This window comes from Glycine max, chromosome 8, assembly GCF_000004515.6.
Source record: "Glycine max cultivar Williams 82 chromosome 8, Glycine_max_v4.0, whole genome shotgun sequence".
NCBI lineage: Eukaryota > Viridiplantae > Streptophyta > Magnoliopsida > Fabales > Fabaceae > Glycine > Glycine max.
Genome location: NC_038244.2, coordinates 21,767,649 through 21,839,737, shown reverse-complemented (window position 1 = coordinate 21,839,737; position 72,089 = coordinate 21,767,649). Strand labels below are relative to the sequence as shown.

At 35.0% G+C, this 72,089-nt stretch overlaps 6 protein-coding genes, 1 long non-coding RNA gene and 2 pseudogenes across 10 annotated transcripts in view; 3 read left to right on the top strand and 6 right to left on the bottom strand.

Annotated features, from left to right (window-relative positions):
- LOC100781796 (solute carrier family 25 member 44) overlaps positions 1 to 2,321 on the top strand; it is a 4,833-nt gene extending 2,512 nt beyond the window's left edge. The window contains exons 4-6 of one of the 2 annotated variants that reach the window (XM_003531821.5): positions 590 to 734; positions 1,168 to 1,321; positions 1,898 to 2,321. In XM_003531821.5, the coding sequence (XP_003531869.1) occupies positions 590 to 734; positions 1,168 to 1,321; positions 1,898 to 1,923 (325 nt within the window). In that variant the 3' untranslated portion in view covers positions 1,924 to 2,321. The remainder of the gene's footprint in view (positions 1 to 589; positions 735 to 1,167; positions 1,322 to 1,897) is intronic. The other variant, XM_006585741.2, reaches the window with a different exon arrangement.
- A 122-nt stretch (positions 2,322 to 2,443) lies between these two features.
- On the bottom strand, positions 2,444 to 3,488 carry LOC100817757 (coumaroyl-CoA:anthocyanidin 3-O-glucoside-6''-O-coumaroyltransferase 1-like). The gene is made up of 2 exons (XM_006586391.1): positions 2,633 to 3,488; positions 2,444 to 2,469 (listed from the first exon to the last, which is right to left on the bottom strand). Exons 1-2 carry the CDS (start codon positions 3,486 to 3,488, stop codon positions 2,444 to 2,446), a joined length of 882 nt encoding a protein of 293 aa, XP_006586454.1.
- An 869-nt stretch (positions 3,489 to 4,357) lies between these two features.
- On the top strand, positions 4,358 to 6,083 carry LOC100782335 (coumaroyl-CoA:anthocyanidin 3-O-glucoside-6''-O-coumaroyltransferase 1). Its single transcript, XM_003531822.5, has one exon. It carries the CDS (start codon positions 4,448 to 4,450, stop codon positions 5,855 to 5,857), a length of 1,410 nt encoding a protein of 469 aa, XP_003531870.1. The 5' UTR covers positions 4,358 to 4,447; the 3' UTR covers positions 5,858 to 6,083.
- A 13,315-nt stretch (positions 6,084 to 19,398) lies between these two features.
- On the bottom strand, positions 19,399 to 23,262 carry LOC102665716 (receptor-like protein kinase FERONIA; annotated as a pseudogene).
- A 2,960-nt stretch (positions 23,263 to 26,222) lies between these two features.
- LOC102665644 (uncharacterized) lies at positions 26,223 to 36,871 on the bottom strand. 3 transcript variants are annotated; one of them, XR_005892649.1, is made up of 9 exons: positions 36,772 to 36,871; positions 35,369 to 35,637; positions 35,246 to 35,283; positions 30,114 to 30,166; positions 28,745 to 29,913; positions 27,804 to 27,990; positions 27,549 to 27,682; positions 26,500 to 26,608; positions 26,223 to 26,390 (listed from the first exon to the last, which is right to left on the bottom strand). It is a non-coding gene; the product is annotated as an uncharacterized lncRNA (long non-coding RNA). The 3 variants fall into 3 exon arrangements; XR_005892648.1 differs by having other exon boundaries at positions 27,549 to 27,990; XR_001389536.3 differs by lacking the exon at positions 35,246 to 35,283 and having other exon boundaries at positions 27,549 to 27,990.
- A 493-nt stretch (positions 36,872 to 37,364) lies between these two features.
- LOC100816166 (U-box domain-containing protein 14-like) lies at positions 37,365 to 37,733 on the bottom strand. Its single transcript, XM_006586390.1, has one exon. It carries the CDS (start codon positions 37,731 to 37,733, stop codon positions 37,365 to 37,367), a length of 369 nt encoding a protein of 122 aa, XP_006586453.1.
- A 2,480-nt stretch (positions 37,734 to 40,213) lies between these two features.
- LOC100781248 (receptor-like protein kinase FERONIA) lies at positions 40,214 to 43,358 on the bottom strand. Its single transcript, XM_003531820.5, has one exon. The coding sequence runs from the start codon at positions 43,029 to 43,031 to the stop codon at positions 40,416 to 40,418; it is 2,616 nt and encodes an 871-aa protein (XP_003531868.1). The 5' UTR covers positions 43,032 to 43,358; the 3' UTR covers positions 40,214 to 40,415.
- An 836-nt stretch (positions 43,359 to 44,194) lies between these two features.
- LOC100780709 (uncharacterized) lies at positions 44,195 to 45,098 on the top strand. Its single transcript, XM_003531819.5, has one exon. The coding sequence runs from the start codon at positions 44,482 to 44,484 to the stop codon at positions 44,875 to 44,877; it is 396 nt and encodes a 131-aa protein (XP_003531867.1). The 5' UTR covers positions 44,195 to 44,481; the 3' UTR covers positions 44,878 to 45,098.
- A 21,345-nt stretch (positions 45,099 to 66,443) lies between these two features.
- LOC100814570 (putative receptor-like protein kinase At5g39000) lies at positions 66,444 to 67,117 on the bottom strand (annotated as a pseudogene).
- Between the last annotated feature and the right edge of the window lie 4,972 nt (positions 67,118 to 72,089).

Here is a 72,089-nt window from a genome sequence, read left to right as displayed (position 1 = left end):
ATATTATATCAATTGTCTCTGATTAGTATGAGTGTGTTGATAGTGTTCATAAATCTTCTTAATCATTAATCAGGTTAGTCTTTATTAGAATGCATGGTATCTTCTATACAATTGTTAATTTTTATGATGTATACATGAGTTTCAAACATAGATTATGGGTATGTGTTCCATCTAAGTTAGAGATTATGGATGCCTGTTGTGTTCCAAGGACATGGAAAAACTGCAAAAAAGCATTCACAGTGCATTGCTTAAATCTGATTTTTTTTTAAAGTTTAATGTTTTCTTGGACAGATTAATATAACAGATTGATCTCTAAGCATGGAATTATGTATGATGCTGTAACTGCATCTGCATGCTGGCAGTGGATTATATTAAGTTGGGAGAGCTATAATTTCTTCTTGACTGAGAAACCATGCTGAAAGAATAAACTGAATTTGCAGTAAACTAGTGATTTCAATTTTTTTATGGTGGTGAATTTTGTAATAATAGGATAATTCACTTTTAGTACATGTGCTTGCTGTTATTTTTATTTCTATGTTATCATGCAAACCCAATATTAAAAACAATTAGCACATGGTTGCATGAACAGATTCCTGGATCATGGTGCCAAATATGATGAAGTCGCACCTAGTATGCAGAAAATTATGTTAGTTCAGGCTACTGGAGGGATTATTGCTGGTGCAACTTCATCCTGCATTACAACCCCATTGGATACCATCAAGACACGATTACAGGTTTGCATAATCTCATTGATCAGGTTTATTTCTTTTGTTTAGTTTATTGTTCTGTGATCACTACAACTGCAGAGTGAGGTTTTTTCTCCTTCTTGTATAGTTCTGTTCATGAATCTTGTCTCAACTCTTATCATCTTCTTCTCTTTCTGTGCATTTTCTTGCTATAATATAAACCGATGATCTTAGAATGTAAAGATGAAGAGATAAAATAATGCATACTTGTTGCTTGAGTAATATACAAAATTAGTTCAATGAACTGTTGTGGTGATGGTGGATTGCACCCTCATTCTCCAAAAGAAGACTAAAAGGAGAAAAGAATAAAAATAACATATTTAGCATAGCACATTTTCATTTTACCTGCTTAATTTTTAATATTTATTATTCTGATTACTACCTATTGAAGTTTTTCTGACTGGGTAGTTCTACACTCCAGGTAATGGGACATGAAAATAGAAGTTCTATAAAACAAGTTGCCAAAGATTTAATCAATGAAGATGGTTGGAGAGGCTTTTATAGAGGGTTTGGTCCAAGATTTTTTAGCATGTCAGCATGGGGCACTTCAATGATATTGACTTATGAGTATCTGAGTGAGAACTCTTCCTCTCTAATTACATTTTCTTTATGTGTATGTGCACTTGTTTTTATATTCCTTATGATCTACATTTTCCAGTAGAGCCTTTCTTGGTCTTCCTTTTATGTGGCCAAAGGTTTGGTCATCACATTTCTTACTATATATGCAAATTAATAACAACTTTGGCTTTTATTAGTTATCTCGTGTATGTGTTCTTGACAAGAAGCTATCTGTAATAAATTTCTCTAACAAAGGGGAATGATACTTTACATAGTTCTATTTGTTGGAATATTCTTTTAAGTTCATTGTGCAAGCTCATTGCCATGTCATCCCTGTTGATCTTGTACAAAATAGTCCACAAATTATTTTGGGCATCTGATTGCATGCATTTTTTTTCTTTTGATTTCCTTTTTCAAGTTTATTTTATTTGCATATTTGTTTAATAACATTTATGCTGGTGCTTCTATTCTTATGTTATTGGTTATTGAGTTTGGAATAAATATGCTAAACTATGAATCCTCATTTATCATTGCACTTGCTTTCTGTGTACATATAGCTAACCTAAAAGCATTTCAACTTTTTCTTTGTGTAGAACGTGTATGCTCAAAAGATGAATAGATGCAATTAGTCTGAAAGCTTGTATTTAACTGATCGATTTACCACGATTAGGATGATGATGTTGGGTTTGCACCTTTAGCATTGGAGTTGCTGTTCAACATTTATCACTCTGACTCAAGGGTTAAACTTTTAGCAGTACAGCTATGCTGACAGATTATATGAAAACACTCGGCTGGATATGAATATGGCAGACTTCCTTCTAGAAAATAAATTGCATCATTATTTTTTTATAATTCTATTGGATTTGGCGCATTCTTTTGTAGCATTGCTATGGATACTGTATTATCATGTAAGGGAAGGGAATAGATTGCTATTAAATGCATTGTAAAGAGATGTGAAGAATAAATTTGAAATTCTAAATCTTATCTCTTTTGTTCCAAAAAGGGAAAGTTATTGCAGATATTTTTGTTTACATATTGTTAAATTTTACATTTCTCAAATGATAATAATTTTATTATATTATTAGCATGCAATGAGGATAGCTCTACAATAGCTGAGATACTATTTGTGGACTTATTTTTCATGAGAATATAACTAAGAAACAAGCTATCAATGCAATGGTATATTACTATAACACAGGAATTTTCCAACAAGACAAAAAAGCAATAGAGGAACAAATGATGAGCACATTGATAGAAAAACGAAGGTAAACAAGATCCGTGGTAGGTTAACCAACAAGTGGTCGATGATGTAAGGAAGAAAATAATACCAATACCAATATGACATGCATCTATCAAATTAATAGGCTTATCTAGTTGAGATTGAACAACGTTACTAGATAATCGGATATAACGACCTCTAGTGTTCCTGTCATTTAGTATTGAGAGTTCATGAGGAGCAACAACGTCCATATCTATAAGTTGCTCTTCCAATATAGCATTGAATTTCTTCATTTGAAAGGCACTTAATGCTAGCCCAACTTCAATGCCACCACGTTCTTGTTCCCTAGAATCAGAAAGCCACATAGCTCCTGCATCATCAGCATGAAGTATTTCACTCATGTTGGGCCTTCCCCACCCAAAGTCAGTCTCATACGCATTCAGCTTTGGTGACCCTGCAATTATCATCACATTTTGCGACCTTCTCCCCAGCTCCCTCCTACGATGACCCGAAACTATCCATTCAAAACCTTTCAAAGGATCACCCCAGACCTCTAACTTCCCCTCCAATAGCACTCTGCCTCCAAAATACCATTTTTCTCCCACCAACTTTTCCCTCTGAAGTTCCACGTGGCAAATAGTTAAGCAATTTCCAAAGTACGTGGATGGAACTGAAAGCTCGGAACGGTTTCGACAATCAGCTAGGAAATTCAAGCAGTAACAGTCATCATCCTTGGGATCAGTTACATCAGTACTATCAAGGTCTTTTGATTTTACCTTACATACCCAAATCAAAGAACATGTCACCACAAAGGTTGACAAGTGTAATGCCTCGAGACCAATGCTTTCACATTTAATACCAACCCATTTCTTTAGCTGTTCAACTTGGTCACAACTTAGAATAATTCTGTGACGCACCATGTCGCTGTCGCAAGGAGCGTCATAAATGGGGCACGAGGGTTCCATTGTTCTTGGTGGTGAATTCCATAGTTCCTCCAAGAAAATGGACCTAAGCCCATTTGAGTCTTCAACCGTGTCTCTGTCAGACGGGTGTTGAAAAGAACTGAATTGAATCAATAGAATCAAACTACTATAAAAGGAACCTTTTTTTTTTCATATAAAATTGAACCAAACTGTTTTTATACTAAATGTAAACTGTTTGAACTTTGAATAGCTCAATCAGTTAAGCCGTATACAGATTATGTTTTCGATTCTTACTAATAAAAAAAATATTTTTTTTGTGTATCAATCCATAGAAATAGTTCAATTCAATTTGAACATAGTCCGGTTCAATTTAAAGTACCGTTCAGTTTGAATTTGAGAAAATTGTTTCTGAACCAAAAAAGCAATTAAGTTCAGCTTGAGTAAACTGTTTCTAGTTCAGTAATTAGGATAAACTGTTTTCCAGTTCAGTTGTTTTTTTTTTTGTTTTTTTTGCTGAACTGATCAATGAACCCTTGCCTATTAAGCATTTAAGGATGCTATTCACGTATTAATTATATTCTTAGTTAATTACCTTTTATGATATTTTTTTAAAAATAAATCTAATTTATTAATATCATTAAAGTGTTTATTTAAAATTGAGGAATAGGGGAATAAATAAGAGACCTTGTTAAAATTGAATTTATCTGTTCTTTAACTAAAAAAAAATTATTGGCAACTTAGCTGTTAAAACTATAGCTAAAAAGGAGGCAAGTCATAAGGTAAAACAAAAAATAAACATTAAAAATATAATGAAGTTCAAGTGCAAATTGAATTACTCAACTGCATCGTTGAAGTTTATGCATATGTATATTTTTTTAATAGACGCTGCCTCTTATTTATTCCCCTATTTGTTTCTTATATCAATATACAATAATTGCCGTGTGGTGTTTGTTCTTGTCTAGCTCTGGAATCATACCCAAGTTGAACTCCATACATAATCCATGGCTGACACAGTGACAGTGAAGGTGATAGAACAGTGTGAAGTGGGTCCTCCACCAGGTACGGTTCCTTCAACCTCCATCCCTCTCACTTTCTACGACCTTCCATGGTTATGTTGCCCTCCACTCAAACGTATTTTCTTCTTCAACTTCCCTTATTCTTCTCAACACTTCCTCCAAACTCTCCTTCCATCTCTCAAGCACTCTCTCTCCCTCACTCTCCAACACTTCTTCCCTTTCTCTTCCAACCTCGTCTTCCCTCCAAAGCCAAACCCCCCTCACATCCTCCACACACAAGCAGATTCCATCTCCTTCACCGTAGCAGAGTCCTCAGCAGATTTCACCACCCTTGTCTCTGATTCCCCGAAACATGTCACACTTTTGCACCCTTTTGTTCCCGTGTTGCCTCCTCCTCGTACCTTGCATGATGGAACTTTTCTTATCCCTCTCATGGCCATTCAGGTCACTGTTATATCCCATTTTGGCTTCACCATATGTATCACTTTCAGACATGTGGCTGCGGATGGGAGAGCTTTTCATCACTTCATGAAATTCTGGGCCTCTGTTTGTAAGTCCAAAGGAGACTTAGGTTTGGCTTCCCTTGCTCTGCCCTTGCACAATAGGGACATCATTCAAGACCCAAAAGGCCTTAAGCTCGTTTTCTTAGAAGAATTGTGGAATTTGTTACCGGAAAATGTAGAGTCCAAGGGTGAAATACGTGATGTTCCTAGTGACATCGTGCGTCATACGTTTGTCTTGAGCCATGACCATGTTGAGAAACTCAAGAAATGGGTTACTATTAAATGCAAAAGCCATGGTCTAGAAATACCACACTTAACAACATTTGTGGTAACATGTTCTTTGATTTGGGTTTGTAAGGTGAAATCTGAAGAGGCTGAAGTTGGTACAATACTTCCCAATAATGATGAGTCCTACATCTTGGCCTTTATGGCAGATTGTCGTAATCGTCCCGAATGTTCAATTCCATTGGAATATTTTGGAAATTGTTTGGTTTGTGGAAATGCTGAAGTCAAGAGGGGCAAGCTTGTTGGAGAAAATGGTGTTGTGGAGGCAGCCCTTGCTATTGGAAGTGAAGTTAGACATTTGCAACGCGAAACTTTTGAAGGGGCTCAAACATTGATGTCAAATTTTACTGAATTCGCCACGGTGGGGAAGCATATGACAATACTTGCAGGCTCACCAAAGCTTGAAGTGTATCAAACTGACTTTGGGTGGGGAAAACCCAAGAGGAGTGAAGTAGTTCATGTAGATAATTCAGGAACAATCTCCCTTTCTGACTGTAGAGACAAAGAAGGTCGAATTGAAGTTGGGTTAGCACTGCAAAAGATTCAAATGAATCAATTCAGTACCATTTTGGAAGAGCACCTCACAGAAATTGGAGTTCTTGACTGAAAATCTCCACTCACAGAAATTGGTTGCACAATGCACACTTGCACAGTTCAACTCCTACCAACCGTACGCGTAGAATGATAATGATATTAACTGTTACATATACATGGTATGTGGGTGGAAAGAAAATTTAAATTTCATCTGTGTCCTTCTTTTCAATGTTAAGAAATGTTCTTGTAATGAGAAAAAGTTTGATTGTATCTTAATTGTACTTTTAGTTTCGAGATTACTAACTATATTGATAGTGATTTATTTTCATAAATTACTGTAATAATTAGCTTTCCTAGTCACAGTAAGTAATGACCCTAAGAAAGTTTTATTCTGATAATTAACATATCATCATAATTTTCTTCATCATGTTCTCTGATTGATAGCTCGTTCAAAAGGCCCTTTGAAGTGGCGGAATCAACACCAAAAGTTTTAATTTGAAACTACGTGATCATAGCTAGATAGAGGCAAGCACTACTAGAAAATATAGATTTAATACATCGCTAGGTTAACATCGATTTTTGACAAAACCGATGTTAACATAAACACGATGGCATAATTGTAAATAATGTGTACTCATTCATATTGGTTTTCGGAAAAAACGATGTTAATGTATGATAAGTTAACATCGGTTTTTTTTCTTCCAGAAAATCAATGTTAACGTTAACATCACTTGTTTAACATCAGTTTATCATAAAAAATCGATGTTGAACTTAAATTTAAAAAATCAGAACACGAGCCCTATTTTCCTCGCGCTCTCTTCTGCTTCGACTCAACTCTGTGTTCGCGGCTCTACCTCTTCTCCGTCGTAGCTTTGTCTTCCTGGCTCTGCCTGTCTCTACAACCTTATCACCACCGTGCCCTCGCCATTGTGCCGTTGCCACTGTGAGTAGGTACTTTTCTACTTATTTTTCGCGATTCTGTCTCTTTCTGCATCTTTTTGTGTTGAATACCATGGCTGAGTTTGGCCCACCTCGCATGACTGAGTTTTTGCCAAGTGCCATGGCAAAGGGCATGGCATTGCCTTGACTATGGTGGATGCAACGTTCTTGGCTAGACCTCGCATGGCTGAGTTTTGATAATTAAATTTAGCAGGTTGTTGTAGTAGCAATGTTTGTGCAATGACATGTTTAGGCTTCTTCTATTTAGGGTTCTTTTGCTCAAAGTTTATCAAAGTTTAAATCACTGCTTTAGTTATGTGTGTTTATGTTTTTCTTCTCTCTGTTTGCATAACATTAACAACCTTTCACTCACTCTTTTTTATTTCTCAGGTTATTCCTTGCGCCATTTACATGACACCAAAGTTGATCAAAGGCTTCAATATATTGAAAATGTTGTCTATATCCATCTATCTACATCTCTTTCCTTTTGCTCTTGTTTTTCCTTTCTCTTGCTTCATCTAAATATGCATGTTGTAGATGACAAACAATTCCAATCAAAGAAATTGTCGCAGGTTCCACTTTAAGAGGTTTTAGTATCCCTGCTTGTGTCACCACTGCTAAAACCTCCTTAATCATCGAGTTTGTTCCCACACTTACTTGCAAACAACATGCTCTGCTCCTTAACTTATAGTTAGTTATATTTTAGGAGATAATAATTGAAAAATAAAGAGAGAGAGCATTCACTAATTTTGTGGAACATAAACAAAAAGTATGAATGTTGATGGTTGGAAAATTTCTATAGTGAAATGCAAAAACTTGAAAGGTTATAGTATGACATGGTTATCATGAAAGACATGTGACCAATCCTACTGAGTTGGAATAAGGCTTTGGTTTCTGTATGATTAGAATGTTTTGATGATAAACTACATAACTTAAGTTAATTATTAGTTAGAGAAGTTTAATTGTGTATAACTATAAGTTATTACAGTGGAAAGTGTTGCCCTGACTAATACATTGGCTCTAAATCTCTTGGTGGCTTCTAGCTTCACTTGGACTGTAGCGTCATTTGAATTCTTGGATTTCTGATAGAGAAGAGAAAATATTAAGGTTAGAGAGAACTCAAATCTACAAATTTAATGCATAAAAGGATTTTTTTTCTTACATCTAGCTGATTGGTTGGAGGCCTCCTTGGGATTGAATTGTTCCCCATTTTTCTTGTCAACAAACCCCACATTTAACAAATTCTTTTCCACTTTATATATATTAATAGTGTTAAAGAATGTGATGCATCATTTTTATATTTATGTTTTTTTTTTCTTCAGATAGGAGCAATTTAACTTGTGTCTTGTGAGTTGGTTGCTCCCACTCCAACCTAGGTTGACACTAGTTTGTTACTGTAATTGTTGGTAAGTTTGATTCATTAGGTATTAAATTATTGAATTTTTTCCAAAGGAGGTGACTTCGTGTTGCTTCTAATGCCCGTGTTAGTGTTCTGTACTACAAATTCTATATTATTGGTACAATCAACTTTTGTATGTCACATGTTAGCAATATGGTTGAACAAATTTGGTTGCTTTAATTCCTTGTCTCCATTTCTTGTTGTTGGAAACTTGTAATTCAATGGTAGTAAAGAACTCAATGTCTTCAACTAGAGAATTAGTTGCTCTATGCCTTTGGTATTATGTTATTTACTTATATAAAGTCAGAGATTCTGGATCATGGTGGTTTTGGACTATGTTGGTTGCGTCGGGGAAGTTTTATATCTAATGTTGATTGGGAATGATGATTGATGTTGTTGTTTGTTACCAATGTTTTTATTACTTGTTCACTGCGATTAATGAGAATTGATATATGCTATACAAGTTATGTCATCATAAGTGAACCTTAGATTTCCGTTTGAGATTGAATACAATGATTCTTGTGGGTAGTTTGCATTAATCGTTGTATTTAATCTTGAATTTTCCATTTGGGCAATTTGGGAAGAGTCATATTTTTATGGTAGATTCATGCGTTAAGGTTAAAATTATTTTGTTGAATTTGATGAAATTTTGGTACAATGCATTTTTAGTTATTCTCTGAGTGCATACTTGATTGTCGGGGAATTAATCTCACCGCTTTCATGTCGTGTACTTGGAGATCAATGTGAAATGGTGTCGAAATTTCGTCAAATTTAACAAAAGAGACTTAATCTTGACGTATGAATCTACCATAAAAAAATGTCTTCCTGAATGTGGTAGGGTCACACCTTTAATGAAAAAGTGAGATTTTCATGCATTAAATAACTTTGTGAGTATCATTGAGTTATTATTTAGATGGATCAAAGTTGGATGAACGAAAGTCGCATAAGCCCTACATTTGAGGAAGACATGGAACAGTTCTTGCAATTTGCTTCCGAAAGAAGTCGACTGGATGGGGACGAAATTTTTTTTTGTCCTTGTATAAATTGTTTAAAGGGAGACGACAAATACAACGTGAATATAGCATGGTGAATTGACAGACATGCAGAATGGATCCCAATCTAAACCATTTGATGTAGAAATGAGGGATTTCTTAGAGGATATGATTTGTGATCTTCGACAAGAGTCTTTTCAGCAAGCACATGCCCCTATGTATGGTACATTACAAACTAATTCAAAGAAGCCTTTGTATCCTGGGTGCAATAATTCCTTGAAGCTATTGTCTGCGGTGTTAAGTCTAGTTAATGTGAAGGCCAAATATAGGGGGAGTGACAAAAGCTTTAGTTCACTGCTTCAAGTAGTGCATGACATGCTTCCAGAGGAAAACACATTGCCAAAAAGTTACTATTAGACAAAGAAGATACTGTGTCCGATGGGTATGAAGTATCAGAAGATTCATGTTTGCCCTAATGATTGCATACTATACAAACATGAGTTTGAAAAAATGCACAAATGCCCTAGGTGTGGGGTATCATTGTACAAAGTGAAGGATGATGACGAGTGTAGTAGTGACAAAAACTCAAAGAAAGGCCCCCCAACGAAGGTGTTGTGGTATCTTCCGATCATTGCAAGGTTTAAGCGTCTGTTTGCTAATGGAGACGACATGAAAAACCTTACATGACATGAAAATGAAAGAAACTATGATGGAATGCTTTGTCATCTGGATGATTCCTCCCAGTGGAAGAAGATTGATCATTTGTATTCGGATTTCGGAAAAGAGGCAAGAAATCTTAGGCTTGGACTTGGCACTGATGGAATGAATCCATATGATAGTTTAAGCACTCAACATAGTTTATGGCCAGTTTTGTTAGTAATTTACAACTTGCCTCCTTGGTTGTGCACGAAGAAAAAATAGATGATGTTGTCTATGATGATATCAGACCCAAGACAACCAGGAAATGACATCGATGTTTATCTCAGTCCCTTGATTGAAGACTTGATAAAGTTGTGGGACGAGGGGGTTTTAATGTTTGATGGGTTTTGAAATGAGACTTTTGATTTGTGTGCAATGCTTTTTTGTACCATTAATGACTTTCCAGCATATGGGAATTTGAGTCGGTACAGTGTTAAGGGCCATCGTGCATGCCCCATCTGTGAAGAAGACACAAGTTACATACAACTAAAACATGGTAGAAAAATAGTATACACTAGGCATTGACGTTTTCTGAAACCATATCACCCTTTCCGGTGATTTAAAAAAGCATTTAATGGAAGTCAAGAGCATGAAAGTGCGGAAATACCGTTAACTGGTCACCAGGTCTTTCAGCGGGTTCAACACTTGAATGCTATATTTGGAAAGACCTAAAAGAAGGAAAAAAGTAAGACTTGCATATGGAAGTAAAGGTCAATTTTGTTTGATCTTCTGTATTGGTGCGATCTAGATGTTAGACATTGTATAGATGTTATGAATGTAGAGAAAAATGTTTGTCATAGTGTCATTGGGACGCTCCTTAACATTTAAGGCAAGACGAAAGATGATTTGAATACTCGTCAAGATGTAGCTGAGATGGGCATACGAACCCAGTTACATCTAAGGTTTGATGGTAAGAAAATATACTTGTTTCCAGCTTGTCATACTTGTCCAGAAAGGAGAAGATGAGTTTTTGTCAGTGTCTGCATCATGTCAAAGTTCCACAAGGATACTCTTCAAATATTAAGAGTCTTGTATAGTTGAAAGATCTAAAGTTGGTAGGCTTAAAGTCTCACGATTGCCATGTCTTGATGCAAAAATTGTTAGTCGTGGCCATACGAGACATTTTGCCTAACAAAGTCAGGCTTGCCATAACTCGACTATGCTTATTCTTTAATACTATATGTAGTAAAGTCATTGATCCTGTCAAGTTAGATGAGCTGGAAAATGAGGCTGCCATTATATTTTGTCAGTTAGAGATGTATTTTCCTCCTACTTTCTTTGATATCATGGTTCACTTAATTGTTCACCTGGTCAGAGAAATCAAATGTTGTGGACTTGTTTATTTACGGTAGATGTACCTGGTTGAGCGATACATGAAGATCTTAAAAGGGTATACAAATAATCTACATTGTTCGGAAGCATCTATTATGGAAAGGTACATTGCAGAAGAAGCTATTGAGTTTTGTTCAGAGTATATTGAAAAGGAAAAACCTGTTAGGCTTCCCGAGTCTCGGCATAATGAAAGAGTGAAAGGTAAGTGTTCAAGAGGACTACATGTTATCACTCCAAGCGTAGAAGATTTGCAACTAGCTCATTTGTATGTATTGAATAACAGTAATGAAGTTTTTTCATACATACTTTGCCATGAAGGTTTAGTGAAAGAAAGTAATCCAAAAATATTGACCAACAAGGTGTTGAAAGAGCATAACAAGACTTTCATAAATTGGTTTAAAGATACAATTTTTGGTGACGATAATACCTATGAAACATTAAGAAAGCTAGCAGATAGGCCTAAAAGAAATGTTATAACTTGGCAAGGATACGATATAAACAAGTATTTCTTCTATACAAAAGCACAAGATGAGAAAAGTACAATGCAAAATAGTGGGGTTACCCTAAGGATTGAATCTCAACACTTTGTTAGTGTACATGATGACAATCCCCATGTAGCTTGCATCCCTTACTTTGGTTTCGTTGAAGAAATCTGGGAGCTTAATTATGTCAAATTCACTGCCTGTGTTTTCAAATGTAAGTGGGTTGACAACAATATCAGTGTATGGACCAATGATGTAGGATTTACGTTGGTAGATCTTAAGAAACTCGCTTACCAAAATGACCCTTTCATCATGGCAGAACAAGCTAAACATGTATTTTATGTTCAAGACCCTTGTGATGAAAGGTGGTCAGTGGTTCTACATGGGAAGACAATTGGTGTTAATGTTGAAGATGATGATTCACTCATTGATACTTATGTTAGTCCTTTGTCTACACAAATCTCGTCTAACGCCATCAGAGAAGAAGAAGCTGACCATCTTTATGCAAATCGTAATGATCATGATAAAGGAGAATTAATTAACATCATCTAATGTAATTTTTTTTTATTATGTACTTCATTTTAGTCCATTCAATTACATAATCTATTGAGTTTTTTTATTATCTTGAAAATTAATGTTTTTTTCTTTACAGAAAAATGATTACACCACTTAGCTCTCCTCTTCCTCCTACTCCTACTGACGCAACATCACATCCCCCTTCTACCTTGAAGCGGACAAGAAAAGCTACATGCCTGAGATCATTGGCTACTAGACCAGTTGAGGCAGAGAGACCCCTAATCCATCTAACATCCCATTTTTTTCGTATATAAATTAAAATAACTTTTATTTAAAAATAAATAGAGTTTTAGAAAAATATTGGGATTTTTATAAATAAATAAATAAGGAGAAATAACTTTATTAAAATAATGATTTGAAAGAAAATAAAAATGATATTTTATTTATTCATTTGATAGGAAATAAAATAGAATATTTGTTTATAAAATAATAAACAACGAAAAATAAAGTAAATAATAGGTTGTGAGTACCCTAACTATAAATAGAGCCATCTTAGGTCAGTTTTAAGACTCACAATACTTCCTACGCCTCCTCTTACTCTCAATTTCGTTTTCCCTTCTTCTTCTCCCAAAACCCTCTCTTTTTCCTGCATATCACCAAACTTGTCTCAGAAAAACGACGATCTTGGACTTATGCACCGTTGGATCGTTGTGAAATTTGAGTACCAAGTTTGGAATTCAATTCCAAACATTCTTCTCCCAAAATGTCGGAGTTGAGAGAAATACCCTTTGCATTGTAGCTTTTTCTTTTCCCGCAAAAACCCAAAACTGTCTCGGTAAAACTACAATTATAGACTTGTTACTTGTTGGATTGTAGTGAAATTTTGATATGTCGTTTGCTGTTCTTTTCCACACATCTTCACCATTGAGATTTGCAAAATAGTGTCTATGGAGGGAGAAAGACTCATTGCATGTAGACAGTGGAATAGAGGCTTCAATCTCTTCTCTTTCTCTCTAACGTTTGGGAACCCTATTAGAGCAGTCAGAGGAAAAACTTGAGGAATCTCAGGAAACCGCTAGAGATGTCACTATTTCTTTCACAATACACACGTGAGCCCGCTTAGAGGTAAGAGATGAGTTTATTGCAATTGGGGTTAGAATGAACATGTGTTGGGGTTCTTAAAGGATCAAATTGAGATTTATTTTAGGATGTTTATTGTATTGAAATTCTTCTTGTATGATTATATGAAATTGTTTGAGGGGTTTTACTTCCCGTGGATTGAGAAATATTTTTGTATAATTTGTTTGTGTTTTGAATAAGATTAGCGTAATAAATAGTTATATTGGGATTATGAAATTATGATTGAAATTGTATATAAGTGATAAATTGAATATATGATGAATTTTAGAATAATATATTACTTTGAGATTATAATATTGTTATGGAGATTGAGTATAAGTGCAAAGTTGAGTGTGTTAAATTACGAGATACACGTAAACATAAGATGGTTGATTGTGACATAATGAGATGTGAAGTTGTGAACATGAGTTTTAGTTGTGAATAAGTGTGTGGTTAACACTTGATGTGGCATTACTTGTGTTGTGAGTTGTGAATTATACAATAACCCGAACAGTATTTATCATGAGAAAAATGTTGATGCGCAGTGTTAAAGGGAAAATGTAGGTTTCCTAGTTAAGAACTAGTGTTAAATTGTATCGCAATGTGTTAAACCTATTTGAAACACGAGTGTGAGGTCGTGAGTATTGTATTATTCATGAGCAGTGCCTACTTATAATATTATTGTTGAAATCGAGTATAAGTACAAAGTTGAACATGTGTTAACTTATGAGATACATATAAACCTGTGATGGTGGATTGTGACATGAGATGTTAAATTGTGGGCATGATATTTGGTTGTAAATAAGTGTGTGTGTTTAACACTTAGTGTGACAATAATTATGTTGTGAGTTGTGAATTATGCAATAACTCGACCAGCGTTTATATTGAGAAAAATGTTTATGCACAATGTTAAAGAGAAAGTGTAATGTGAGGTCATAGGTATTGTATAATTCATGAGCAGTGTCTGCTTGCAAAAATTGTTTTAGGGGTTGGACCTGAATCAGGAAAGTGAGGCCCTAACGGATTCTTCGGAGTCTAGGCCTTGGGGGTAAAGACACTCGGTTTGAGTGCTCCTTTAAGCCTATGATGATCTCATATGGTTGGAGCATTCTCACAAAATGGAGTGACCCTGACTGGTCACCTTATGATTTTACTTAGTGAGAGTGACTTGACATACCCATTGTGTAGTGTGTCTTGTTATGTACTCCTAAGCGCCCCAGGGTGGTTTTTCACTGACATGGTGTCACATTGCATGTAGGCTTGAGTCTTAGTATAATTGTTGCATAACGCTTGCTAATTGTTTATTATGAAATTGATGAGTGTTATTGCGGCTTGACTCGAGTGTGAGATTCATGTGTAATGTGATTGAAAAACAAATTTTAAAGATAAAGTGGTGAAGTGACGTGGGTTGTATTAAGTTGAGTTATGTTAAAAATATTTCCATAATTTATTTTGATTACATCTTGTTTATTTGTTTTGTTATTTTTTTTGTGATAACTCACTCCCTGTGTGCTATTTGTATTTGGATCCTGTGATGATCTTTAACTTTTTGTTCGTGGGAGCAGATGATTAGGTGGATGACTTTAAAAAACCTCGTGCTAGAGGACATTGGGACACAATACTCTGATAGGATGTGACATTGAGGATGAGTTTTTACTTTAATTGCATGATGTTATTTTATTTTATTTTACCTCACTGATTTAGCAAACATTTTTTGTTAATTTTGACGGCCTTGTTTTGAGCCAAATATGTTTTTAATAAGTCTTATTTGGTAATAGTGAAGTGAATGTGAACCTTTTACTTACGTGAATTTGTTGATCAATATTTTTACATGTTTTATTTTTTTATATGTATGTCAAGGTAAAGGGTGTCACAATCCATGTGGATCCTACGACTAGGAAAGCCGACAATCCCCACAAAAGAAGTTAAGAACATATTTGGGGATTGCTGCTTGTGATAAGGTGGATGTGACATACAAGAATTGGAAACAAGTTTCTTCCGCCTAGAAGGATTTGATATGGGAGGATATTTTGGTATTTTACTTAAATTTTGCATGTTGTTGATTAACAATAAAATTGTAATTTAATAACAATAAAATGTAATGTTCGTTTGTCAGACTGAATTTGATTTCCCGAAAGCATATGATTTGAGGACAAAAAAAGAAAATACTTCAGACCGTGGGAGAGCGGTGGAGACAGTTTAAGTCCGATTTGATGTCGAAAAAATGGGCACTTGTAGCCGACAAGGGTATAGTGTCGATGACACTGTATGCGAAAAGTATGACATTAGCAAGGAAAAGTGGATCCAATTTTGTCAGAGCCGCAAAGACCCTTCGTGGGAGGTAATTTTGTGATTTTCATTGTTTTAAACTTTAAATTTACTTATTATTGTCAGTAATAATAACTTTGGATAATGTTTAATTTTTAAAGGATGTGCAAAAGAAGGCACATGCCATTCAGAAACAAAACGCTTCCCCTCATGTGTTGTGTCGTGGGGGTTATGAATTTCTAGAAAACAAGTTGATGGATGAGAAGAAAAAGAAATAGTTGAAGGAAGCTGCTAAATTCGGAAGCACTGACACCGTCATTGATCCTCCATCTCCCCATCAGACGACACATGAAGTGGAAGATGACTCACCCCAAGAAAACTGGTCAAATGACGTATGAGGCAGCAAAAGAAATTGCTGACAAGATTGTAAGTCACTTTCAATTGTCAATTGTAGTTATTTATATTTATTGTTTGATTGAATAACCTGCTTCATTTTCTTCCTAGCAAGGTTTCGCTTTTTCGGTTCCCAAGATTCTCTAATCTTTGTAACAATGGTTCGCACATCCTCTTGCTGGGAGAGGAGTGAAATTGTTGTACCAATAAGTGAAAGAAAAGAGCGGACCACAACTAGATCTGAGAAAAGACTTTCAGGCATCCTCTCATTGAGGATTCTATGGTTGAGTCTCAATGTTTAACATGGATAAGATTCAATCAAAAGACAATCAGATATGATGTTCTAAATGGATTGGAAGAAGCAGTCTCAAGAGGAAAAACAAATCCTTCTTCTATTGGCAAACATGTTATCTTACCATCATCCTTTAGTGGTGGAATGAGATACATGTTTCTTAATTGTCAAGATGCAATGACAATTTGTAAGAAGTTTGGATATCCAAATTTGTTCATAACAATTACATGCAACACAAGCTGGAGTGAGATAAGCGATGTTGTGCATAAAAAAGGTCTTATGCCATCCGATAAACTTGATATTGTTTGTAGGGTGTTTAAGATGAAGCTAGATGAGTTGATGTCAGATTTTAAGAAAACAAACATATTTGGAAAAGTTAATGCAGGTAATGATTCAACAATAGTTTTGGTAATTGAATGTGTTTATAATTACAAATTTCATATTTTAACTTATTACTACTAAGAATTTAACTTCATTATATTCAAGCATGTACACTGTTGAGTTTCAAAAAATAGGAATTCCACATGCACTTATATTACTATGGCTGAATGGTGAAAATCGGCTTCATAATGAAAGTGATATTGATAAAATCATCTCAACTGAACTGCCTAATCTTGATTTATATCCCAAATTGTCCAAATCAGTTGCAACTTACATGATGCATGGGCCATGTGGATTAGTTAACTTGAAGTCTCCTTGCATGAAAGAGAGGAAATATTCTAAATACTTTCCTAAGAAATTTGAAAACTCCACTGCAATTGATGATGATGGATATCCATGCTACCAACGTCGAGACATGAGAATTTCTGTGCAAAAAAATGGTGTAACTTTGGATAATAAGAATGATGCTCCTTGTAGTCCAATGCTACTTATGAGGTATGAAGGTCATATCAATACAAAATATTGCAATAAATCAGACTCAATCAAGTACCTATCCAAATATGTTACCAAGGGACCAGATCGGGCTACAGTTGAGATAATAAATTCAAAATATAATACTGAAAACTGTACTATGGTTGATGAGATCAAGTGGTACTATGATTGCAAATATCTATCACCATATGAAGCAACTTGGAGAATTTTTGCATATGTTATTCATGAGAGGTGGCCAACAGTGCAACGATTAAATTTTCATCATCCCAATGAACAATTGGTTTTTTTAAATGATGATGACCAAATAAATAATGTTGTTGATGCTAATGCAGAAGTTAAAACCATGTTTTTTCAAAAACCTATACAAGATACATTATGTAAATAACATTTTTTATATATCAATTTTTTTAACATATTTTACTATGTCAATGAACCAGGACTTTCTCTTTGTTTGTCCTAAGTTTTGGAAAATATTTAAGAATGAAGTGTCTATAGACTGGGAGCTGATCGATAAGCAAGGGAGGGTCCTGTTTCATTGCTTGAATATGACAAAGACTGAATTCTCATCTACAAAGGCTGACCTGAATTTAGAAGGCTAAATGAAATTTATGATCAAAGGGAGATAATGTTTGCTTATTGGGTGACCGTAAATTCCATGTTAGGTTCTTCAAACAAGATCTGAAGTTTGCAAGAGTTAATCAACAATTGAATTAAAACATGCAAGAGTTGTTGACATTGATGATTCAAGATCAGTATCAACGTACCAATGGAGAAGGAGGAATTGTGAAGACATGCTCAATGTAAGCAAGGAAATGATATTTATTCCCTATCTGTAATAGAAAATAGTTTTAGTTGTGGTTATGTTTTGATGGTTTAGATGTGGATGTTTAGACAACTTCTAAGTTAGTTGTCAACTTTTGTGTTATCTATTATTAGTATCTTTTGTGAACAAATGTTGTTTTATATGTTTTATACTGATAATTATTATAAATGTTCAACTGTTTGCATTTTGTTAATCTTTTGTGAAAGACTGAATGTGATAGCAGCAGAGGGCAAATGGGTAGCATGCCCAATATGATGCAGAAAATGAAAACTTTGTCAGCAATTATACGTAATCCCAACCAAAGGGATATTCCTTGCTTTTTAGCAAACCTACAACAAACTTCAAATATTTTTATCAATCCTTTTATTGCCTTTTTGTCCTTTCTATTGTTGGCCATGACCGAAAATACCATGAAAAGGAAATAACATAGCAATACAAATTCCATTAAAAATCCTTTCAGTATGTTCTTAGCTGTAGAAATTTTCTACCTTTCTCTATCAGAATGTGTTGCTAAAATGATGGCAGTAATACATATTTTTTATTCAAAGACAAAAGAATTTGTATACATAGCCATATACATGATAGTACCTACATACATACTGAAAAAAAATACTAATTGATAGTATGAAATTTTGTACAATTTATAATACTGCACACATGCTAATGCAGGTATTATGGCACTAATTTGCAAAACTGAAAGTTCGAAGGACAACCGATATTTAGTATTTTGAACGATAAATTGCAAACATCTTGTGTTTCTAGGGAGACCTTCCGCCAGTTGACTTCACTGAGGTATGCAAACCCCACATTCTCGTTCAGCCTCCTTAACCTTCCAATTAGTTCTTCAAGGGAATTAAGGTGATCATTGGCAAACGATGTTTTTTGAAGAGCATTTTTCTTTGACTCTGACATGTACTTGCTCTCCATGGGCAATCACCTAAATAGTTTTTGATTTGATAAATATGAGAACAAATCAAATGGAAACAGTATTGTCATTCTAGTCATGATAACAATCCTCATTGTTTGGTTTGCAGAGAACGCAACTAAATAATCGAAAGCTAAATTAGTTTGTCTGTGCATTGCACGAGCTCTAATACTAGTACTATTAATACTAGTACTATTATAAATAAGGAGATACAGTCCAGGTAAAGGAATCTTCTAACTCTATTATTCACTCACTAATTCGAGCATCGTAATACCTTTAAAAGTATCACCCCACAGCCTGAAGAAGCTCAGCATACCAAGAGATCAGTCAAAAAACACTTCAAAATCTGATAAGACCAAACTCTATGCCTAATTTGTGTCCCTTCTTGGCCACCCAATATCTTCTTATCCTAAGACTAAAGGACAAAGTACCAATTTTATGGCTTAATAATTGAAATTTTGAAAAGTCATTCACGTAAAATAATGAAGTTAAAATGGGAAAGTGGGAACTTAAAAACTGTGATGCAAGCCTGTGTCAGATTCAATTAATTTTGATTGCCTCTGTAGCAGGATAAGTATATCAATTGTACAAATAAGGGATAGAAGTTTCAAAGGCACCATAAGAAAATTAACTCAATTTTTATTATTATCAGCACTGCTATTTAGTGCGAAAATGTATCCCAGGAACACTATTATTATATATACAATTCTGTCTTGATCACATTATTGAAACTCAGGCTGAACTTGAATACTGCTTCAACCTCATCGCCCCATTGGATCTTTAATCTCAGAAAACATCATCCCGGATCAACACGAAAGACTCCTTCCAGCCATAGCTACGATCTTATCACTTGTTGTGCTCAATCCAGTGTTCTCACTAATCTGAAACAGGTAGAGTACTATGGCCACTGCTATCTTCATAATTAATAGCACTATTCCGAAACTGAAGAACAAACTCCAACCCCCCAACAACGTCGTTCATGGAAGGTCGATGAGTTCCATCCTCAAGCAAACAGCTCAGTGCAACCTCACCAAATTTATCCAAACACTGAGGTGCTATCTGGCCTTTCAGTTCTGAATCCACAATCTCACTCAGAGTTCCATTCTCATAGCAATGCTTTGCCCAATTAACAAGTGACATTCGTTGCTTCTCCTCCCAACGGAGCAAAGGGTGCCTCCCAGATAATACCTCCAAAAGCATCACCCCAAAGGAGTACACGTCAGACTTCTCCGTCAAAATGTTTCGCTTGTAATACTCTGGGTCCAAATATCCAATGCTACCTTTCACCTCAGTGTTCACACTGGTCATCATCGAAATACCTGTGGGGCCCCCTATTCTGGATAACCCGAAGTCTGAAACCTCGACCTCCCATTTTTCATCCAATAAGATATTGGCACTCTTCACGTCGCGGTGAATGATCACCTGCTTTTCACCTGTATGCAGATAATGCAATCCTCGTGCAACACCTATGCATACCTGCAGCCTATGCTTCCACGATAGAGACAGGTTATCAGTGTCATAGATATGGTCATGGAGGTTTCCACGATCCATGAATTCGTAAACAACAATCATCTCATTGCTCTCATAACAGTAACCGATGAGGGAAACAACATTGGGATGACGAAGTTGAGACAGCATTTCGATCTCGTTCTTGAACTCGCGAATACCTTGCCGAGAACCTGGTTTTAGCCTTTTGATTGCAACTGTAGTTGAACAATTGTCGATGTGGCCTTTGTACACATTGCCGAAGCCTCCCATGCCAACCACAAAGACTTCATCAAAGTTGTTCATGGCGTCTCTCATTTCTGTGATTGAGAATTGGCGGTAGAGGTCCATTGGTAGCGATAATGAGCCACTTCCCCGAGAAGTTCCCTCTTTTTTATTGGAACCCTTTTCTTTATTATTGGAATCCTTGTTGACCAGAATGTTCTTCCTGCGTTTGATGAGGAAGAAAGTGATAATAAAGGAGAGCAAAACGACACTGGAAACTGCACCTGCGACAGCAGCAAGGGTTTTCATGGTACCGTTGCTTTTCTTGTTTGAGCTTTCATGGGGAACCAAGAAAGGAAGATTTGGTTTAGGTCCAGCAAGATTACCTGTTGGGTCGTGGATTTTGAAGAGTTCAATTGCGTTTAGTTGTGTGTTCTTGATCAAGCTTCTAGGGTGAGGATGCATTTTCAGTGAAAGATTTACCTTTTCCCGATTCCCCAGGATGGAAATTGCGTAGTCTCTAACCACTGGGACACCCTTCTCGTTATTGGCCCATAAGAGAACATCTGCCTTATCGGTAGCCAACTGATCCGCTATGAAGATGTAGAATTCCAGATCACCAGCCTGAAGAACATGCGGGTCAATCTGGCAAAAGGGTAACCTTAACAAGTAGGTGAAGCCAGAATCAACCGGAAGCTTCCATGTGAGGTTGAATCCCATGTTGAAAGAGCCATCAGGTCCCATATTCCTTAAGGATCGGTAAACTTGGTCTGGTGCCGTGTAGTTAGGAGTAGTCTTTGTGAATCTCAGTTTAGTGTCATGAATATATAGAGATAGTACACTTTGACTAGTTACATATTTGTGAGGCCAGGATTTCTGCCTCTCCAACTCTTAATCGGTACATTGTCTCCAGAGCTGAGTTGGTTTCAATGGGGAATGGTCTCTCAAGGCCAACGAGTTGAGGTAATCCAGCACTATCGACGTCAGGATTGGTGTAGTAGAGATAAGGAGGCATGGAAACAATCTCGATTCCATTGATGAAAGCATACGAATCTTGATGTTGGGCTGTGATGGTTGGAATGAAGGCTATGTCGAGCCTCTCATGATCTCTGATGTTGATGCAATACTCTCTGAACAAGATGTCGGGCTGGCCAGGGTCGTCATCAGCATCAGCGTTGAGGGAAGTATTGAAATCTTGAAGGAGGGTGTATATGTATGGGCCAACTTTGACAGAGAAATAGGCTTTGGAGCGATCAAAGTTTTGGTATGAAGTTGAGTAGAAGAAAAGGCGAAGGAACTTTGGGCCTGCAGTTACAGGGAATGAGTAAGAGAATTGGGAGTGAGAGAGTCGAGCTGAGGTGTAAGGACCCATTATCGTTGATGGTATATTTGGAGGAGCAGCAACCGAGTCGAGGCTTTCAGCTGTGAGGAATTTGATGCCTGCAGTCCAATTCCGACCATCGGGTGTGGACAAGTTGTTAGATGAGCCACAGTTGATGCTCAAGAGGTCATTGGGACGATAAATAGCATCTGATATGGAAAGGTAAGGAAAGCACAACAACAGGAGTAGGATGGTTCCTAAAGTAATTCGCGTGTTAGTTGTGCCCATAGATAACCCTGTATTCCAATCCATATGCAGCACACTAGAAAAATAGAGAGCTCAAAATCTATAAATCAATCTGTGAATTTATATGTATTACTTATAGATAATTCTATGGATTTGGATCCTCTTCTGCTAGTCCTCTCTCTATCTCCCTCCAATAGAAACCAAAACCACTGATCCAATAGTTCAAAGAACAGTCAAGTTAAAAAAACTAAAATAGTGATTAAAATAAGCGAGAGTCTTTAGATACATCAAACAGTGATCAAAGTACCCTTTCTTCTTCTCAGGTGTGGGTTGCAGTCAGTCTACCTTCATGCAAAGCCACCACACCGGTGTGTCATTGACCAGTTCAAGTCTGGCAGGGAATGACCGGTCTACACTTGCCTTTGATTCTTCTTTTTTTTTCCTTTCTATTTTGGACTGGCTATGACAAGTCAATGCTGTATGGTCTTCTTTCATAAACTTCTCCACAAGTATTTTAAGAAAACAATATCTAAAATACTTTAAAACTTTCTAAATTTTAAAATTGATCCATGGACTTAAATTTATAGACAAGTATTACAAACAAGTTTTTAAAAATAAGATATATCAAAAGTTATTCGCACAAGTGGTTCAATATTTAATTCCTTAACCAAGACTTGGGCTATCAAACATCGCAGAAAAAGCAACATTGGCTGGTAGTTTAGTGCACTGAGGCATGGTGTTGCTGGAAACAGCAAATTTCCTGTATCATCAGGAGAGGTGTTTTTGACAAACAGAAAGTTATGCAGGAAATTCTTTTTGCCTAATGGTCGTGGATCAAGTCAAAGGATCCTAGCTTCAGTTATACCTTTGTCCAGTGGAATCTGAATCCTGGTCTCTGCATCTGAGTGCTTTGATCCAGAGATGGTGGCAAATTATATCAGAACAGTGTTGGTAGCTCGTGTTATAATCAACAGTAAAGAAATGGATCAATATATGATTTTGATTGTCAAACAGTACTGGTAGTGAATTTTTTTTCTTTTCTTTTCTTTTCTTGGGGGAGTATCTCTGATTGTATACGTCCCTGCTAAAATTGCTTTCCTTGGGTGGGCAGATTGGTGAATTCTGTAAAGAACGTTAACAGTGGTTATTATTTATACAGTATTATGTATAAATTAAATGTGTGCGTTTGTTTAAATATAAATTTGTTAGTTTTATTAGTTTTTTTAAATATATAAAAATATAATTATTAATTTTTAAAATATTTAATAAAATTTTAAATATAATCACATTAAAATTAAGGAGGAAGAAGATTAATTATATTTTAATTAAAAAAATCTTATCTTTAAATATTAAAGTCTATTGAAACTTATTATGATTTTTTCTCACAAATAATATATAATAGCACTATAATACCTACACAAAAAATTATTAATTTTTAAAAAATATAAATATAATAATTAAGAATGTATAATATAAAATTATCTAAATCTGAATGTTAGTTTTTGCTATTGTTGATATTATGTTAACATGTAGCTGATTTTTGTATATCTATAAATAATTGTTTTAATATATTTCTTGTAAATTTTTTTTTAAATCTATTGAAATAGTTTGATTATTATTAAAAAATTTCCATCATGTTTATTACTACTAATTTCTAGCGTTTAGTTTGGTATTATTATTATTATTATTATTATTATTATTATTATTATTATTATTATTATTATTATTATTATTATTATTATTATTATTATTATTATTATTATTATTATTATTATTATTATTATTATTATTATTATTATTATTATTATTATTATTAATTATTATTATTATTATTATTATTATTATTATTATTATTATTATTATTATTATTATTATTATTATTATTATTATTATTATTGTTGTTGTTGTTGTTGTTGTTGTTGTTGTTGTTGTTGTTGTTGTTGTTGTTGTTGTTGTTGTTATTATTATTATCATTACTATTATTATTATTATTTACATATTTTATTTTAATTAGTTTTTTAAAATTATTTACTATTTTATATAATTTTCGTACAAAATACCTGTGTTACTTCACATAAATTTAATTCTCTTTTTTCAAAGTGATATATATACAGAGAAAATAGTATGAAACACACTTTTAATGAATAACCTACTACTACTCCAAATCTAAAATTATGGATTCTTTCAAATTTAACATCATATTTTTAAACGTGTTACTTTTAATTACTATGTCTTTTTTATGAAATATATTTTAAAATAAATAATTTTAAATCAAATAAAGTTTGGAATAGACTCTACTCAATAAGAATAAAAATGTAATTTGAAAAGACTATTTTAAATTCATTTATCTATAAGGATTATAATTACATTTTTAATATAAGTTGCTATGTTTATTATTATTGTTATTATTATTATTATATGAAAAAAATGTATAATGAAATGACATTTATGCAAGTAATTTAACTCTTCGTTAATGTTAAATTTAGTCAAATTTAATCAACGACTATTGTAGAGTCTCATGGAGTTTAAGTTTTGATCAATGACTAGGTTTTAAACCTGTGTCATACAGGTTTGTTGCACTTGTAAATTTTATATATTTATATTCAATATTTTCAAATATATATTTGCATAATAAAATTATCATTTTTAAAATACTTTGTAGTATATTAAATAAAATTACATTAAAAATAAGAAGAATGAGTAAAAAATTTATCAAAATTATACAATAATTAAGGTGAATAATTTATTTTTCTAGCACATACACAATAATATCATTATGTAAAAAATAATAACATCGGAGAAATGAATGAGAAAAAATAAATATACCAAAAGTATTATAACTTTATTAATATTATAGTTGTTGCCTATTTGGTGACATTTGAATTTTATTATGAGTTATTTATTTTTAACCGATAATATTGATGCAATATTTATATAAAATTTATAAATAAAAATGTAAATTAAACTTAATAGATATTATTGACAACTATTTTTTGTATCTCTATGTAAAATTTCTTTTATTTTTCTCATTTCAACCATGAAATTAGAGGTATTAATATAATATTATGATGTAGTTAATATTAAATAAGTCAATGAAACTTAGAAAAAAATACTTTCAAAGGTGAAATATAAAGAGAAATTAAACTATTGAAATAATAGTAAAACAGAATAAAATACTTACAAAATAAATTAATTAAAAATAATAAAAATATATATGAATTTTTGCAACATACTAGTATACAATATAGTATATACTTTCTTTTCCAGATATTCCCTTCTCTACTTTGAGCAATGGGTATTGATCGTGTCAAGTTGGTGTCACATATTATATCATCAAATTCTAATACATAAATCTAGAACCAAATTTTAGAAGCCTCCTCAAAATAATAATAATAATAATAATAATAATAATAATAATAATATATTTGAATAACTAATTATGATAAAAGATATTCACCGAGAATTTTTCTTAATATAACATGGGCCTTCTCAACAAATTTTAAGAAAAAAATGTACACCTCTTTTAACATTATTATAAGAAACTACTAAAATCAGAATTAATTAAAAAAATACTTTCATATATTTTTTTATACGGCAGAAAGACAAAAATAATGTAACTATCTTCTATTCCTAACTATCCCTATAGCATCAAATAAGATAATAGAATACAAAAAGGTTGTGCAGTCTTCCCAAGTAACAATAGGATTGTCTGCAGAGAATTTCTTCTTAGCCAAGTAAGTATTTTATCATGAACTAGCCAGTAACCGCATACACATAGGTCACTTGATTAATCAAACTTCAAAGGTTGATGTTCATGTGAATTTAAAATTCGTGCATACGCATGGGTTACTTGATTAAGAGAACTTCAAAGGTTGATGTTTATGCGAATTTAAAACCTGTGTATACGCACAGATAACTTAATTAAGGAAACTTTAAAGGTTGATGTTCATGCAAAATAATTATTTCGGATCACAAAATTAACAAACTATACTAAGATGAATCTCATGAGGCTCAAACATAATAAAGAAAATAAATGTTTAAAACTAAAAGGGTTAAAAGTAAAAAGAAAGTGTAGTCAAATTGAGAATTGAAATTTCAAATAAGTCAAATAGTTTTTTTTTTTTATAAACATATGACGGCATGTCAATTATAATACAAATTACTCCATATTTACATTTGTAAGGTCACATAACAATAAGTTGACGGTTAATTTACACTTAAACACTTGAATTTCAATTAAGCACCTCAACAATGATCACACTATTTCCTCTAATTACCTGCAATAAGAGGGAAAAATTATCAATTTCAAATCCATGTTCATGTTCTATTAACTGCAATATCTTGACAACTTAAATTTAAAAGACAATGCAAAAGAATAGGACTCACCACCATCCCTATGGCATTTTTCTCATTGTCATTCACTTCACCACCAAAAAAAAATTGAGCGAAAAATGAGAGGAATACTAACGTCTTCAAATCCCGTGGTTGTTCTGACCTACTCATGGTGAAGAGAAGGGATCACAGAAGTGAATGAAGAAATATGATAATAACATGACTGTAATTGTAAAGAAGAAAATGAAATAAGAATGAAGAAAGAAGACATAAATCCATAGCACAATAGCATGAAATTTGAAGTTGAAGAACCTCTCAAATAGCTTGAACCTTCCATCAAAATAATATTAATAATAAACATGCATAAAACAAAACACAAAGAAAGAACCTTGCAAGCAGGAAAATCAGAAAGAGGAAAAAAATGGAAAAAATTAGTAAGGAAGAAAAAACATGAAACAAACAACAATAACTAAATAATAATAATAATAATAATAATAATAATAATAATAATAATAATAATAATAATAATAATAGTAATAATAATAATAATAATAATAATAATAATAATATTAATAATAGTAATAATGATAATAATAATAATATTGTCTTTTGTTAATATTGCGCCTGCAGTTGCACATTCACTCAACAACAACGTAACAATTTATTTTTTTTCCTAATCTTTTTTATTTTTTTATTAGAAAACAAACTAAGAAACGATAGAAGAACATAACCTACATAATAATAATAATAATAATAATAATAATAATAATAATAATAATAATAATAACAACAACAACAACAACAATAATAATAACAATAATTTCAATAATGATTATGACTTTATATGCATTAAAGGTTGATGAATGTTAAACATCAATTATCCAAATAAAGCAGAGATAACAAAATCTTGTGATACAGAACTTTGCTTCAACCCAAAGGATGTGACCTTTGTTGTTGTGGACTGATGTTTTCACTTGAAACATAGATTAAGCATTGTACATTTTGAACAACTACAACAAAATATAGCCACTCCATTCCAAAGAGGGAAATAAAGAAACAATATTCAAACACAATTAGCTTAATAAAATCTGTAATAACAAAACCTTGTTTGCTTGATTTGTTCTTCAGAATAATCCTCCGTAATCTAGCTTTTAAAGTCTGCTGATCTCCCAAATAACATATGGGGGATTTTGTGATAAAAATAAATAGAAAAAAGAAGTGGCAACCTTATTGTCTTCTACATTAAAAACAAAAAAAAAAGAAAAGAAAAAAGAAGCAAGTGAAACAGTGGAACAATTTCGTGACATAAAGAAGTAACTTGATTACTGGTAATTAATTTTAATTAAAAAAAATCTCACCTTTGAAATCTTACATATGTTGGTAGCATCTATTATATCTTACTGTATATGTTCTCGTATAAGGCTCAGAGATACCCGAGACGCAAAGCAACAAAAATCTTTATGAATTCCATGAGTCATCCTCTAACGTGAAAGAAACCGTGCAGAACCAATATATCCAACTAAAACATGGAAGAATGTGCAGAACCTATATATCAAAATGAATAAAGAAGAAGAAGAAAAATATAGCAGCTATACAAATAAATCAATGATATAAACAGTGTTTGAGTAGATGACATAAACTATACAGGAATGAGAACCAAATGAGGACCAATCCATATACAGAATCTACACATACTGATCTAAAAGCTATAAGTTGTTTGAAGGGTGAAGTGAGGAAATTCCTTGCTCTTTAACTAAGGCAAAAATTTCACTGCATCATTCGACCTTGTTTTCAAACTGAAAGACTAATTTAAGCACTTACTAACACAAACCAAATTACACATCAATTTTTTTGTGTTTTCTCTAGTAAAATTCCAATGATTTAAAACAATTTATCAACTTCAACTCACCCACTAAAAAAAGAATTCTTGAAGAAAGAATATGTAAAAGAAAGAATTCAAAACCTATAATTACCAACTATAATTACAGGGAAGAAACCTGCAATTATGCCATTATGCAGTTAGAAAATATCAATAAGTGTGTGAATAAATAACCCATTAGATATAATATTGTATGCAGATTGAAACAACTTTGTCCACAACTTGAATAGAAAATAATATATGTGCTTCCTTTTCACTTTTACATTATGTTCCATAATAAACCCCATATGGAATTACTTGACTTTAAAGTGATAAGGTACCAAGTTGCCTATTTTAAACTGAGTTCTAAAATTTTATAGTCATGAAAATTCAATTAGTAAAAGGAATAGCAAAATGGAGTATTGGAAGTTATATTATTACCTTTGGTGGATCCCATTTCTCCATTTGAACTGTTTTCCTTCCGTGTCTTTGTCTTCTGCTAATCATAATTAGTTATTCAAGTGTTGGTGGCCTCCTTATCACGTGTCTCTCTTAATCTTCATTATCAAAATCCTTAGCTCTTAGTTCTTGTGTACTTGAAGTTTCTTTTTTCAAGATATCATCCGTTTCAAGGAAGCAATATTGATAAAATATGAATATATAGTCATGAGATCTAAAGAACGGATAATTAGTTGAAGGCAATAGAACCACATCGATAGCAGCTAGCTGGATTGCTGCAGAGGCTATTCAAAGTTCTATGTATTTGGTGAATCAACAACCAAGAAAAGCTCTCATTTGACTCTTCAAAATATCAATTATCTATATGGACCAACAAAATGCACGGGTTATAATCTCTGCAATTTCCATAAAAATTTTGGGAAATCTTTTTTTATTTACGTCATGGCTGGAAATGGGTACTTCGTCATCAGGGTTTAGGTACATCGTCATCCTATCGTCAATTTAGGTACAAATTTACCAAACATGCATAACAACAAAAGGGAAAAAAGCTTGTTTGTTGGATGCTCGGGAAAATAAAAAAGGAACCAAAAACAGAGTTGAAAAATCAGTAAGAAAAAATAACTATTATTAAGAAGAAAACATGCATAACAACAAACAAAATTAGAACCTTGCAAATAAAAACAAATAGTAATGAAACAAACATGCATAACAGCAAAAGAGGAAAAAAGTGCCTGTTGGATGCTTCCTTGTCAATAGCCCGGGAAAATAAAAAGGAACAAAAAACAGAATTGAAAAATCAGTAAGAAAAAATAACTATTATTAAGAAGAAAACATGCATAACAACAAACAAAATCAAAATCTTCCAAATAGAAGCAAATATCAATGAAACAAACATGCATAACAGTAAAAAGGGAAAAAACTTGCCTGCTGGATGTTTCTTCGTTGATAGCCCGGGAAAATTAAAAGGAACAAAAAGAGAAAAACGGTGACAGATTATTGATAAAGATAGAAGGAAGGGAAAAAAAGTGGAAAAGAAAAAACCTTTGCGAGAAACATGAACTTTTCGGTAAAAGGAACTTGCGTGAATGATCCTAACACCGGTTTTCATGTTGGGTCAAGACCAATTGTAAGCGATTGAACGCGAAATACCACTGAGCCACAAACACCCCGATCCAAATAAAAATTGCAAAAAACACAAAAAATATACTGTGAGGTGCAGAGCTTGCATGCAAATCCAGATAATTAAGAACCGAGGAAAATGCATAAAAACTCGAAATCAAACAAAAAATGGTGATAGATTAACGATTGGAGATTAGCGAATGGAGATTAGTGATAAGCAAAAGGGGCTTACACGATTAGTATGTATATCCTTTGTAACCTTCGATGGCTTCAAGAATCTCTTTCCTGCAGAGGAAAATGATGACAAATTATTGAAAAAGAGGCATGCACAACAGTCCCACCTTGAACTGCAGAAGCAACGAAAGAGGAAGAAGAAAGTCAAGCAAATAAAACCCAAAATGACCAACCCAAAAGCACAACCTCACACCAAGAACAAAATCAGCAGAGCACGTGGCAGCATAAAATAAATCAAGCATGGACGTGTCAACAAAACTACAAACGGGAAAATTGGAATTGCAATATCAGAACCAACACAATAAAAAGCAGCAGTTCATATGCTAGAAAACCAAGCCCAAAGCTGGAGGGATATAAAATGACCAAAAAGCCAAAAAAATTGCCACATGTCAAGCTCTCAGCCATGGGCACACCAGTAATTTTTCCATACCTCAATTTTATTAGATAGATATTGATGACTGATACATGTTTTGAAAATGGTGCTGGCGATGTAATTCTACCTCCTTATTGAGCTATGCGTCTACCGTATAAGTTCTACATATTCAAAAGTTTCGGTCGTGTTATATGCCTTTATCTGTTGTAAACAAAAAAGAAAAAAAGTTTATAAGGTGGAAACTTAATATTATTATGTTATTAATAATAGTAGAATTATAAAAATCAATAAATTTATTATATATGTATGTATAATTAAATAATACTGTATTTGTTCCAAAGAAATAATTATTAAAATTAAATTTTTTATAATTATAATATATTTTTAATTTTATTGAAAACTTATTCATTTTTTCGATCTTCATAGGAGAGAAAAAAAAGATAATTTAAAATATTTTTATCAAAAATTAATTAATACAAAAAACAGATGAAATAAAATCTTATCATAAAAGATAAAAAAATTTATTATGTCTTATAAACATGAACAAAGGAATACTATGTTTTACGTTAAACTACTCATTTGGTCTCTATAATTTTATCATTTTTATCTTTTTAGTCCCTGTAGTTTGAAAATATTTTTTTAGTCCCTATAGTTTATATTTTAATTCTCTTTTAGTACTTGTACTGTAAAAGTATTCTTTTTAGTTCTTATAGTTTGTATTTTAATTCTCTTTTAGTCCCTATAGTTTGAAGTAATATTTTTAGTCCCTATAATTTATATTTTAATTACCTTTTAGTCCTTATTAAAAAAATATATAAATAATTAACTACAAATTAGTTATAAATTATCTCTTTTTTTATTATAAATTATCTTACGATAAATAAGTTATGAATTACTTGATAATATTTCTATAATTAATTGTAGTTGATAGTATTACTCATATTTTGATGGTAAAGACTAAAATGAAATTAAAATATAAAGTATAAAAACTAAAAAGATCACTTTCAAACTACAAGAAACTAAAAGAGAATTAAAATACAAATTATTAGGACTAAAAAAATCACTTTTAAAACTACAGGGACTAAAAGAGAATTAAAATATAAATAATAAGGACTAAAAAATCAGTTTAAAAATATAAAGACCAAATGAATAATTTAACCTATATTTTATAATATCAATGATTAGTTTAAATTTTTATAACATTTTTTTATAAAAAAAATATTCAAATTAAATATGATATTACCAGATAAATTATAATAATTTTCTGCTTTTAGTAATAATTGTAATTAAAAAAGTAAAAATGTAATGATCGCAGTATAAAAAATTATATATCCTTATTTAATTATAAATTATTATTAATAAAACTTTTAAATTAATAATCATAAAATTAAAAAATTTATCTTATATAATAAACTATGGTTAAATAAGAATATTAAGCTGTGCAACCTCTTTTCTCAAAAAAGTAGTAGTAACAGTGAAGTGAAATGGCTAAGGTAACGTAGGTTTGGTTTGAGTGCTAGAATGTAAAGGGTATAGGGTACAACAAAACAACAACAGATGGAGACGCGTGTTAGTCATGCAGATAATAATAGAAGCAAGGGTAAAATGACCATAAATCCAGGAAAAGGAACATGTGACAATTTTTTAAGTAGGGCACAATAGTATTTTTACTCTACTTCAGTTTTATTATATAGATATTGATTCTAATTTATATGCCTAATAATTTATTTTTCGAAGTAAAAGAAATCATTTATTTCTTAATTTATATCCTTAATAATTAATTAAATTAATTTATTGTTACTAATTTATATGAATAATTTATAATTCAATAAAAAAATAGATCAAATTGATTCAAGTTAATGGTTATTATATAATTTAAGTTTTGATGGTTATAAAAGATTCAAGTGAAATTTAATAATCTTCCATTAAATATAAGCCACATTAAATCATATTAATGGTTAGTGTGAAACAAAAACTTCAAGTTTATATATATATATATAAACTTGAAGTTTTTGGGGGAGGACCCGGTTTTAATCCTGCATAATACACTTTTAAAGAGGAATGAAAAACCTTAATAAGTGTGACTAAATTCTGAACCAATGGTTTGATTCCCGAAATGGGATTTTTAAATAGAAAACTAGGAAATGAAATTGCAATTTTAGTTAAGACTTAAATATTTTTAGTCCCTAGTATTGTGTTTGTTTTTTTGCTTTTAATTTTTTATATTAGTCTTGTAAATTATGTTTATTTTATTTTTTGTCCTTAAAGCATTTTGAACAACATAAAAAACATTATCTAAAATTTTTTAAGGATGAAAAATAAAACAAAATAAATTTAACAAGCAAGTTTTTATTATTATTATTATTTCTGTAACAGTTTCAAAACAAAATAAACAAACAGATTTTTTTTAACTTTTTTCTCTCAATTTTTTCTAAAAAATTGATTTACAAAATAAATTTTAAAAACTATATAACAAAACTAAATCAAACATGTTCTTATTATCCCTTAACACATTAGAGCAAATTTTGCTTTTAGTGGCCTTTAATATGTACACTAGTGGCCATATAAATGAGCACAGGTCGGTAAATGGAAACTTAAAATCAAAACTAAACCAAGAATGATTGCAATTGACTGATGGCTACTGTTTCCAGGGTTGGTAAATGTTTTACTGACATTTATTTTGAATGCTGGTAAAAGCCTATTAAATAAGCGGTAAAACAATAAAGTTTTAATGACATTTATTTTGAATGCTGGTAAAAGCCTATTAAATAAGCGGTAAAACAATAAAGTTTTAATGGCAATTGTTGTAGCCATCTTAATGACCACCAAAAATAAAAAATCTTTGGATGAAATAGATAACTTCATTTTGTCCATAAATTGAAAAAAATGGAAAAAAGAAAATCTAACCTATGATTACGGTTAAATAGTTAAAAATAATAAGGGAAAGTAAGCAAGAATTAGAACAAGTACTCCTATTAATTAGTTTTTATCATTCTTGAGAGCTAACAGAAACAGCTCAAATAAATATAACTGTACAATTAAGATCTTAGATAAAAAATTGGAATCTTTAAAAACCAGATAGCCAGATCTATCATCCACCTCAAGACCCTCCACACATGATTTCTAGTTGATGGAATAAGTTCTTAATAACATTGACTTCTGTCAGTTCTCTTGCCAAAGACGTTTGATCTAATTCCATAGTGTTTCCCTCCACAGTCTTACACATGTGCCAATACAGTGAGAGAAATAGTTGATATAGATATATACAACAACAACAACAACGCCTTATCCCACTAGGTGGGGTCGGCTACATGGATCAACTTCCGCCATAATGTTCTATCAAGTACCATACTTCTATCCAAATCATTAAGTTCGTCTTTTGCTGTACAGTGTAATCTTATAGTCTTTTTGGATCTTCCTCTACCTCGAATTGTTTGTCTTCTCTCCATCTGGTCTACTCTCCTCACTACAGAGTCTACCGGTCTTCTCTCTACATGCCCAAACCACCTAAGTCTATTTTCCACCATCTTCTCTACAATAGGCGCTACTCCAACCCTCTCTCTAATAGCTTCGTTTCTAATTTTATCCTGTCGAGTCTTACCACACATCCACCGCAACATCCTCATCTCCGCTACACCTACTTTATTCTCATGTTGGCTCTTCACCGCCCAACATTTTGTTCCGTACAAAATCGTCGGTCTTACCGCAGTCCGATAAAACTTTCCCTTTAGCTTGATCGGTACCTTTGCATCACATAATACCCCCGATGCTTTTCTCCATTTCATCCATCCTGCTTGAATGCGATGATTCACATCCCCTTCAATTTCTCCATCATCCTGTATTACGGACCCAAGATATTTAAACCGTGTGACTTGAGGGATAATATGGTCTCCTATTTTCACCTCTGAGTTAGAAACCCTCCTTCTTTTGTTGAACTTACATTCCATATACTCTGATTTGCTTCTGCTTAGGCGAAAACCATGTGTTTCTAGAGCTCGTCTCCAAGTTTCCAACCTCTCATTCAACTCCTCCCTCGACTCTCCAAGGAGGACTATGTCATCTGCAAAAAGCATGCATCTCGGCGCTATCTCTTGGATTTGTTCCGTGAGGACATCCAGAATTAAGGTAAAAAGGTAGGGGCTAAGGGTTGACCCTTGATGCAAACCAATTGTGATGGGAAAATCGTCTGACTCTCCACCCTGTGTCCTAACACTAGTCGATACCCTATCATACATATCTTGGATAGCTCGAATATATGCAACCCTAACCCCTTTCTTCTCTAGAGCTTTCCACAAAATCTCTCTAGGCACTCTATCATACGCTTTCTCCAAGTCAATAAAAATCAAGTGCAAGTCTTGTTGGTCCATGCGATATTGCTCCATCACCTGCCGTAATAAATAGATCGCTTCCATGGTCGACCTTCCCGGCATGAAACCAAATTGATTCTCAGTAACTTGAGTCTCCTTTCTTAATCTCCGTTCGATCACTCTTTCCCATAATTTCATGGTATGACTCATGAGCTTGATTCCCCTATATTATGCAGTAGTGATCCTTCATTAGAAGGCCCCACTGATGAAGACCAGTGATAGAAATGTATTTTTACCTCAATACTAACCATGTATATTCCAACCAACACAATGTGTTTCACTCCAGCAGCCTTAGCTGTTCATATATATACAAAATAATTTCAATATCACAACCATTTGTAAGTTTGTATTACTATCGATGATTGCTGGAAAGAAGAAATAGAATCTCACCAGCATCTATTTTGATTTTTCTGCCCAATCCAGTCAACCTAATATGTAAAAATCAATAAAATATGATAAAAAAAGGGATAAATTTAAAAAACTACTTAAACCCAAAAGAAATTGTAATAGTACCTGTTCAGGATATGCACCATCATCAAAATAAAACTCTGCTCTTTGTCCTTTTGTTGGATCAAACCCAGGTTTTATCTGTGGCACTGTACTTGTGAGTATTACGAGAGCATCTATACCTTGTATTGCAGGCACAATACTTCCGGCATCTCTTATCCCCAACAAAAAGTCATCTGCAGCATCAATGGTCTCTGTTTGCCTTCTTCTGTTCTAACCAGACCTTTAGCCACATATTGGTTGGCGTATCTTTATATTTTTGTAAACTATTTGTCCTGAAAAAGAACACCAGTTCTCAGTTAGTGATAAGAAAAACTGACATGTAGAATAACCAAAACATAGTATCAAAAAATTGATACATATTAGTAACAGGTTTCATTGTTCTCAACGACTTGCAGATGAAAAAAATTGCAATATGCATGGTAAGACTAGCAACTTTAACAAGAGACCTAAAGAACATTAATCTCAAACTTTTAAAATCCACCACAAAGACACAACACAAGGTGAAGAATAGACTCTTTCTGAACATTGTAGTCAGTAAGACTCTTTCCCCTCCAACTACTTCCCAGCAAAGATCAACTATGACTAATCTAAAAATAGATGAAAATAACACATGTGATTAATCTAAATTTCAAGAGATTTTCCATTTTCCAATGATATACAATACACAGTACATGCCCCAAATATGGCAAATTTAAATATACAACTTCATGGCAAATCTCAAAATCACTTTCAAGTTTCAATCAACAAATAATTACAACGTCAGATTCAAAATAATTTCACATACACGAAAAAACTCATCAAAATTAAAGGGCTTGACAGATCCAATTAAAAATTAACACAAAATCTTAATCATAAGAAACAGAAGAGGAATTTGAGATTCCTTGAAACAGAGCACTAGGGTTTTCTTTCTCTGCTATACTAATGGCCATTAAGCTTTTGGTAGGAAATATTGTTGTCCGGGACTTCGCTTTTATAAAAACGTAGTATTGCTTCGTCACAGCATGTGAACGCAGCCACATAATCACCATACAAAGATGAAATCCTAATAGAGCCTCTTCGGCGTACTATCGTTGTTGCTTGTTAGGGGTTCTATTGCCTCATTGTGATTAGAAGGCACTGGTTGTCAGCGCCACAACGTCTTTGGCAGAAAACTCAAATTTGACAACAAAACACAAATCTGAGAATGTAAAACCAACATGGAAGCAGGGAAGGAGAAGAGGTGAGAAGGAGGACAGAGGTCGCGGCTTCGCATGCCTCAATCGCAGAATGCCAAAGATTTTCATCTCACTGGTGTGTTTGGCATCTGCTATTTCGACTTTTCCAAATTCTAAATGAATGATTTGCAAATACATCCTAAATGTTCATAGTCAATTTCTACAGATGATGCCCAGATTCGAAATCTTCACCTTAGCCATCGGCTTTCTCCATTTCGTGAGAAAGAGGAGATGAAAACGAGTTGCACCATATACATATTTTCTCTCCTCAACCACATTGCTTTCGTGTCCCTAAAAGGATATTTTATCTAGGTAATGCATTTTTTATAGGGAATTAAATTCTTTTTTTATTGAAAGCAACTGTTTGGATATTTTAGTAAAAGGAATTTAAAATTTTAGAATTTTAAAAGGAATTTTAGTTAGTTGAAAGAATAGAATTTCAAATTCTATCTTCAAGGGAGTGAATTTCAAATTCTCAAAAGCAAGTTTCTCATACTCCGGTGGCTACAGCCGCCGTGGACTACGTCTCCGCAGTCAAGAACCAACATGACAAGATATGCATTCACGCTATCGGCGGCGGCATGCGCGGGATTCTCGCCGAAAAAGCCCTCATCTACTTGGAAGCCGCGTTGAAGAAGAAATCCAGCGACAGAAACGCCACCATCGCAGACTACTTCGATGTGGCCGTCGGCGTCGGAGTCGACGACATCTTCATGGCGATGCTCTTCTCCATCAAAGTCCTCACAAACCTGTAAGAAAATAACCACCACGATTTCCTTCCGCCGCTACATCCCAACCTCGACGATCTCCACCAGCATCGGCATGCCTCCTTCCTCCACCAGCGCCGCCCTCGCCTCCGGTACTGCCACCAGCACGCTCACCACGTATGCCGACTTGTCCACAATGTTCGACTCAATGTCTGCCATCAGCTCCACCAGCACCTTCATGATCCCCGCCTTCACCGCCCTGGTCTTGTTCTCCTTCACCATGCACAACGAGTACAGCGCCGTCGATGCATCCTTCTTCGCGTGGAACCCCCCACTCTCCAGGAGGCACACCAGCAGTGGAATCGCGCCGGACCGCCCGATCGCTGCCTTGCTCTCCTCCACCTGCGAGAGTCTTAGCAGCACGCACGCTGCGTTCTCCTTTGCCATCGGGGTTCTCGCACGCACGTGCGATGCTCTTCTTCACGAGGCTTCGAGTTTTAATAAAGAAATCCAAACACAAAATTTAAAAAATAAAAGAATTTAAATTGGAATATTTAAAATTCTCACAATTTTAAATTGCCTCATCCAAACACACTCTAAATTCATTGAGCATAGGTCAAATCAAACAATTAATTAGGATTTGTGCATTCATTATGGAAGTTGGGATGAGCAGCGATAACTTAGGAGTAGCTTCCTTCAGTTTTCTTTCTAGTTAATAAGGTGGGGCCGTTGATACCTAAAACCATTCGAGACAATGACTTAATAGTTAATACACTGCTCGCAAAGGAATGTGTCCATACATTTGGTCATCTGCTTTTCTTCCACATAAAAAGTTTTGGAAATATTCAATTTTTGAACATTTCTTTTCTTATTACACTACAAAAAAAAAAAGTAATGATTTAATTGTATAAAACTAACGACATCCTAAAGGCCATCACTACATCTTAGCGTGGGCCTAGCCGATACTATATATATTCTCACTTTCAGTGTAATTCTTTTTGTTACTTGTAAGGGTCAACTAACAAGATACTTGCATCGCTTTTGTTTTCACACATGTTCTAAATATATCTGTTTATAAAATTTAATCTCTATATTAAAATAAACATAATTGTTTATTAATATTTATATTCTCTAAACATATTAGGGATCTAAACTTGGTTGAACAAAGTGTGAGTATTGTAAATCTTTTGATATTGTTAAATTTCTACATATCAAAAGAAACACATACTCTAAAATGAAAAATGATTAGAATAGAGCAAAAACATAATTCAATCAAATCCGAATTTTTAGGCTATTTAAATTATTGTTTGCTACTATTTGAAAATTGAAACTATTGTTCATGTTCTTACCAGTTTCCAACTTAATAAATATCATTTTAATATATTGATTATGTATTTATATAAAAAAATCAATATTATTATAACTAATTTAATTTATAAAATTATTCGGTATGTAATATTTTATAATAAAAATATTTAATAAATTAATATTAAAATATTTATTATATAATTATGCAAAAATGATATTTAACCTTATTTTATAAATATTAAACAAAGCGACAAATATTATTTTATTATAAATATATTAAGTAATTAGATTTAAATTAATTTATAGTATAAAAATTTCAATTACATAATATAAATATTATTAAAAAAATAGTTTATTCATAAATTTATTTTATTCGATTTCCATGTAAAAATAATTTTATACAATTTTAAATTAAAAATAAATATTGTTGATTGTTTGATATGTTGTTATGTTAAATTCTAAAAAAAAAAAAAGTTATATAACCTATAATGATTCGCCTATAATAGTGTTGAGCATGATGGTCTCTCATTAATGATATTTTTTTGTCTCTATCATAAAAATTAATTTAATTTATGATATTATTAAGTAAGTATTTTAAAAGTATTATAATACAAATATACTTAATAAATTTATTTTAATAGTTATTATGTATTTATGTAAAAATGATTACTAAGTAAAAATGAGTTTTCCAAAAACAAACATTGTTTAGTCTTTGATATACGGATGCATTAACTAGTCATCCATTATGTTCTTGAGTAGCATTGTCTCTCCTGAATGATATTTAAGTTTTTTTATCATAATTAAAATTATTTTTAATTTATGATATGATTGAGTCTTTAATATGTACTTTTGTGAAATACTTGAAGAAAAAGTTTATTTAGTAAGTAATTTAAAATTGATTTTGTAACAAAAAATACATTTTATTGTTACTACATATTATGTAAAAAATTAAAACTGATATGACTTATGATATTATTTAAGTAATTAAAAATTATCCTGTAATAAAGTAGAAAAAAATTTGAAAGTGGCAAAAAAAATCTTGTAATAAAAATATATTTAATAAACTCTTAATAAAATATATATATTTTATGCAAAAACAATTTCTAATTAAAAATGATATTATAAGATTTTCAAGTAAAAATAAATATTATTAAATTTTTTATGTACAATTATGTGCTTGTATTAACTATTCGAATAAAGAACTTTGTTATATATAATAATTTTGAGTAGAATTTTATCTCATTAATAATATGTATGGTCTTTACTCATATGTTGTGTAAAACACGTACTCTACGAAAAAATTTGAAAAAATTATAAAAGTTCTTACAACTTCTAATAGAACAATTAAAATAAAATAAAAAATTAAGAAGTCGAAAAAAGTTTTATAACTTGACTTGTGTATGCAAAGTGGTGATGTCATTTATGTCTTATCCTTGAAGGGGTATTTAATCAAAATGTGCCCCATTTGGTAATATTAAAAAAAATGCCACCTTTGGAATAAAAAAAACCTTGTCATCTCTCAATATTTTTATCTCTAACTATTACAGTCCTAACTGTCATATCACTCTACTGAAAGAAGGAAAGTTTATTAAAAAAGAAAAGAACTGAAACTTTCTTGATTCCAAAATATATATTTAAGTAGACATTCTTATTTCAAATAACTTCCTTATTCATATCCACTTCTAAATATTTCCAAGCACTTACAGATTTTTACATAGACATCTCCAAACATTTCTAAGTTTATCTAATTTGAAATAATATGTAATTAACATTCTCCGGGAACTTTAAACACCAAACTCAACCTGAACTTGAACAGTAACCTCATCGTCCCTTGGGATCATTAATCTCAGAGAAAACATTCTTCGGGACGATCATCAACCTGTCAGATTCCTTACTCCCATAGCTTGTGGTGTTCAATCCAGTGCTGTTACTATGATCCGAAAGTTGCATACTACTGTGGGTACTGCTAAACATGTCCTCACTGTCTTCATAATCCTCACCACTCACAACCAAAGGCACCACTCCATTAACAGCACTATCCTGAAGCTGCAGTACAAACTCCAACACCCCAACGACATCGTTCATCGAAGGTCGCTGGGTCCCATCCTCAAGCAAACAGCTCAAAGCAACCTCACCAAACCTATGCAAACACTGAGGTGCTATCTGGCCCTTCAGTTTTGCATCCACAATCGCACCCAGAGAACCCTTGTGATAGAGATGCTTAGCCCAATCAACCAGTGACACCTGTTGCTTCTCCACCGTACGGAGCAAAGGCTGCCTCCCAGACAATACCTCCAAGAGCACCACCCCAAAGGAGTATACATCTGATTTCTCAGTCAAACGCTGTCGTTTGTAATATTCTGGGTCTAAATATCCAATGCTACCTTTCACCTGAGTGCTTACATGAGTCATTGAAGAACCAATGGGCCCGATTCGGGATAACCCGAAGTCTGAAACCTTGGCTACCCATTTTTCATCCAACAAGATGTTGGTGCTCTTGACGTCACGGTGAATGATCATGTGCTTCGCACCTGTATGCAGATAATGCAGTCCTCGTGAAGCACCTATGCATATCTGAAGCCTGTGCTTCCATGAAAGAGAAGGGTTATCGGTGCCGTAGATATGCTCACGGAGGGTTCCACGATCTATGAATTCGTAAACGAGTATCATCTCATTGCTCTCGTTGCAGTAACCGACGAGGGAAACAAGATTGAGATGGCGAAGTTGAGACAGCATTTCGATCTCGTTCACGAACTCCTGTTTACCTTGCTGAGAACCGGGTTTGAGCCTTTTGATTGCGACACATGTTGCACCGTCGTCGATGTAGCCTTTGTACACGTTGCCGAAGCCTCCCGCTCCAACCATGAAGAGTTTGTCGAAGTTGTTGGTGGCAGCTCTTACTTCTGCAATTGAGAAATAACGGCAGAGGTTGGTTGGTAGCGATGATGAGCCACTTCCGCGAGAAGTTCCTTCTTTTTTGTCGTCAACGGCGACGTTCTTCTTGCGTTTGACGAGGAAGAAAACGACAATAAGGGAGAGCAAAACAACTCCGGAAACTGCACCTGCGATGGCGGCAAATAGGGTTCTCGTGGTGCCGTTGCTTTTCTTCTCTGAGCTATGATGGGGAACCTCGGGGGTTTGTGCACGAAGAGGGTCTGGGTTTGGTCCGGCGAGATTACCTGTTGAGTCGTTGATTTTGAAAAGTTCAATTCCATTTAGTTTTGCGTCCTTGGCCAAGCTTGTAGGGTTAGGATGCATTTTGAGTGAAAGATATGCCCTTTGATGCTGATTCCCTTGAATGAAAACTGCATACTGTCTAACCACTGGGACACCCTTCTGTTCATCGCTCCAACCGAGAACATCTGCCCAGTCTTCAACCAACTGATCATGAACGAAGATGTAGAAGCTCAGGTCACCAGGCTTGTTAACCCCCGGGTCAAGCTCGCAAAAGTGTAACCTTAGCAAGTAGGTGAAGCCAGAATCAATGGGAAGCTGCCATGTGAGGTTGAACCTCAAGTTCTTAGAGCTATCAGGTCCCATATTCCTTAAGGATCGATACACTTGGTCTGGTGCCGTATAGTTAGGAGTAGTCTTCGTGAATCTCAGCTTAGTTATAGTGTCAATATCTAGAGATAGTACACTTTGACTAGTTACATATTTGTTATCCACATCCCAGCTTCTGAGCATACCAGTGTCCTGTGAGGCAGGGATTTCTGCGTCTCCAACTCTTAACCGATACTTCGTCTCCAAAGCATAGTTGTTTTCAATGGGAATTGGGTTCGTGAGGCCAACGAGTTGAGGCAATCCAGCGCTGTCGACGACATCAGGATTGGTGTAGTAGAGATAGGAGGGCATTGAAACAATCTCGATTCCATTGATGAAAGCGTACGAATCTATGGTTGTCGGTATGAAGGTTATGTTGAGCCTCTTACCATCTTCAAGGTGGATGCAATACTCTCTGAACAAGTATTCGCCAGGCTCGTCGTCAGCATCAGCATTGAGGGAAGCATTGAAATCTTTAAGGAGGGTGTATGGGCCAGATTTGACTGAAAAATAGGCTTTGGGGGGATCAAAGTTTTGGTATGAAGTTGAGCGGAAGAAGAGGCGAAGGAACTTTGGGCCGGTGGAGACAGGGAAGGAGTAAGTGAATTGGGAGTGAGAGAGACGAGCATAGGTGTAAGGGCCCTGTTGTGTAGATGGTGTTAGCGCAGGAGCTGCAACTGTGTTCTGGCTATCATGAAGGAGTTTGGTGTTGCTGTCTCCAATCCAGTTCCGACCGTCCGGTGTGGACGAATTGATGGATGAGCCACAACCGATGCTGAAGATCTCATCGGGACTATAAACAGTAACCTCTGCTATGGAAAGGTTAGGGAGGGACAACAACAGCAGGTGGAGGAGGATAGCTCCTAAAGCAAATCCAGTGCAAGTTTTTTCCATGGATTGTAATCCAAGCACCACATAGTAGCAGAACAGAGACCTCAAACACTATTAATCAACGAATGGTTCATGTCTATTTTTTTTTTTTTTTTAAAGTTAGCGGAGACTTCAAGTCTATGCTTGCTTGCTTTCTTCTTCTTCTTCTTATTATTATTATTATTATTATTATTATTATTAATTATTTTTTATTGGACTTGGTTGCGACTTGTCAATGTACTAGCTGTGTGGAAATTTCAAGCACGGCAAAAATATCTCGAGTGATTTTTTATTTTTTATTTTTGTTGCACTGTTTGAACTTTGAACATAAAATAAAGTTTTATTATCGGTATATCAAAATTAAATTTTAATTTTATTATAAGATAATTAAAGGGCTTATAAATTGTATCAAAAAGTGAATTTTATAGTTATTTTTTAGTGATGATATGCAAAAGTTTAAACATATTAAATATTTCTTTATCAAAGATTTTATTTAATTGTTTGAACATGTGAGTATGATAAACTCATAGTAATATCTTACAAATAAAAACTCTTTTTTAACATTTAACATTTTTAAAATAAATTACCAATTTCATTAATTCTAAAAATTGGGATGCACTATTAATTGAGTCTCTACAAATAATAAAATTAGATTGTTTGCTATCTTCTAACTTAGCTAAAATTATCTCATCAACTTAACATAATAAAAAAAAATCTTGAAATCAAAGTGGTTGAATAAAGGAGAGGACATAAAAACAACAAGGATTTTACTCTTCTAAAGTTTTTTTTTTTTTTGAAGCATTGACTCTTCTAAAGTTAGCGGATGAACTTTATAAAATAAAATGCATCTATAAATGACTAGTTAGAAGATCAACCATTAAAAGTTATAATAAAATTATTCAGTAAAGAAAATTATAATAAAATTAAATATATATTCAATAAAATCTAAAATTAATCATAAATTTACTTGTTAATTTTATCTTCTAAGATACATTCCACTTATTTTAGTATAGCCAAAAATCCAAAGGAAAGACACTGTTTATAAATCGTAAAAAGTTGTCTCTTCTAGTATTGTGTCACCCCACTTCACATGTTGAAAATGACACAAATTAAAGACGTACATGTGAAAGTTAGATAGTAGGTAGCTTATTAATAATAATATAAATTTGCACTGCCGACGCTATGTAATGCGCAGCTGTACTAGGGTATAGTTTATATATGACATATGAGCTTAGATAAATGTTTTATTAGGAGAGGTGAGAGAATTAGATAGTAATTTAATTAGTAATTAAATCTGAATTTATTTTGATGTAAGGATTGTTATTTTTCTCTCACCTCTAATAATAAAATACTCATATCACCTTCTCCCAATATGTATATACATATATATATCATAAGTGTGGATATTATAGAGTGTTGAATTTAATTTGAGAAAATATATCTGTTACAAGTTGTATCAAGGAGAAGCATAGACATGAAGAAGCGAGGATCAGGCAGGCGTTTCCTGATGTGGGTTATGGTGATTTGGCTCCACGCACATCTCAGCATTGCAGCTGAACTGTCCAAGTCCAATGACACGGACACTGCTTCTGAGAGTTCTGTGTGCGATGGCTCCGTAGAAGACTGCCTCAACAACGTCCACCGCTTGGACTCAGAGCTTCTTCCCACCATCTCCAGCTCCCACTTCCGCAGAATCCTCGCTGGAGGAGCCAATAAAGTCGTTTTTGATACACTCAAATCTGCAGCCTTCTTGTGTACGACTATCAATGGTTATCGTCGGTGTGGGGCCAGAGTTCCTCCCGGTGGTATACCCAACCGATGTGCTAATAAAGGTAGCTTTTTAAGGAATTGCCATAAGATTGATAGGTAGTGATCGCGTCGGTCAAGCTATTTTATGTGTTCTTATGCTTTTGCTTACTCCCTCCTCAGCCGATGTGCTGTGCATGTCTCCATTGTTGGGCGTGTTTTCGTTTATTGCAACAATAACTCGATCTCCTATGTTGGGGAAGAGATTATGAACATATGTATTCTTTTCTGCTTTCAACTTTTTGAAGCCAATGACTATATTTCCTCTCTTAAGGAGGAGTTTCGTAAGGATATTCTTTAATCTCTTAAATTTCAGGTTGGGAATCTTAAATTCTTACCATTGGTATGTATATTTTAAAAATCATTTTAAGGAATTTAATGCTTTCAATAATATTTTTGAATGAAAAAAATAATTATGCACGAAGGCTTAACCAAGTTATATTATTTAAAAATTGGACACAATTCTCAGATATTACCGTGATTGTATGTAGTCCGATCTTTTATTTATAGATTAAGATCCAATTTTTTTTTTCATTTTTTAATCATTGATTATATTGATAAAAATTAAGAACTTAGATTTAAGTGAAATTAGTCACTTTGACTTAATATTTTTATGTAAATTATAAGTAAAAAAGTAGTAGGAACACGAATAAACTATCAATAAATGCGAGAACATTTAATTCTATAATTTTTATCTAAAAAATTTTATACAATTCATAATATATGACAAATTTATTAACTTTTAAAATTAATTATCTTCAACAATGATGCATTACTAGTGACGTATGTATTACTAGTAACGTTGTAAAATTATAACGTCCGTACATAAACATTAATTTTTTTTAATTGAATTTTCCATAAAACATTCTCATAATAAGATGTAAGAATCTAACTTTCTCCGGTTAAATCTATTTTTATTGTGATATATAAAATTATAGTTTTTCATATTACTCTTGTTCAATCACTTAATTTGATAAACATTTAAATTTTTAATAAAAATAACACATTAATATTTGACTCCCAAAAATCTTATATAAATATTCCCAAAAATATTTATTGCAACATAAATATATTTTAATTATTCCTATGAATCATAATTATCATCATAATGATCGAGAATCATACTTATGTGGTACATTTTTATTTTTTTTTACAAAACATCTCTAAACTAAAGTAATCAATAATGGAATGTTAGACCAATATTGGTTTTCAGCCAAACCTCTCTAGACTTCAAAAAATTATGCCCTTATAAAATATGGGTTGACTCAACCCACACTACTACAAAAATGTCCTTTAATGGTAGTTCTTGAATGTTTTTAATGATAGTTTTCAACTCTTGTTTAATATCAACTTTTAATGATTTTCAAATTTGTCTTCAAATAACATTACTGCAAAAACAACATACAAAGTTTGTTATAAAGCATATTCAAAGATAGTTTAAAACTGTTTTTAAAGTAAACATCAATGAAAGTCAAGATTTTCAAAAAATCGTCTTAAAACGATATTTTTTTAAGATGATTTTGTCCCCTTCTAAGACTGTTTTGTAAAGAAATAGTCTTAGAATGTATTTTTAAAAAAATTAAAATAATTGAAAATTCTAAAATAGTTTTTGAAAGAACCATCTTAGGATTATTTTTTAAATAAATAAAATTTAAAATTTGATGAGGATTTTAAGATGATTTTTCTAAAAGCCATCTTAAGAAATAGACTTTTTAATATGATTTTTCAGATAATCATCTTAAAGTGTCTTTTTTTTAACAAAAAAAATTAAAAATTTTGAACATTCTAAGACGACGTTTTTACTAAAAATCGTTTTTGAGTGTATTTTTTTTATAAAAAAAGACTAAAAATAATAAAAATATTATTATTAAAAATTGTATACATATTATTAAAAAATATTATTTTCTTTTATATTTTTAAAACAAGAAATAAAAATTTCATATTTCATATTATTAAAAATATTATAATGCTAGAGAGGAAAGACTATATCAGCCCGGTTTATTTATATATATAACATGCAGAACAAGAATTCATAAATCATAGGAATTGAAATCCTATCCATGGAAAAACAAATCAAGTAATCACGTTTTTATAATAAAAAAGAATACAAATCACAATAAATACAAATAAGAAGTTTAAGCATCAAATACCGTATTGCACTTTGACATAGTCCTTGTAAGTTGTGCAGCAACACCGAAATCCCCTGTTCATTATTAGCCACTAATCTTAATTAGCAAGTATGTCGTTACAAGTCCAAGAATATTAATGCCTTATATATGAGATCTAAATTCCAATAAATGAAGAAAGGAAGGAAGTGTAGGGTGAAGACCGTGCTTTTGACAACTAATAGAAACGCAACATACATTAGAGATTGTCAAACCTGCATAAAAGTTCTGGAGAAAAGTATATTTACATATTAATAAATCAAACAAAGAAAATCCAGATACTATGGAGTTTATTCTAGGTACTTACAAGAGCTATGTTCACTTGGAAAACTTTTGTGTCCTTCCTTAATAACAGTCTTATCTCCCGTACATCTAATATTTCTTGTTATTAGATCAAACACCAGTAATCAATACAACATTTAAAATTAAATTAATGGCTTTCAAGTTCTTCACAAAATTGAAGAAACACATGATAAAAACAAAAAAAAAAACACAAAAATAATTTATTAAGAAAGTATTTATTGCCTAAAAACATTAAAATACTCAATTATTATTACTTTTTAAGTAATTAAAAATATATATTAAATGTTCCCCAGAAGAAAAAACTGCTAAAGTTATTCATCATTGAAAACCTAATATGTTGGAAGTGTAGCGTTATTGTGGTATTATAACTAGGGTTTAATTTCTATAATTCATACTATCGATTAATTATAAATAATGATATATATATTTTAAAGATAATTATTGTTAAAAACAATAAATCATGGAATATAATTTTTTTTATTAGATATGACAATGAAAACGCATAATATTTACACTATGAGTTCATAGATGTACCAAAAAATAACACTACAAGTGCAAAATACTTTTTTTTTTACTAAATAAGTGCATAGTACTAATATTTTATGAACCATAGCCTTTGGAAACAGACGAGGAGCTATTGGCCTCCTGGGTCATTTATTAGCAGTCAAACTAATGTGTTGCAATGCTGGCTTTTGGATGTAATTCATGTACTGCTACATTCAAAACAAAACGGTGAACTATTTAAAACTCGTGATTTTGATTGTGTCTGTTCATCTGATTTTCTGGCATTTTTCTGCCGCAAATGACAAAATTAGCAATAAAAATTGAAACACCGAAATATTAAAGAAACACAATGTCAATAAAAAAAAAAGTACAACTTAGTTCATTTTCAGTGTTCCTAGACGTAATGAATACAATTTCAATCTGAGTGTAATTCCCTAATTTCAATTCTATTAATTTCAGTCTTTTAATAATACTGTGCCCCTTACTCATGCCTGAAAAATATTTGTAATATAATATCATTGGCATTGCCAGATTAACCATATATAGGATCTCAATACACATAGAACACAACTACATGCTTACATAGCACACAATCATATTTGAGCACTTCAGCCACAAAATTCGCAGTGAACATTTTAACAGAGACCACAAAATTGAACTGAGTCTTCCAAGAATCACTTGTAGCTAGAAAGAAACTCAAAATTCTCTGATCAGTAACTACATAGCAAACTATCATATTTGAGCACTTCAGCCACAAAATTCAGTGAACATTTTAACAGAGAACACAAAATTGAACTTAGTGTTCCAAGAATCACTTGTAGCTAGAAAGAAACTCAAAATTGTCAGATCAGTAACTTGAAGCACGAAGAAAAATAACAGAGGGGATTAAATAAGATAGAGAAGCAGACTCTCAAGTTACCTAAAATACCATTCATGGGTGTTCTAATTTCATGTGAGACGGTAGCTAGAAACTGAAATTGAAAACAAAAGTAGGAATTTCAGACAAGACAAGATGCAAACCACACAACACAAGCAATTTTAAAGAAGAGGAATTATTGGTGACTTGCTTTTGCAATTTTAAAGAAGAGGAATTATTGGTGACTTGTTTATGTCAGCATGCTGACTTGCTTTTGCTTCCAAAAGCTCCCCAACAATGGCATGATTCTCTAAAGAGTTACACAAGATGACAAAATTACTTTCAAGAATAATGATTAACCTAGAAAGGAGAATGCATAAAATTTGTTAGGAAGTCCCACATCGTCTGTCTCAGTCCTTGGGGTGCAGCTTATATATCCATTGGACAACTTCACTTAGTACCAATTGGTTTTAAGATGAAATCTAACATGGTATCAGAGTCCTCTAAGCTTCTAGCCGCCATCTCACTATGGCTACCTCTAGCTCATCTGGTGAGGATGATTCTACTCCACCACCACCACCTTCCTTCACTGATCCCAGTCAAAACCCAACCAGCCCTTTCTATATCTATCCCAATGAGAATCCCACATCTGACTACCAATAATTTCCAATCTTGGTCCCGTTCATTTCGAATGGCTCTTATCTCCAAGCATAAAATGGAATGACCTCTGTGAACGCTATTGATATTTGGAATGACCTCCGTGAACGCTTCTCTTAAGTCTTTGTGGGAGGAACTAGATAACTATCGCCCTTTGCCTCCTTGTTCTTGCTCTGCAAAAACTTACCACCAACAGGATTTTATCATTCGTTTCCTTAAAGGCCTTGATGAGCGTTTTGCCATGGTGCGTTCTCAAATCCTCTTGCTCGATCCTCTTCCTTCTGCCAATTGAGTATTTTCCATGATCATCCAACATGAACGACAACATTCCAACCCAACTTTTTCAGCTCTGGACACAAACCCATTCGTTAATGTTGTTTTTGGAAAAGGCCGAGGCAACCCACAACAAGGGGGGACCAAATCAACACGTGAATGTGACTTTTGTGGCTGCTTCGGTCACACCATTGATTCTTGCTTCTAGAAATCGAACACCACGCCGCCAAAATGTAGCCACTGCGACAAACTTGGTCACACCAGTGATGTTTGCTACTTTAAGTTTGGGTACCCTCATGGACATCCGAAATATCCAAGTCACCCACGTCTCTCTAACAACAAATATACCTCCGGTGGCGGCACAACCTCTTCAGGTGGAGGTGCGGTGAACAGCGCTGAAGTGGTAACCCCAACCCATGGAGGAGAAAGCAAGAAAGAAAGCTCAACTCAGGATCATGGGTTTCACATCACAATGGCCCAATACCAAGAATTGATGAATCTTCTCAGCAAATCCTCTGGACCTGGTGGTGCAAGCTCAGAGACTACTCTTACGCGAGCCAACCTCACTCATTCTAGCCCAAATCAAATTCACAATTCTGGTTTTGGTAGTCATTTTGTTTTTTCTATTCCCACCACACACACACTTAACACTCTTAGTTTACACACCACACCATGGATAATTGACTTTGGAGCCACAGACCATATAACTTGTTCCTTAGATTGTTTTATACATATTCTACAATTGCACCAATAAATATTCATTTACCCAATGGATCCACTGTCCAATCCCACATTTCAGGCAACATAAAATTCACTCCAGATTTCATTATCCATAATGTTCTTTTTGTTCCTAATTTTAGCTTCATTCTTTTGTCTATCCCAAAGTTATTATACACTTTCCCATGTCGTGTTACTTTTTCTACTGATCTTTCTAAAATTTCTTGTGCAATACAGGACATGAGCACGTTGAGGGCGATTCGTTTGACTGACTTGAAGGAAGGCCTTTTTCACTTGATAATTGGAAAGGATAGAAGCCCATCTACCAACAATATCACCACCACCAACACCAATAACTCTAAGCTTTGGCATTTTAGATTAGGTCATTTATCTGGTAATCGTCTTAATGTCTTAAATCAACAATTCCCTTTTATTTCAAAAGATTCTAATGAAATTTGTGACATTTGTCATTTAGCTAAACAAAAATGATTGCCCTATTCTCTTAGTTCGAGTAGAAGCTCTAAACTTTTTGAGTTGATTCATATGGATATTTGGAGACCATTCTCTAAATCATCAATTCATGGACATAGATATTTCTTAACTATACTTGATGATTTTAGTAGATATACTTGGGTGGTTTTATTAAAATCAAAAAGTGAAGTGAAAACACATGTTCAAAATTTTATTAATTTGATTGAAAATCAATTTGAAACAAAAATTAAATGCATTCGATCCGATAATGGTCCTGAATTTTTTCTTAAAGAGTTTTTTTCTTCAAAGGGTATAATTCACCAAACTAGTTGTGTGTATACCCCTCAACAAAATGGAAGAGTGGAACACAAACATCAACATATCCTTAATGTAGCTAGGGCCCTTATGTTTCAATCTAAAATTTCAACAAATTTTTGGTCCTATGCTATAAAACATGTCATTTTTCTCATAAATCGTGTTCCCTCTCCTGTTATTTCTTATAAAACACCCTTTGAACTTTTATACAAAACTCAACCAGATTTTTCTATGATCAAAGTTTTTGGTTGCTTATGTTATGCATCAACTCATAATCAAACTCACAAGTTTCAACCTCGTTCAAGAAGAGGGGCATTCTTAGGTTTTCAAAATGGTACCAAGGGATATGTTATTTTAGACATTAAAACAAGAGAAATATTCATTTCTAGAAATGTTTTTTTTTTTTCATGAATCCTTTTTTCCATTCCACATAAACCAAAACCTCTTTACTAGCGAAACCCAACCAAATTCACATATAGACCCAATTTCACATACACCACCTCAATTTACCCCATCCACACCTATCACAACAAACATTGAACCAACAATTTCTCAACCCAATGGCTTACCATCACCTCTCCCAAATCCTTCAAGTCCTCATAAAACTGACACACCAAACCCCAACATCATTAATCAATACACCCAAGAACCATCGTCTAACCATGCTCTACCACGTCGCTCCAACCGTGACACTCATCCTCCTTCTTACCTTTCTGATTATCAGTTTCAAATTCCTTCCCTCAAGTCTGCTCAATCCTCATCAACATGCACATATCCCATTCAAAGTTTCCTCTCATACACTCACGTCTCTCCTTCTCATCACCATTTTCTTATGACTCTGTCATCTGAGCACGAACCCACCAGTTTTCATGAAGCTGTGAAACATCAATGTTGGTGTGATGCCATGAAATGTGAGATCAAGGTTCTGCAGTTGAATCAAACCTAGGACATTGTTCAAACCCCTTCTCATGTATAACCAATTGGGTGCAAATGGGTATATAAAATCAAATGGCTACCAGATGGCAGTATTGAGCGTTACAAGGCTCGTCTTGTTGCCAAAGGATACTCTCAAATTGAAGGCATAGATTACTTTGAAACCTTCTCCCTTGTTGTTAAGATGGCCACTGTTAGAGATGTTCTTGCTCTAGCATCGATTAATCGATGGCACCTCCATCAGTTAGATGTTAGCAACGCTTTCTTACACGGGGACCTCAGGGAGGATGTTTACATGGAGATCCCTCCTGGCTTGCTTGGTTACACATCAAGTCAAAGTTGCAAATTGAAGAAATCACTCTATGGATTAAAGCAATCCAGTAGAAAATGGTATGAAAAATTATCTACTCTATTGCTGACATTTGGTTATTCACATGCCCATGCCGATCATAGTCTATTTATCTAGGCTCATAATTATGAATTTACTGCTCTAATTGTATATGTTGATGACATTGTGCTGACCAATAATTCCCTTGTTGAGATTGAACGCATTAAGCGTACTCTTCACACTAATTTTCACATTAAGGATTTGGGAAAACTGAAATATTTTTTGGGGCTTGAAGTTGCACATTCTGATAAAGGAATTTCATTATGCCAACATAAGTATTGTTTGGATTTACTGAAAGATTCTGGTATGCTTGGGTGTAAGCCATTCTCCACTCCTATGGACAGTTCTCTTCGACTCCATAATGATTCCTCTGGTTTTCTTGATGATCCCCTATCTTATAGATGCCTAGTTGGAAGACTGGTCTATTTGACAAGCACACGCCCTGATATTGCCTTTGCTACACAGCAACTAAGTCAATTTATGTCCAAACCAACAAAAGCCCATCATGCTGCAGCTGTCCACGTTCTTCGATATCTTAAAGGGTGTCCAGGCCAAGGTTTATTTTTTCCAAGGACTTGCTCTCCTCATCTACTTGGGTTTAGTGATGCTGATTGGGCAACATGTATTGACTCTAGGCGCTTTATTACTGGTTATTGCTTCTTTATAGGCAATTCCCTTGTTTCATGGAAAACCAAGAAGCAAACTACAGTATCACGTTCCTCTTCCGAGGCTGAATATCGAGCACTTACTTCTCCAACTTGTGAATTACAATGGCTTTCTTACCTTCTAAGAGATCTTTGAATTCCTCTTTCCAAGACTCCCATACTTTATTGTGATAATCATAGTGCTTTTCACATTGCTGCCAATCCAATCATTCATGAACGCACCAAACACTTGGACATTGATTGTCATCTAGTCCGTGAAAAGTCCTAAGCTGGACACATGTTACTGCTCTCAGTCCCTTCTTCAAATCAACTTGCGGATATATTCACAAAGGCTCTCCCTCCTCAATCCTTCAGCACCAATCTTTCTAAGCTGCAGTTACAAAACATTTTTGCACCTCCAGCTTGTGGGGGGCTAATAGAGGAAACATATAATTCTAGCTTAAATAAGGAAACATATAATCCTAGCTTAAATGCTACATAATAGAGGAAACATATAATCATAGCTTAAATAAGGAAACATATAATCCTAGCTTAAATTATTTGACAGCACAACATTATTTTCCTTTCCTTATTTTTCTTCCATATATATTATATTTATGAGAATATGATTTGATTCCATATTTCCTTTCTAGGTTCTAGGTCATTCTATTACCATTGTACAGATTATAAATAATGTAATCATTGCTATTATTAAGTAATGGAATTTCATACGAATTCTCTTTGCCTCATTCCCTTTTCTGTTAAAATTGTTGTCTCACTGATAGAGAAATAGAGGTGCAACAAGAAACAGAGGTGCAACAAGCAATTGAGAAAGAACAAGGTGCAAACAACAACAGAGAGGTGCAAATAGAAGGCAGAGCAAAAAGGACAATTACTAAACCTTTATACCTGAAGGATTTCGTATGATCATGGCTGAGCTGGCAATAGGAAGATCTGCAAGGATTACTGTCAAGGATCAGGGGACAGCCATAACAAATTCCATATTTTTGTAATCTTTGCACCTAGCACAGAATCACAATTCTGTTAGGAATTCTATTATAAATATGGATTCATTGTAATAAGCAGATCATGAATGAAAATACTTAGCTTTTTAATTTCCATCTTCTCTTCTATTCTGGAGGAACTGGTCCTCGAAACCAACCCAAGTTATCTCTAACATTTGGTGCTCTCATTCCCATTGTCGACCAACCTCTATACGGCAACCCACATTCACCACTCGAGGCCGTCATCCTCAAGCTCACCACCCTACAGGTTTCCCTTGGTCAAACCGTTCAGTCCATGGCCCAGAAATTCGATGAACTCTTGATACGTTTACCCTCCATCTCATCTTCTCCATCCTCGCAACCTATTCCCTCCATCTCCCCTGTACCTGTACATCAACACCGCATGAAATTAGACATTCCACGCTTCGATGGTACTGACCCTTTGGGTGGGTATTCAAAATTAATCAGTATTTCCATTACCACGCAACACCAGAACACGATCACCTTAACTTTGTGTCTTTCTATATGGATGGCCGAGCTCTTGCTTGGTTTCAGTGGATGGCCACTAATGGCCAACTCACCTCCTGGCTCGCCTTCATCCAAGCCCTTCAGACCCGCTTTGCCCCTTCCCATTATGACGACCCCACCGGTAACCTCTTCAAGCTCACCCAGCGCGGCTCCGTGACGCAATATTTATCGGAGTTTAAGGAGCTTGCTAACAGAATTGTTGGGCTTCCCCCTCAATTTCTCCTCAGTTGTTTCATTTGGGGCCTTAATCCCGAAATTCATCGCGAGGTGTAATCGTTGCAGCCCCTTTCTCTGGTGCAGGCTGTGGGTCTTGCTCGTCTCCAGGAGGAGAAGCTCCTGGACACGCGCCCAACCTTCTGCAACCGCACTCTGCCCGCGCTTTCCATTCCTCAACCCCGTCAGGTGACAACCCCTGCCCTTCTTCAAGCTCCTTCTTCACCTGCTCCGCCACCACGCCTACCTCCGCTAGTGAAGCGCCTATCACCGGCAAAGATAGCTTCTCGCCACGAACGAGGGTTGTGTTTTACATGCGAAGAGAAATACCATAGAGGCCACCGGTGTGCCTCTAGGGTTTTCCTGCTGGTAGCGGCTGAAGATGAGAACCCTGATCCTTATATAGAGGACTTGGACCCGGCTCCGGAATCGCCCGATAGCCCGAACCCGACCACGGCCCAAATTAGCTTTAACTCACTTGCGGGTAATTTGGCACCCGAAACTCTCCGCCTGTTGGGCACGACCGCCAGCCACCACGTCGTCATCCTCATCGATGGGGGCAGCACCCATAATTTCATCCAGGAAGACTTGGTTCAGCGGATAGGCCTCCCCACACAGGATACTACCCCCTTGCGGGTCTTGGTTGGCAATGGCCAACACTTGGCTTGTTCTCGATGGTGTCCACGTGTTCCTCTCACCATTCAAGAACTCACCTGTGAAGTGGACCTCTATGTCTTACCCATTGTCGGCGCCAACATTGTCCTTGGCGTTTAATGGTTGAAGACTTTAGGACCTGTGCTAACTGATTACTCCTTGATGACTATGAAATTCTTTTATGATCAACGCTTAATTGAACTTCAAGGCGACACCGAACTCACCATCAACATGTTAACACCACCTCAATTTTGACGCTTACTGAAACACAATGATCAAGGTTCTTGTTACCACATTGCAGTCCTCACAGAATCATCCCCTGACGAGCCCGCACCTTCCTTGCACCCTCGCATTCAAACATTGATTGACCACTTTGAGACCCTATTTCAGACTCCTACTTCCCTACCGCCGGAGAGAATTACGGACCACCATATTCATTTACTTCTGCAAGCTACCCCTGTTAATGTGCGCCCCTACCAGTACCCTCATTATCAGAAACAGGAGATTGAACTCTAGGTCGAATCCATGCTGCAGAAGGGTCTTATTCGACCCAGCACCAGTCCCTTCTCTTCTCTGGTGCTCCTCGTTTGCAAACATGATGACTCGTGGCAGTTCTGCATGGACTACCGCGCCCTCAACGCCATCACAGTACGCGACAGGTTTCCCATTCCAACTATTGATGAATTATTAGATGAATTGGGCAAAGCTTGTTGGTTTTCGAAACTCGATTTGTTGCAAGGATATCACCAAATTCGTATGCATTCCTCAAACATTGCTACAACGGCCTTTCGCACTCACCACGACCACTGAGTTTAAGGTTATGCCCTTCGGGCTATGCAATGCTCATTCCACCTTTCAGGCAACGATGAACATGCTTTTCCAGCCATTCCTCTGACGATTTCTAATTGTCATCTTTGATGACATTTTAATTTATAGCATCACCTTTAATGATCATGTTCTTCATTTGCAACAAGCTTTTCAGGTTTTGTTGGACAATCAATGCATCTTGAAGTTGTCCAAATGTACTTTTGCTCAGCCACAGGTGGAATACCTTGGCCATGTGGTCTCCCAACGAGGGGTGGAGCCAGTCACTTCCAAGGTGGATGCTGTGCGCCAGTGGCCCACTCCGCACTCTGCTAAAGCCCTCTGTAGCTTCTTGGGCCTCGCCAGATTTTATAGAAGATTCATTAAGGGGTATGCCACTATTGCAGCCCCATTAGTTGCGGCCACCACCACAAAGCCCTTTCAGTGGACTGCACCTGCCCAGTTAGCATTCAAACATCTGAAACAGGCTCTGTCGGAAGCCCCTGTTCTCACCCTTCCCGACTTTCAGCTGCCATTCACGGTCGAGACTGATGCATCAAGCATCGGGATGGGTGTGGTTCTCTCCCAACGAGGCCATCCTATTGCCTATTTTAGCAAACCTTTTCCCCCGAAGCTGCGCCATTCTTCTACATATGTACTCGAGCTGTTTACAGTGACGACGGCGGTCAAGAAGTGGTGCAGACTCTTGAGCAACACATGTACCTGACCCGTTTGATGGGGTACGACTACCAAATTCAGTTTCGTTCTGGTGCCACTAACCAAGCCGCGGATGCGTTGTCCCGCCTTCCCGAGGAGGAGTCTTCCCTCTCCCTCGTCTTATCAGTTCCTTGCTTAATCTTTATGGAGGAATTGTGCAAACAGTTAGCCCAACACGAGACTTACCAGACCCACCTTCAGGCAATTCAAATCACTCCCACCAAGTTTCCTGATTTCACCATCTCAAACAATCTCATTTTACGCAGAGGTCGCATATGGCTTCCCCCACACATACCCTTGATTACTACCCTCCTCATAGAGTACCATGCGACTCCAACCGGAGGACATCTTGGAATTGCTAAAACCATAGCCCGTTTAATGGACAACTTCTACTGGGATGGTTTACGAGACGTCATGGCCAAATTTGTTTCCAGTTGCCTGGACTATCAGCATGCCAAGTATGAGACCAAACGCGTCGCTGGACTCTTGTGTCCTCTGCTAGTTTCACACCGTTCATGGGAGGACCTCTCCTTGGACTTTATCACTGGATTACCTGCTTTTCAGGGGAATACCGTCGTCCTTGTCGTGGTTGATAGGTTCCCTAAGGGAATTCATATGGGAATGCTACCAACTTCCCAACAGTTGTTGGATTATTCATGAACATTGTCAGCAAGATTCACAGCCTCCCTCACAGCATGATCTCGGACCGCAACCCCCTATTCCTTAGTAGGTTCTGGCAAGACTTATTTCGCCTCAGTGGCACCCAATTACATATGAGCTCCTCCTACCATCCTCAGAGCGATGGTCAGACAGAAGCTCTTAATCATGTCATTGAACAATATCTCAGGGCTTTTGTTCACCGACGACCAAACTCGTGGGGTAAGTTGTTGATGTGGGTTGAATGGTCTCACAATACCTCATGGAATGCAGCCACTGGATCCACCCCATACGAAATAACATTTGGCAGGAAGCCCTTTAATTACCCTGAGTACCTTGCCAGAAAATCTAAGCTCGATGTTGTTGATGATATGCTAACCACGCGCGAGGATACCTTTCGCCTGATACGAAAGAAACTTCTCAAAGCTCAGGGATTGATGAAGAAGTACGCGGATGCTAAATGTAGAGACTTTGTGTATCAGGTTGGTGATTGGGTCATGGTCAAACTCAGACCCCATCGCCAAACCTCTGCCAAACCTCAATCCCACATCTCCAGCAAACTCTCGAAACATTTTTATGGACCATTAGAGATTATTGAGCGCATTGGCCCTGTGGCCTATCGATTAAAGCTCCCTGAGGATGCCCGCATCCACCCTGTTTTCCACTGTTCCATCTTGAAACCATTCAAGGGGTCGCCAGCAGCGGCATAATTTGTTCCCCTCCCTGCTCAATTTGCTCATGACCAGCCCCTCATCTCTCTAGTAGCCATTCTGGACTACCGTCGTAGCTCGACCACTGCAGGGTCACCATGGGAAGTGTTGGTGCAATGGTCAGGTCTTGCTCCTGATGAGACTTCCTGGGAATCCTGGTCACAGCTATGTCGCGATTACCACCTTGAGGACAAGGTGCATTTCCAAGGCCCGTGGGATGATAGAGAAACAGAGGTGCAACAAGCAATTGAGAAAGAACAAGGTGCAAACAACAACAGAGAGGTGCAAACATAAGGCAGAGCAAAAAGGGCAATTACTAAACCTTCATACCTGAAGGATTTCGTATGATCATGGCTGAGTTGGCAATAGGAAGATCTGCAAGGATTGTTGTCGAGGATCAGGGGACAACCATAACAAATTCCATATTTTTGTAATCTTTGCACCTAGCACAGAATCACAATTTTGTTAGGAATTCTATTTTAAATATGGATTCATTGTAATAAGCAGATCATGAATGAAAATGCTTAGCTTTTTAATTTCCCTCTTCTCTTCTATTCTGGAGGAACTGGTCCTCGAAACCAGCCCAAGTTATCTCTAACACTCACCAAATATTCGAACAACATCATCCAAAATTGAATCAAGAAGCTCCTTAGTAGCAACCTGTGCTTTCCCAGCAAGAGCCATAAGAGGTGATACAGGGCTCACAACCAACAGAGTTCCATCAATAGATATTCCATTCTTACGCTTCTATTTTGGTAACTGATAACTTTCTAGTTGACCTTTTATGAAGTGCAAATTACCTGTTCCAGCCTGGGAATCATAATCAATGCTAGACCTTGATGAATTCAAAACCTCTGCAGGAGCTTTGATCTTGGATGTGATTATCTTGTGAATTGTTGGTTGCAATCTTTGGCTGTTATACGACAAAACTATCAAAACTTATATACACCAACATAAGCAAATATGGAAAAAAAAGATGATAAAATAAGGTGAGACATACACAGTCCACACACACAGACCCAAAGACATAATAATAATAGGGAAGTAATAACAAAAGATGAAAATTACAATTCAAATATCCTAATTCAGTTTAGCAGCATGTTATCACAACAATATTTAGATCGTCAGGTGTCGAATTTGAGAGCAATGTCGGCATTTGATGAAGAGCATTGTTGGAATCCTTTAGTATATAATTACCATTGATTCTCGTTGTTGCCATATTCCTATCTAAGGTAGCTTCCTCATTCGAATCTGCCTCATCATGGCCATCAAAAGAACTGAAATACACATTTGATGGCATTTAATATATGTATACAAGTATATTCAGCAACTAGAATCACAAAACCCACACTAACACAAACATACATGATGGGAAAAAATTGGGAGATTATCTCTAAATTAATATTAGATGCTATATTTAATATTAGTAAAGAAAAGTCAACTCAAAGAAGGCATTAGGAAAATAGGCAGTTACATCAACCTCGGAAAGTAGTGAGCCAGAGGAAAAAAGGTAATCACATACCAAAACACACTATCAAAGATAAAAAAAAAAGGTACAAAGCTTCAATAGGAAATCAATAACATGATTTATGTAGTACAAAACAAGTAGAAAATGGTAAAAATATTGATAAACTCAATTAACCAGTATTACCCTCCATCCGCAGATGCTGGCAATACAATCCATCAATCTGGAGACTATTCTAATTATCAACTTTGAATTATGTGCAACAAGTTCGTCATCATTCTCTAACAAAGTTGAGCCAGCAGCACTGCACAAATAACATTCAAATACATTTAACTTCTCAAAATAAATAAATCACAGAACCTAAAACTCAAGAATACATATACTTTAAACTACTCTGTCAGATTAAAAATTTGTTGAACTTGTACATTCCAAGAACTTTCTCCGTGACTATAGGATAGTCTACTTACTCACCCAACTATATTAAATATTAGTAAGTACCAATATATTTGAGAGGGAAATCACCTTTCTATTATCTTCAAGAATATTGCCAAACACAACCTTCCCATTTTCATGTTCTTAAGTGATAGCCACTTATCATGTCTTTGCCCATTCCTAAATTCATTGATGTTCACAGAACAGTCCCTGAAGATATCAAGGAATCAAGCTAAGTGCCGCTCCTTGTCTTTCTTTGAGGGTACCAAGGGATATGGCACCTATTTCCCTATATATGGAATAGCTTCCTTCTTCTTCTCACGAGCAAGCTCACTCTTAGTCTTCTTTACTCTTTCTTTTTCACTAGTTTCTCGTTTTTTTTCTTTTTCTTCCTTCTCTTCTTCAAGGTTTTTGATTATAGACTCCGTGCTCTTGGATTTCAAGGTTTTTGATTATAGACTCCGTGCTCTTATGGTTGGACATTGTGACCTGCATAAACTGAGCTAGGGTCTCCTCCAGCTTAGTGGTTCTGTCATATAGGCTAGGCCCTTGTTGATGAGGCCTATTAGATGGTCCACCCTGGTCCTTGTTGAATTGATTTTCCAGATGGGACCTCCATTGCCCTTGTTGCTGGTTATAGTTCGAACCATGCTGAAAACTTGAATATCCACCTGCATTGAATCCTTTACTGGGCTGATTTCCCCCCATGTAATTCACCTCTTGATCTGTGTCATCTAAGGGAATACAACGTCTAGACTCGTGAGCTCCCCCGCAAATACTGCAGCCTACAAAACAGTGGAATGTGGAGGTTGATTAACATTAAATTGGTTTGGCAACTTACTTAATGTTTGAGTTAATGTCTCAAACTGCTTGGACAACAACTTGTTTTGTGCCAATAATGTGTCCTGAGATGAGAACTCCAGCAGGCTTTTTTTTTTGTGGGAATGTGCATTTGATCACGCAAGATTGCATGATCACTTGAAGCCATATTTTCAATTAATTCCATGGCTTCTTCTGGGGTCTTCAATTTAATCTTTCCCCTTGCAGAAGCATCAAGCAGCTGCTTAGACTGCGGCCTTAAGCTGCCAATAAATATATTCAGCTGAATTGGCTCTGAAAAATCCATGAGTCAGAGTTTTCTATAGCAAGCCACAAAATCTTTCTAAAGCTTCACTCAGAGACTCATCCGGAAACTAGTGAAATGAGGAGATGTCTGCCTTTCCTTCTACAATTTTAGACTCAGGGAAATACTTCTTCAAAAAAATTTCTACCACCTCGTCCCAAGTCTTAAGACTATTGCCTTTAAATGAATGTAACCATCTTTTTGCTTCTCCGGACAGTGAAAATGAGAACAAACTCAACCGCACAACATCTTTCGGCACACCTGCAAGCTTGACTGTATTGCAAATTTCAATGTAAGTGGCCAGGTGTGCATACGGGTCTTTATTTGGTAGGCTATGAAATAAATTTCCCTATATCAGTTGTATTAAAGAATGAGGGTAAGTAATATTATATGCTTGAACCTCTGGCCACGCTATACTAGTGAAAAACTGCGGCTCAACAAAACTAGAGTAGTCTTCAAGGGTCACTCTTCTAGGTTGATCTTCAGCCATTATGTTGGCCTCAGGTGCCCCTGTTGTAGATTCCCTTGTCTGTGGAAAGATAAAAGACGACTCGAATGATTGAGGTTCCTCAAGAATTGGTGATGTTGTCCTGTCTTGCAATATTTTCCTTTTTCTTTATGTGTTGTTTCTTCTACAAGTGGCTTCAATTTCCAAACGCAGTGGAACTAAATCACCTGTAGAAGATTTACTTCGCATACAAAGCACTAACAAGAGCAGCGATTAACCAATCCAAGAGAAAAATAAATTATGAACTAACTAACTATTCACACAAAAATTAATAAAATAATAAAGAATCAATGCCTACAAACTGAACTAAACTTTCCTAAATGGAAAAAAACTCCCCGGCAACGGCGCCAAAATACTGGTTCAACCTCTAGGACAACTCCGAAATTTATCAGCAAGTGCACTAAGTCATACAAGTAGTATAAAACGGTAAGAACTGAGTATCGTATCACATGGAGTTTGTTTCATTTAGAAAAGCGTTCATTCAATAAGTAGACATTTGTGCAACATCATGAAATGGAAATAAAAACAGGATATAATTGCAATTCTTAAGATAACTATAAAATTAACTAAGTAAATGCGAGAATAAACAGATGATTAAAACGTTGGACCTTTCTACCGAGTGACTTAATGCAATTAAGGGTTTTTATCTATCTAATGTTGTTTCTGTGTTCTATGATGAGGACAATTATCCCAAATACTGATGTCTCGCGTGAATGGACTAATTCTAATTAAACTTCGTTCTCGGATCCCTCGTCGAACTTAGCCTAACCGAACAATGTTAAGATCACAACATATTAAAAACTAAATTCCCTGCACTCCATGTCCAGACAATACAGTTATCTAGCCCTGCTCTATCCAATTCTAAGGATTTAAAACATTTCCCAATGCTAAAAATCCTAACTTTACACATAAATGGATTATCAGACCAAAAGCATGCAAGAATTAAGTGCAGATAGAAGTAGTGAACACATCAAAACAACATTAAATAGATAGTAAAGAATATTTACATCAAAACTCAGCAGAAATTCCCAACAAAAGCTTTAGCCTTCCATGGAAAGTTATCACCTTTCGATTACAATAGGAGGTTTTGGAAGCAAAATTCATATTACACAGTGGTAGGGATGTCTCATCCACCTCTAAGAACCTAAAAATCACTCTAAAACCTAGAATCCTCTTGAAAGCTGAGGTTTTTAGTGCTCCCTTGCCTTCTTATGTCTCTCACGTATATCTCTATTTTTCCACAAGCTAAAGACTCCTATTTTAAGGGCTTTCTGTCCTCAAAGGCTCGCTTAGTGCCATTTTCGCGCTAAGCGCGAGTAAGTGATTTTTCGCTGAGCGAGCTGGGCACGCTTAGCACGAGAGAAGACAAATGACTCGCTGAGCGAGCTGATGACGCGCTGAGTGCGCAGATGCTTGGCAAATTCTTTGAACTCGCTAAGCGAGATGAGTGCCTTGCTTAGCGAATGATTCTCGCTAAGCGCACAAGCCTCGCTTAGCGGGACACCAGCCCCAACAACCTTCTTATTCTTCAACTTTTCACCTAAAACTGAAGTTGAAAACACATTAATTCACATTGAAGGGAATATCTATACATAAAAATCAAACTAAACCTAAAAATATGTACAAACCTACAAAAAGAACCATAAATTGGGGAAAAGACACGATTTTCATAAAGCTTTTCAACACAAAAGTTAGTCGTAAATGACGACTAACAGGATCCCAACCATTTCTTACACACTCAGAACGACATATAGAGGGGTGGTTAGCCAACGTAACTCCGAGTATGATGCAACCTCCTTAACGTCAAACGTGTATATATAGACCCAGAGGAAATACCTCCAGGTAAGTTTTACTCTTCCAGATATAGACACATAATTGGGAAATATTTATTACTTATTAGTGTACTTTAATTTTCTTTTTGCATCAGTAAACTAATGAAATGATTGGGGAATGGGAGATAATATCAAATGTCTAATGTCTACTAGCCACACATGGAGTATAAGAATAATAAAAAGTAGGTTCATGTTGTAAAATAAAAAAAAAAAGTATCATTTCTTCTTCACAAGTGTGGGTTGTAGTCACTAGTCAGTCCACGTTCATACAAAACTACCACAGCTCTATCATTGACCAATTCAAATCTACACTTGCTTTCTATTCTTCTTTTTCTAGTTTGGACTGGCTACAACATGTCAATGTTGTATGGTCTTCTTTCATAAACTTCCCCACAAGTATTTTAAGAAAATAATTTATAAGATGTACCATACCAGGCTCGTCGAAGATTAGAGTGGCAATAATTGACCTCCACAACCTCATACTATCTTTGGTGGGAGTGGTGGACGGTTACCACATCCGAGCTTGGCCATGTTACTTTACAGAAGGAGACACCAAAAGAAAGTAACATTTTGTCCCTACTACCCTCTTGACTCACATATTGACTTGAGCGTCGGAGTCCCTTTTTAGGTACTCACCCCCATCATCAGCAAAAGAGCCCATACACTTAAAGAGAAGAAGAGAGAAAAATTAGATCAAGTCAGGATACGTAAACCCTGGTAAGAGCATTTGGACACAGACCTTGGTAAGAACATTTGGTTCCTACCGTGGGGCAAGGAAAATTTCCTTTGGTCATAGGGGTATATGTTAACAACTAGGAGCTTGACGATTAGATCAACGAAAATGGAAGAGGCTTCCATAATCCAAAGCTTTCAAAAGCAGTTAAAGGTTCTCCAAAAGAGAAATGGGAAAGAAAAGGTCGTGTTAAGACAGAAACAAGAAGTGAACCTCAAGGCACTACGCGAGGAAAATGATGCCATTCAAGCTCAGTTTCAAGCGCCGAAGGCCAACATAGTTCCAACTCAACGAGGAGCAACCAAGTTGGAACATTCCTCACATGAAACCAATCATCATGCCATCACCACAGGACAATCTCAGCAAAAGTCCTATGGTCAACCTACTGAGGCGTGTCATCAACACCTTTTCGTCATCTTGGATATACCCCTTCCCCTGGGGTGGAGGCCATTGAACATTTACTACTACAATGGAACTACAGATCCCAATGAGCACATTGAAGCATATGTGATGTAAGTGAACCTATTCACCAACGAGGATTTTGTCCTATGAAGAGTATTCTCAAGCTAAAGGGACCCGCCTTGATGTGGTAGCATCAACTGCCCCCCAAACTATCAATATGTTTAACACACTCATCAAGCGTTTCGGTGGACAATATGCCATGTGCCAACCACACCACACAACATCGGTTGCCCTAATAAACTTGCCATAAGTGGATGATGAGCTGTTATGAGACTTCATGATTTGTTTCACCCATATTGCAATCAAGATCTGAGACCTTGAACTCATAGTGGAACTTCATACCATGATAGCAACACTCAAACCAAAAGCATTTGGGAACAACCTATGCAAGAAGAGGCTAACAAGCATTGACAAACTGAGACACTGTGTAGCTGGCTCTATACAAATGGAAAAATTGTCAGAGTTTCGACACAAGGTTTGAGAAGGAAGCCTGGAAAAAGATGATGCCAACAAGGAGAAACTTAAGCCTATAAAGGAGAAGGGTGATCTCAAGAGGCAGACACAACAATCGAGATATACAATGTAGACCCCTCTAATAGACATATGGGCACGTGTTTTGGAGAAGCCAAGTCGACCACAACAAGAAATACAAATACCATCGAAACGGCCACTCCACTGAAGAGTGCATAATTTTGAAGGATAAGATTGAAGAGCTCGTTCAGAAGGGGTGCTAGAACAACTTTGTGAGGGGAAACAATTCCAACCGTGGAGGCTATAGAGGTAGAGGCAGAGGTGGTTGTCACAATTTTTACCAAGGCGGATACACAAACAGACATGGCAATTACCAAAAATAGCCAGTGGGGGAAGTTGAACAGCAACAACAAGAAACTCCTCAGGGTGTGGCCCGAGGAGTAATCAACACAATCGTTGGTGGCTTTGCTGGCGTAGGATGCATAAACACTACAATGAAATGTCATCTACGAGATTTGAAGAACGTGAACTTGATACACACCGAGCAGTCGCCTTGCTACTCCATGCCTGCAATCACATTAATAGATGTTGACTTTGTTGGCAATGACTCTACACAAGATGACCCGATGATGGTGACTATCGTAATCCTGGGATGGGCAATTTGTAAGACGCGTATTGATCAAGGAAGTTCGACCAACATACTGTACTAGTTGACCTTAGAGAAGCTAGACATTATGCATGAACTAATGTCCTCATGAGAAATCAGTGATCAATTTTGTAGGAGAACGGGTATATGCTAGGGGCAAAGTGGACATATTAACAGTCCCCTACGTGCTGGTAGATGTAGATACATCGTACAACATCTTGCTTGGAAGACCTACCCTCAACAGGATTAGAGCCATTGTGTCTACACCACACTTGGCCATGAAATTCACTTCGTCCATTGGGAATTGAAAATCATCACAATTAAGGTTGACTAGATGGATGCATGAGAGTGTTATGTTAAGAATTGCATGATCGAGCCTTACAGCCTTAGGGAGGACAAGAACAAAACGGTAAGTTCCAACGTCAATGCAGTCACTTCTGAGAATCTAAACCCATAAGTAGACACCGAGGACCATCATCCAATGCCCATTGAAGACGTTGAGCCTCTCCAGATTGAAAAAGAGCCACATCAGCGCACTTAGATTGGGAAGGAGATGGAGAACAAAGTGCAAAAGGAGATAACGCAGGTGCTTCTCTTTCAAACATTGTCGTTTGTAATACTCTGGATCTAAATATCCAATGCTACCTTTAACCCTAATGTTCACATGAGTCATCGAAATACCTGTGGGCCCAATTCGAGATAACCCAAAGTCTGAAACCTTGGCTGCCCATTTTTCATCCAACAAGATACTGGTGCTCTTGACATCACGGTGAATGATCATGTACTTCACACTTGTATGCAGATAATGCAGTCCTCATGCAACATTGATCTGGAGCCTTTGCTTCCATGACAGATATGGGTTATCAATGTCGTAGAGATGGTCACCGAGGGTCCACGATCCATGAATTTGTAAACAAGTATCATCTTATTGTCTCATAACAGTAACTGAGGAGGGAAACAAGATGGAGATCACAAAGTTGAGAGAGCATCTCAATCTCGGTCATGAACTGGTGCACATACACCTTGCCAAGAACCCAATTTGAGCCTTTTGATTGTGACGGGTGTTGAACTGTCATCAATGTAGCCTTTGTACACGTTGTCAAACCCTCGCGTGCCAATTATGAAGAGTACAATGATATAATATTATAACTAGTGGAGTGCCCGTGCGATGCACGGGTCGGTATTTTACTGTAAGTGACATAAATACTATTTGTCAGGGTGCTATTTGTATAATTTTACGGTAAGTGACATAAATACTATTTGTCAGGGTGCTGTTTGTATATAAGATAAAGATAATTTGTATAAAGAGTTGATTGTGTTGAAAATATTTTAAAATTGATTTAAATTATATAAAAGAAACATAGAAAATAAATTAAAAAATATTGTGGTTTTGCAGGAAAATTTTTATTTTAGATGTATTTTATTGTGAAGAGGGACTAAATTTGCATAATTAATGGGCATATGAAAGTAATATTTTCATTATAAAAGATAATTGACACTTATAAAAAAATAAGTTTTTTTTGTGAAATAATCTTGTAGTGTTTGTTTTAAAAAATGTTTAGTGGGCATATGAAAGTAATATTTTCATTATAAAAGATAATTTACACTTATAAAAAAATAATGTTTTAGTCTTTGTTTTAAAAAATGTTTCAATCTATAAAAGTAATTTGTTGTTATGTTAAATAATTTTGTAATCTCTATAAATAATATTATTTAAAAATAACCTTTTCTTATCCTAAATAATTTTTAATCTAATTCAGCAAAAAAAAATTATAATAATGTATAAAAACTAATGTTTTAGAATAATTTTAGTTATGTGTTACGGGTGGTGGCACTATTGAGCTATCTGTGTTTTCGTATAAAGCCCAAAACGAACCACATACAAACATGTGGGAAAAAAAACATAATAGAAATAGTAGTAGGCATATCAAAACAAAATCAGACAAAGCTGACACATGTTTTCAGTATTTCAGTCCAAAGGAAACCGAAAAAGGTAAACAGATAACGAATACATAACCGGGAAAAAAAAAGCAAATGCAATAGAAACTAAAATTTCACAAACCAAGCCGAAAGGTGAAAAATAGTCAACGGAGTGAGGACAAGAGAGGTGGAGGTACGGGATGGGAATGTCAAAACAATGACAATATGGGAAAAGAAGAAATGGAAAAAAAAAAAGAAGTAAATGCAACACAAACCAATTTATTATGGAATAATATAATTTAAACTTAAATGATCATTTTGTTTCATCATTTAGTCTATAAAAATAACCTTTTCTTATCCTAAATAATTTTTAATCTAATTTAGAAGCCAATATTGAGTTATTGCTTTTTTCGTATAAATACCAACAAAAGGCATGGCCTTCAACGTAATTTGGAAGCCAAAGTTCACAAAATCAATATAAATACCAAAAGACAAACAGAGCGCTGAGCAAAATTAAGAGAACGTAAATATTGTTAATATTAAAATAGCAATGGTGCAACTATAGTGAAGAAATTATCTGGTAGTAGGAGGAAACAAAAACCACAAAATATTCAACCTTTTTAAAAATAAATATGAATATAAAAGTACTTATTTGTCGAAGTCAAAGTCGGTGTCGCTGTTGTCCCATTCAATAGTTTTCCTGATGAGTAGTTCCCATGCATGCTCGTGAAAACGGTAGTAGAAAGCTACCTCATCTCCGGGTGTCAAATTTTTTTCATGAATCAAGTTGAACCATGGTTCTGTAATAGCTGGCATGTCATTGTGGATGTTGAGTGGCCATTGGGTGGATTTTGGAAGTCCATGGTGGATGGTAATACTTTTTTTTGAGCCATAGACAAATTTCTAGTGGAGAGCCTGTGTGATGCACGGGTCGGTATTTTACTCTAAGTGGCATAAATACTATTAGTTAGGGTCCTGTTTGTATATAATATAAAGATTGTTTGTAAAAAGAGTTGATTGTGTCAGAAACATTTTGAAATTGTTTTAAATTATATAAAACTACACATATCACATAAAATATAGAGATATTGCGGGTTTGCAGTGTAATTTCTATTTAGATGTATTTTATGGTGAAGAGGGACTAAATTTGTATAATTAGTGGGCACATGTGACTTTTATCTCCTAAACCAAATTAACCAACCCTTTTTTACGACGTTGAGTTTCAATCAGCCCAAAAAATTTGGAAGCCAAAGTTCACAAAATAAATATAAATATGTGGACATAGATCGAATAGCTACAGAGGCAAACACATAAATTATATATATTAATGTGGTACAACAGTTATAAATTACTAATATAGCAGATTGAATTAAATAGACTCATTTCATTCAAATTGAAACCATGAAATCTCAAAATTGAGTGATACATTTGTTAACAATGTCATATGAGAAAACAAAATCTGAAAGCCAAAATTTATGTGTAACGGATGTCAACTGCATCAGAAATATACTCGATGCGCAAAATGCTTAACTGTGGCTCTACCAATAATATTCATGTTGAAAATAAAATAAAAATAACATGTGCGTACAATAGTGATTGTATTGTGAGAAGTCAGAAAACAAAATAAAAATGTTTTTATGAACCAATACTCATGTAAGAAAACACATACACACAAAGGTCAGCAGAACAAAAAAAAACCACAAAATTAAAAATTGAATGACAATACCCAGAATGCAAAAGCCAAGAGAACAGATGCAAGGCCAATTTTTGATGGGTGTAGTAAAAAAGAAGAAAACGAAAGGAACAAAAGGATGGGTGAAAATGAAAATGGCAATACAAAAAAAATAAATGTTGTTTCAATTAAATGAGAGGAGAGGGGGAAAACATAAAAGACAAAAAGATAGATAAATCAAAGTACATAAACTAAAGCTAATAGTCCCAATTCTTTCTCCGGCGGATGACAATTTCCCATATTTTATCAATGGTCCTATAATAGAAGGAGACTTCATCACCGTGGGAGAAATCATTATCTGCAAGGAATTGATACCATGGTTGTACAACATATTTGCGGCCAACTCCACCATCAACCACGACAACATTCCACTGTAATGGAGGTCCAAATCTTCAGAGAATGGTCATGTGTTGACCGCAGGCATTTACATGTGTCATGGTACAGTTGAGGAGTCTCTGCATGGGAAAAAAACAACATGATATATAAGCTTGAATTAATAAGCAACATTGAAGAGGTTTTCATTGTTACCAGTGGTCCTGGTGCACCAAACATTGATTGTGTGATTTCAACTGTCCAAATATGTTGTCTTGACATAACTTCTGGCCTTCCACAAGTCTGGCATTCCAGTGAAGGAATGAAATAAAGATCAAACATGGATTTGTTGTTGCATGCCAAGAATTTAATAATCACAGATTCAAAAATTGATAAATCTTTTCTGAATTCTTTCAGCCCTTCCGCAAAGTAGACTTTTGCCTGATGCTGCCTAAGCCTGATTTGGTATATTGTTCCATCATATCTAAAGTTGACAAACTTAGGGTATTCTGGTGCCCATTGTCGGTGGTAAAAAGAGGGCACTTCTATAATGTCCTGCAAATAATCATAGCAAGAAAGCAAATATGAAACTATATGAAGAATAAAAACAATTAATATGTAACATTACCATATCATTGTGTAATACTGCAGTGAACTGTAGGATTAATGGAATTGTGTGAATTGGATATTGAATCTGCAGTGAGAGGAAATGCAAAAAATGAAAATCAAGTATGGTACTGAAATAGGAAAGTGTAAAATATCTGGAGAATGACAACAACATAATAAAATGAATGAATAGGACTATCAGTGTTTTGTGGTTTGCTCTAGAATTACAATGTGCGACTATTGTTGAAGATGAGATATCAATATAGGCCCAAATTCCAAAGTTTAGCAGCATAAATTGCTATCCAGAAACAATTGAGGTAAAGAATAAGCATAAAAAAAGGGATTGTAACGTGCAAAGTCATGAAGAAATAGAGGAAATATCAATCCTACCAGTAGAATATTATATTTAATTGCTATCTATCAGTGGTATATTCCAAATAAACAGAGCAAATAACAATGGAAATTGTGTATTTGTTGTCTGCTGGTAAAAAATGAAGAAAATAATGTTTACAACAATTGACAATATTAATGAGTAAAAATATATCCGTGTATGCATTCAAAACATAGAGGAAGAAAGAAGGTTTTGTTTCATAGCTAGATCATGATTAGAATAGCAGGAGACAAAGAAAACCTAGGTATGACAAAGGTCACGCATTTTTTCAGTATTTCAGTCGAAAGCAATATACATAAAAACCAAATAAAAAATAAAACGATTACATGCAAAGGAAACCAAAAGCTAAGCGAGTAGGAACAAAACAAAAACCCATCAACAAAAACCCAAACTGAAAAAGGAAAACAGAGAATGAGTAATGTTCAAAGTAATTTGAAAAAGTAAGCGAGTAATTGGTTTTACATTCACCTTGCTTGTTGTTGATGATGAATCAAAACTGGTACTTGTCTTGGTTGTGTCAGTCGATAACTCTGAAGCCATTCTGCGAGCCGTTTCAGTATTTTTTGTTAAAGGAATGAACATTGAATATTTGTTGAAGAAGTGGTAAGTGGAGAATAAATGTTGCAGTGACACAATGGTTGGTGAAAATGTGTAAGTGGCGGAATACAAAGGGGTTAGAGAATTGTCGAGCATTCAATTCAATATGCCAAGATTGGAGGTGGAGAGTCATGTGAATCATTGTGAATGTATCTGTGGTGGCGTACACAGCCAAGGTGTTTTTTTTATTTTTGTTTACTGAATGTCCACAACCAATATTGATATTTATAAAAATGCAGGGAAACAAATATATGAGCAAAAAATAATCAGCATGTATATAATATGACAGGTATGCACAAATAAAAATATGAGAAGAAGGTATATAAAATAATATTTGTGAAAACTCAGAAAACAAAATAAAGGGAGAACACCTGAAAAAAAATTAAAGATTTTGTCTTGGGAAAAATCATAAAACCCAAAACTTTTTGATGAAGATGAAAAAATTTAACCATAAACCAAAAAATCAAAGAAAATAAACTTGCACCGGTGGAGTTCCTAGATAAAAACCACACCTGTAGTTTGTTATTCCACCA

Excerpts from the sequence above, each read along its gene's own strand:
- LOC100817757 (XM_006586391.1), bottom strand. The coding sequence starts at position 3,488 with ATGGAACCCTCGTGCCCCATTTATGACGCTCCTTGCGACAGCGACATG. Across the intron at positions 2,470-2,632 it reads TGCATGTCATATTGGTATTG|CTTGTTTCTTAGTTATATTC; the intron begins GTATTATTTTCT and ends TTGCATTGATAG.
- LOC100782335 (XM_003531822.5), top strand. The coding sequence starts at position 4,448 with ATGGCTGACACAGTGACAGTGAAGGTGATAGAACAGTGTGAAGTGGGT.
- LOC100816166 (XM_006586390.1), bottom strand. The coding sequence starts at position 37,733 with ATGGCAAAGGAGAACGCAGCGTGCGTGCTGCTAAGACTCTCGCAGGTG.
- LOC100781248 (XM_003531820.5), bottom strand. The coding sequence starts at position 43,031 with ATGGAAAAAACTTGCACTGGATTTGCTTTAGGAGCTATCCTCCTCCAC.
- LOC100780709 (XM_003531819.5), top strand. The coding sequence starts at position 44,482 with ATGAAGAAGCGAGGATCAGGCAGGCGTTTCCTGATGTGGGTTATGGTG.